Source organism: Pinus tabuliformis, chromosome 9 (assembly GCF_031772625.1).
Source record: "Pinus tabuliformis cultivar Carrire ecotype Pingquan chromosome 9, CPIR1, whole genome shotgun sequence".
NCBI lineage: Eukaryota > Viridiplantae > Streptophyta > Pinopsida > Pinales > Pinaceae > Pinus > Pinus tabuliformis.
The window spans coordinates 1,852,133,650-1,852,205,738 of NC_142307.1; the positions used below are offsets into that span (position 1 = coordinate 1,852,133,650).

Here is a 72,089-nt window from a genome sequence, read left to right on the forward strand (position 1 = left end):
TATTTTGATGTAGTTTTAATATAAATTTTGTTATCATGCCATGTAAAAAATATCATTAAATCTAATATTAATATTGAAAGATTAATATTCTTATCAATATTTATTAATAGGTTCGCAAATTCTTGACTCTCTCTTCTCAAAATAAAGATCTCATTACCCTGATGATGGACTCACCTAGCTAGTCCGAAACGTCGGTTTCATAAATTGCTCACAGGTTTTCCATTAGCAATAAAAAATATTATTACTAAATCTAATATTATTATTAATATATTATAATATTAATATTATTAAATTTAATATAATTTAAAATTTGTTATATTACAATATATAAAAATATTTCATGATATATATTAACTCTAGATATATATGGGCGGGAAGAACAAAGACATATAGAAACAGAGGTGGAGAGATAGAGGGAGTGAGAGAAAGGGGGAGAGAGGGAGGTAGGAGAGAATGGGATAGAGAGGAAGGATGAGAGAGAGGACTTGAGAGGGAGGGAGAGGAAGAAGCAGAGAGGGAGGGATAGAGAGATTGAGTTTGAAGGGGAGAGAGGGAGGGAAGAAGAAATACATAGAGAGAGAAATGTTGGGCGTGAGAACCCCCAACGGAAGTTTTGGGGCTTAGAGCCCAGATTTTGGTCAAAAGTTGTAACCTCGATGTAAAGACTCCACATTTTGTGGGCGGAGCGCGCAGTTTGTAAAGGAGTCATAAGGTTGACCGCCCACAATTTTGTAATGTAATGTCGGCAGTAGAGATCTATCCATGGTCCGCGAACCATGGGATTGTATAAATAGAGCGAGGCTCTACGTATATCAATAGATCATGGACTAATAATGATAAGGATGAAGAGTTGAGTCATATCTTAAGTGTAAAGTCTAGTTTTGGGTTGTAGAGTAGGAGAAGGCTTTGTAGCTGAGTGCGCAGAGGCCTAGTAGTCCGCAACTAAGTGCGTGGACCCCTATAGCTGAGTGGGCAGGGTCAGCCGAGTTTGTAATAGTTGAAGCATTAATAATGAGAAGTTTCATATCCATTCTACATATTTATTTCCTGTTTTATGCATCTGTTACATTGAATATACATTGCAATTTTAATGATTGTATGATGTGCAAATATGTATGAATGTGTTGATTAAGTGAGAGCAAGGTAGAATATCTATTTATGTGAAGTTAACTAAGATCTTTAAGAAGATAGGTAAGACACATGGTGTAGATTGGCAAAATAGTGCAGTTCATTGCCATAGTAGCGCGAAAGTATCTCAGCCCCTGGTTAGGGCTACGCAAAAGGCGATTATAATAGATCGCGAGGGTATTGAAGGTTAGAACAGTGCGCAAAGTAACCGGCATGAAGATAGGCACAGTTGGAAAAAATCAATGCCTCAGACATCTCAAGGGTGCGAAATCTTGGTTCCAGCATCCCCCCATACTCTTCGAGTGAGACTTCAATCCACGCCCCGCGGGCGAATGCCGAAAGGGCCAGTAGTGTAGGGATTTGTTAGGATAAATAACTCCGAACCTGGGTCAGGCCCCATCAAGCCAACAAATGGTTCCGTTTCCAGGACCGAAATCTGCATAGAGATGTCTGATGTCGTATCATTGGAATCTAACTAAGAAGGAAATTGAAGGCTAGTTGGACAGAAAAATTCACGAGTTCGCAGCACAGGAGAACAGGAATCCGTGACTGACAAAAGAAGAGTGGTTAGACTGCTACCTTTACTCGGAGATCCATGAAATCTTCTTCACATCTTTCCCTACTGATCTATACGAGTGGATCGTGAAGAAAGCAAATAGCCAAGTAAGGTGGAAACTAGACGATCCTATTGTGTGGACCCCAAAGTTAGTGTGAAGGTTGGAAGCATCAGAGGACAAGATCGCGCACACCATTGATCATTGGCTCGATCGTATTATAGGAGGATTCATTACTGAGTTCGTGGTTGACACCTCAGTTAGCTACACAGAGGCAGAATGACACTTTCTCAAAGGACCGCGAGGTAAGTACGTAAAGTCTTTGAATACTTGGATTAAAATGCTATTATGTGAAAAGAGGGTTATGCAGTTACCTTGATGTTCAGGGCTACACGAAGTAGAAAATCTTATAGAAATGAAGGAAGTAAGGGACCCGAAACTAGCCCCTTGATTTCACCTCCGCGAGGGGATGAGGAAGAGCTCGCAAAGGTCTCACCACGGAGTGAGATCCGTCTGATAAGGCAAAGAATTCCGTGAATACCACCCCCACCCACACCACCGCCAGCTTCACCACCATCACCTCCATCTTCACCCATACCACCTCCACCACCACCGCGATTCAATATGGCGAGCACCGTGAAATTGCCTGTGTTTAAGGGTTTGGGAAATGAGGGTCTAGACCAATTCTGGTTCGTGGTAAGGGTTGTATGGGAAGCACAAGGAGTTATAGATGAAAATATAAAGAAAGAAACACTGGTTAGCACCCTGCAGGACCACGCGTTGACATGGTATATTAAGCACTCCAATAATAATCCAAATGCGGGAATCACGGATATCCAAGCAACACTAAACAAAGAATTTAGCTGGCCAAAGTCTGAAGCACAGTCGATCATTGGATTCAAAGAGATCATGATGGTACCAAGCAAGACTCCTTTGGAGCTAGATCAGAGGTTTAATATGAATCTGATGGATGGACAACATCGTGAATGGTTTGTAGCGTCGCTAACACCACATCTGATGAGTGCACTATCACAGCAGAAATTAACCACTCGAGAAGAGGACTTAGAGATTTTGATGAGGCTGCATGAGACCCCCATGCAGGATCCTAACTTGGGAGTTCAATAAATCCATGCGCAGCTGAAGAATTTATGCCTTGAGATGCATAGTCTAAAACAGGACAGGACAACTCGACTATAAGTGCGTGAAGAGGTATGGTGCGTAAAATGCAAGGCTCAGGGTCATGACAAGGACCACTACCAAATTTTCAAAAATTACCTTACAGGAGGAGGACCGATGCCCTTAAGACCAGAAGTACAAGCAGGACCTAGTGCGACACCTGCTTTGTGGTGCGTGATTTATCAAATAACAGGAGAACATGCCACAGACAATTGTTACTTGCTACAGTAGTATACACAAAATTTGCAACAGTTGTTCTGCAACTTTTGTAGGTCAGTAGGACACGATGAGCGCACTTGTAGAAGCTATGAGTTAGTAATGGATAGAACTCCCACCTACAGAGTTCAGGCCGAAACGCGGCCCCTTGATCAAAATGCAGGAATGGCACGAACAAGATTTTAAGGGCACGGACGAGGCCGAAGCGGAGGAGGACCTGGAAGAGGTCGTGGACAGTTGATATGCTACAATTGTGGAGGGCCAAGACATTACGCCCGCGATTGCACCAATCCCATGTGCCCATCGTGTTTGTATTGCCACTTGTTTGATCATGAGACAGAAGATTGTCCTACACTGATAGCTAGGATATGCGACAAAGGAGCGCTACTGCCTCCCCCGACTCAGAACCTGCAGATGATGAGGTTTGAGCCGCGTGAGGAAGATCCAAATGTAAACATTGTGCTCCGAAGTGGAATCATGACGGGAGATGACAAATGCAAACAACCAGAAGATAGTACTTGGGTTCGCAAAGCTCTGGCGAAAGAGCGGAGTTTGATTTGGAGCGCACTCAGGAAACCTTCATGGAAGCTAAAAAGAGCTTCGCTGATGCCTCCACTTCAGGAAGCAAAGATAAACCAGAATTGGAGATGGATCTAGCTATGCTTACAACGTTCCTGGAAAAATGTATGAAGCTACTGCATGAAAGTAAGGCAGTGAAAGCATTACAGGAACTCATTAACAGATGTGCTAGGACCGCGCAAGGCGAACCGCGCGTACTTAGGAAGATCGGAAAACATAAGACAGGAACGGGAAGAGAAATGAGACTGACCACGCAGATCGGAAAATATGAGATGGATCAAGTCATCCTGGACTTAGGATCGAATGTGAATGTTCTGTCGAAGCAAACATGGGAGCAAATGGGGAGACCTACAGTGCAGTGGTCTCCTATTCAACTAAGAATGGAAAACCAGCAAAAAATAACAGTCATGGGGTGATTGTAGGGCATAACTATGGATATTAAGGGAGTGAGCGTGCTAGTAGACTTCGAAGTGATAGAGATTGTTTATGACAACAATCCCTACTCCGCGCTCTTGGGAATTGATTGGGCCACTGAAATGAACGGGGTGATTAATTTGAAAAAGTGGAAAATGATTTTTGAAAAGAAGTCACCACGCGTAATTATACCCCTGGACCCTGCTGAAGGATCACGGTATACGGAGCCGGTGCGCGACTATGAAAGTGATGATGATTTGGACTGCATCTATAAGATAACAACATGAAACCAGGACTGGGTGAATCCCACCGTAGATGGGCAGATTGTGTGGGAGTGCAAAAGTTCCTATACTTTACATTCGGATGAGGAAATGGAGCAATGGCAGAACCAGTTACATGAGGTAACTACATTAAATTGGAATATGATGACAAGGTCGCTGCGCTGCATATCGACAGAATTAAGAGACCTGCCTACTTATGCTGGCCTAAGTGAGGTAGACACCTTATTGAATAAATTTGAAAGGGAGGTGTTGGAAAAGCAACGCTTCCAAGCCTTGGACTAGGTACTGTGCGCTACGCTCATGAGGTGGTGGGGTACGCATAAAGGAAGCTTTGACGACTAGCACGAATGTAGAAGGATGACACACACATGATTTGGGAAACCTAGAGTGCAATTGACAGAAAAATACAATGGATGGGATAGTCTGCACGCGCATTTGGCCAGGTGGGTGCAGACATATGGAAAACAACCTACGCGGATGCACATGAACTCCGTGCTGAGAGGTATGGTCAATAAGCATGTGGTGGGGGGGAATGAGAAAATGGCTCTTAATGTTGGGGAAACATTATGTAGGAAGAACAATCGTGCAGAAGGTTATCCACGCGGAAGCATTCAACAAGGTATGCCATGCGCTGAACAAAGTATGCAATGCGCAGCGAAGTGATTGGGACCTGCGCGTACCCACAGTATTATGGGCTTATAGGATGGCATGCAAGAAATTGACGGGAAAGACAACTTTTAGGCATGTCTATGTAGTGGAAGCTATAATGCCTATGGAATACATCATGCCTACTCTGCGCATAGCAGTGCTCATAGGTATGACGGATCGCGGAGCCCTGGAGGAGAGGCTCGCACAATTGGAGGAGCTCGAAGAAGAACGAGTTTTGGCTAGATTCCACCAACAGGTCAAAAAGCAATGCGAAAAGGCTTGGCACGATCGACATATTAAGTTGCGCACCTTCAAGGTGAATGATTTGGTGTTGTAGTATGATAGTAAGTTCGATAAATTCCCAGGGAAGCTCAGAATGCATTGGCTGGGAACATATGTTATTAAGGAGATCACTATTGAAAAGTGTGCAACAAAAAATGCTAAAAATAGAAAATTCTAAAAATAGAACTATAAATAGATCGGCTATAAATAGCAGTTCAGCCATTGGTGATCTTAGCAACAATGGTTGAAAAATGAAAGTGCTAAAAATAACTTTTCTAAAAATAACATTTCAGGATCCCTTCTTATTTTAGTCAGTCCCTGGACTAAACATACGAAGTAAAATTTGAATTTGATATCAACAGCAGTTTTGAAATTAATTAATTAATTCATCTTGAGTTAATTAGTTAAGGAAAATCAAACTTGAAGTCTATGTGAGGACATGCAACAGTTTCTCCATTAATTGAGGAATTTAACCTTCAGTTAAAGAGATAAGGATGAGTTGTAATATTGACTTATAATCAATTGACTTAGTTTAACTGAGTCAAGTCCAGTTAGATTAATTTAACAGTTTGTTAAATTAATGAGAGTTTAGTTAGTTAATTCTTGCATGCATGTAACTACTGTAATTCAGATAACTGAGTATCCACTCATGGATAACTCATGCATGTCAATTCAGTGAGAGACCCAGTTGAGATCAGATGGAGGGATAGTGTACTATTAGTTGCTAGGATATTCCTTTGTGAATATTCCTTACATGGAGAAGGAATATTATTCCTTATGGATTGCGCAGTTGGACCTGAGGTTATAGTGAGTGTGATGAGGCCAATTCACACATGTGATATCATTGGACCCCAATCAAAACTGCGCAAGGAAATAAGAGGCTTGGAGGACTTGAGGAAGATATATTCTATGTATATTGAGTCTGTGAGTTGTATTTTTTGATTGCAGAGAGAGCAGGATAGCTTGAGAACTGATTCTTTTTGTAACTTGAAAAAGATTTCCACTTGTATGATAATACAGAGTTGGGGTTTTAGGATGGTGCTTTCCCCAGTGATATATCTTCTATGTTATGGTTGATTACTTCTCATTCTCAGTTATATTTGTTCATGCTTGATGTTGCTCATGTTCGATTAAGCTTCCGCTATATTGTTTGTAGAAGTATATCAAGTGTTTTGCTTTAGTACATTGCATTACCAGGTGATCTAAAATGGGGATTTCTACCTGGTATCAGAGCAAAGGTGATCAAGGAAGAACAGTATACAAGCAGGAGAAGTACGAAGTTTGGTTTCTGAATATTGAATTGAGTTCTTATCACATCTATTTCATTGATGGCGTTGAGTGGTTTAAGACTCAAATATGCCCTTAATGGCATTTCGAATTATATAGCCTGGAAGGATCGCATGGAGGTAGTATTGGAAGATAATAGTCTCAAGGAATTCATTGATCAAGAAGTCCAAAATCCGATTGATGCTAGTCAACTGGCGGAATGGAAAAAGTGTGTGGCTAGAACAAGGAGAATCCTCCTGGAGGGAGTTCGAGATCACATTGTCTCGAGCCTCCATGGGAAGGAGACTCCATTTTCGATGTGGAAAACATTGAAAGATCTTTATCAGAATAGCAAGGACTAGAGGAAGGTGGCGCTGAAAGACAAGCTTCGAAAGATCAAGTGCGAAAAGGGCAACACAATCTCTATGTTCGTGAACAAGCTCACCACCTGTAGGGATGAGCTTACAAGCGTAGGGGTTGTGATAGCTGATGACGACATGGTGAGTCTAGCACTCCTCGGTCTTCCAAAGAGCTGGCATAGCTACCAGGACACGGTTAATGGAAGAGAGAAACTACTAGATTGGGAACAACTTTGGTCAGACCTAATGCAGGAGGAGATAAGGTGGAGCACCAGGGATGGATCTTCATCAACACAAGATGATGAAGAAAATCTAGCTTTAGCGAGTAAAGCTAATAAAGGGAAAGGGAAGGCGTCCCAATCCAAATCTTCTCATGGTGGGAAGAAGGTTGACAAGTCGAAGGTGTGATACTTTCGCTCTCATGAATTTGCCCATTATGCTATGAATTGTCCACAGAAGAAATCCAAGAAGGGTTCCTCAAAGGGATCTGATGGTGATGCACTAGCTCCACAGTTTGATCTAGATTTCTCATTTATCGCATGCATGGTTTCATCCATGGTGGGATGTGTTTGGTACCTGGACAGTGGAGCTTCTTTCCAGATGTTTGGCGACAAGAATCTTTTCAATACATTGGAGGAGAAGGATCTCCAGATGCGGATTGAGATGGGCAATGATGGAAAGTATTGTGTCTCAAGTGAAGGTACAGTTGTGTTTCAGAGGGACCATGGTGCTCCTCTCACCCTATCTGCTGTTAAGTATGTACCAGGTTTGAAAAATAATCTTGTGTCTGTTGCTATGCTAGAAGATAAAGGCTATGATGTAGTCTTTAGTAAAGGAAAATATTTCCTGGGGCATATCGGCACTTGACAGACCAAACGTATTGGGGTTCGAGTAAAGAATCTCTACAAGCTGGAGGTAGAAGACTGTGTTGCACTGAGTTCCAAAAAAGAGGTGGTGCAAAGCCAAGATGTTGGTGAGCTGTGGCATAGAAGACTGGGCCACTTGCATCACGGGGCCTTGAAGATCATGCAACAAATTTCTACCGGCTTACCCAAGTCAAAACTGGAGCAAACAGATACATGCAAAGGATGCACCCTAGGTAAGTATGCGAGAGCTTCCTTTCAGGATCAGGATAGTAGAGCTGGAGCAATCCTGGAGCGAGTTCACTCATATGTATGTGGACCATTCTCTACAGCCTCCACCGCTAAGCAAAGGTACTATGTTATTTTTATTGATGATTTTTCTCATAGACGTTAGATCTACTTTATGCAAAATAAGGATCAGACCTTCTTGAGGTTTTGTGAGTTTAAATCCTTGGTAGAGAAAGAATCTGGAAAGAAAGTAAAAGCCTTGTGTAGTGACAATGGTGGAGAGTACATTTCCCAGCGTTTTAAAGACTTCTGTGCTGTAGAAGGAATTAAACGGGAACTGACAGCACCTCATAACCCACAACAGAATAGGGTGGATGAACGGAAGAATAGATCTATTGTGGGAGCAACTCGAGCAATGTTGCATGACCAAGGGCTACCACTTCATCTATGGGTTGAGGCATGCAATACAACAATGTCCCTCGAGAACAGAAGTCCTCATCCTATCTTGGGGATGAACACACCTATGGAGGTTGTTTCAGGGAAGCAACCAAATGTGAGTCACTTCCGCATCTTTGGATCACTAGTTTTTTGTCATGTGACCAAAGATGATCGGAAGAAGCTAGAACCAACAGCTAAGTTGGGGATACTCGTGGGGCACACAGATACACCCCACAACTATCATGTGTTTCTTCCTGCCAGTCAGAGGACCGTAGTGCGCAGGGATTTGAAGTTCGACGAGCAAAGAGCCATGCAAGTGTCACTTGAGAGGGAGCTCAAGTTTCATGGTGATGAGGAACTTTTAGTTCCAAAGGAGGAGGAGCCTCCTGATGATGTGGATCAGCCTCATGCAGAGGATCTAGTAGTGGAGACCACCACTCCTGGAGAGTCTTCCAGAGACGGGCGAAAACGGTCGCGGGAAGCTGACAGATTGATGCTATATGAGAGAGAGAATGTGGGGCAACCATCCTCTCAGCGCAAACAGAGGAGATCTCTCGAGAGATACATTGGCTACATGGCCCTGGTTGGGAAGCGTGTAGCGACCGAATCTTCTTCTTTTCAGGAGGCAGTGCAGCAACTAGTCTGGGTTAATGCAATGGTAGAAGAGTATGATTCTATCATATGGAACAGTGTGTGGGATGTTGTCCCTAGACCTGGGGACAAGTCAGTGGTTAGTTCCCAATGGCTTTACAAGGTAAAGCAGGCAGCTGATGGCAGTGTTGAGAAACACAAGGCAAGGTTTGTTGCCCGAGGTTTCTCACAGGTTAAGGGGATCGACTACGATGAGACCTTTCCTCCCGTAGCAAGGTACTCATCTATCAGATCGATACTATCTCTATCAGATCAGATGGGTTGGAAGATCCATCAGATGGATGTGAAGACGACGTTCCTCAATGGGAAGATTAAGGAAGAGGTATACATTGAGCAGCCCGAAGGATTTGAGACCTTCAATCGCGAGTCGCATGTCTGCCAACTCAAGTGAGCACTATATGGGCTGAAGCAAGCACCCTGTGCTTGGTATACCAGGATCAGCAGCTATTTCACTCAGTTGGGCTTCACTAAGATTGAAGCAGATGCGAACCTTTACCACATCATGGTAGAAGGTAAGCCATTGATTTTTGTACTTTATGTCGATAATCTGATTTTTACAGGTGATGACCAGCTGATACAGTCTTGCAAGGAGGACCTTGCAAGAGAGTTCGAGATGAAGGACATGGGCCTCATGCACTACTTTCTAGGCATGGAAGTGTGGCAGAAATATGGGGAAGTATTTGTGTCTCAAGGAAAGTATGCCAATGAGATACTCAGGCGCTTTCACATGGAGAAGTGCAAGCCCATGCAAACTCCTCTAGCTGGGAATTGGAGGAAGGAGGATGTTACTTCAGCTGAGGTAGTAGCTACTACTGTTTATCGACAAATGGTGGGTTCACTTATGTATTTGGTGAACACACAACCCGAGTTATGCTTTGCAGTGAACCAGCTGAGTCAAACTATGGTTCAGCCTACCAAGCTGTTTTGGAAGGCAGCGAAGCATGTGCTAAGATATCTTAGAGGCACTGCATAGTATGGATTATGGTACAGACGGAAAAAGGGAGTGAAGCTGCAAGGCTTCACAGATGCGGATTGGGCTGGTATTCCATCAGACCGGAAGAGCACTTCTGGAGGAATATTCAACCTTGGTTCAGTTGCAGTTTCTTGGTATAGCAAGAAACGGAGGTCAGTTGCACTTAGCTCAGCAGAGGCTAAACACATGGCTTCCAGTCAGGCATCATGCGAGGCCATTTGGATGTGGAAGATTCTAGTGGGATTGTTTGGTCAGATGATGGATCCTACAGTGATATACTGTGATAATCAGAGTTGCATAAAACTCTCTGAGAATCCAGTGTTTCATGACAGGTCCAAGAATATAGATATCTGTTACCATCATCTACAAGACTATGTGGTCAAGAAGATCATGGTGTTGCAGTATGTTTCGACCGAGGAGTAGGATGCAGATATTTTGACTAAGGCATTGTCAAAATGCAAGTTCGAGTTCCACAGAGACAGGATCGGGGTTACTGATAATCCATTTCTTATTGAGAGGGAGTGTTGAAAAGTGTGCAACAAGAAACTGCTATAAATAGACTGGCTATAAATAGCAGTTCAACCATTGGTGATCTTAGCAACAATGGGTGAAAAGTGAAAGTGCTAAAAATAACTTTTCTAAAAATAGCATTTCGGGATCCCTTCTTATTTTAGTCAGTCCCTGGACTAAACATACGAAGTAAAATTCGAATTTGATATCAACAACAGTTTGGAAATTAATTAATTAATTCATCTTGAGTTAATTAGTTAAGGAAAATCAAACTTGAAGTCTATGTGAGGACATGCAACAGTTTCTCCATTAATTGAGGAATTTAACCTTCAGTTAAAGAGATAAGGATGAGTTGTAATATTGAGTTGTAATTAGTTGACTTAGTTTAATTGAGTCAAGTCAAGTTAGATTAATTTAACTTTGTTAAATTAATGAGAGTTCAATTAGTTAATGCTTACATGCATGTAACTACTGTAATTCAGATAACTGAGTATTCACTCATGGATAACTCGTGCATGTCAATTCAGTCAGAGACCCAATTGAGATCAGATGGAGGGACAATGTACTATCAATTGCTAGGATATTCCTTTGTAAATATTCCTTGCATGCAAAAGGAATATTATTCCTTATGGATTGTGCAGCTGGACCTGAGGTTACAGTGAGTGTGATGAGGCCAATTCACACATGTGATATCATTGGACCCCAATCAAAACTGCGCAAGGAAATAGGAGGCTTGGAGGGCTTGAGGAAGATATATTCTATGTCTATTGAGTCTGTCAGCTTTATTGTTTGATTGCAGAGAGAGAGGGATAGCTTGAGAGTTGATTCTTTTTGTAACTTGAACAAGATTTCCACTTGTATGATAATACAGAGTTGGGGTTTTAGGCTGGTGCTTTCCCCAGTGATATATCTTCAGTGTTATGGTTGATTACTTCTCATTCTCAGTTTTATCTCTTCATGCTTGATGTTGCTCATGTTTGATTAAGCTTCTGCTAAATTGTTTGTAGAAGTAGATCAAGTGTTTTGCTTTAGTACATTGCATTACCAGGTGATCTACAGTGGGAATTTCTACAATCACAGATGGTGGCGCAGTGTAGTTGGTAAAGTTAAATGGATAACTCTTCTTAGGAAAAGTCAATGGCAGTCATTTGAAGGTGTACACAGGTGGCCCAACCATCTGACTAGCTGACAGAAGCATAGTCTTAGCGCTCCAAGCAACTGAAACGAGGCGAGGGATTATAAACTACTCTGCCCAAGAGCTGCACAATGTCAGGTCTGCACGCAATAGCGAAGTGTCACATGGTTAGCGACAATGCGAGGGTAGATGCACTACCGTGCAGGTCGGCTGGAAAATGACCATTACAGTCATTATTCACGATGTGATTCTTGGTTTGAGACCAAATGGAGTGTGCGACAAGCATTTAAGGTGAAATCTATGGGCTAGATTCTTGAAAATTTGCTGCCAAGCGGGCATTAATGGATTGAATGTGGGGAGAGCGGTCGAATTCAAATTCAAAAGGAACTATAAATTACAAAGGGGTGTCGAACAAACAACACTTGGAAGTTTGAGAACTGAGTTGTTGTCCGCCCAAACACTCATGAACCTAGACTTGTTCGATCTTTTGAAGGCAAAGTCATTTTTTGAGCACTTACCTGAGCCGTTGAGAGAATTCTGGAATAGCACTATGGCAGAATGTGAGGAAGCCATGGATACCAGAGCAATGACTGTTGAGGAAGCTGCATAGGCCATTATGGAGTAGAAGTCCCAGAGAGTGCCAAGATAGTTGCAGAAATGCCTAAATCGCCGCATACGCCAAGACCAAAGAAAGACAAGCAGGCTATGTGTGATACAGGAAAGTGTTCCCTCTGTGGACAGAGGCAGACCCTCTAGCCCTAGAGTGGGTCTAGTCACAACAAGGACAAAACAACAATTCATTCCCTTAAATAGTCATCGTTGGAGGCCTACCTCAAACCGGTGGTCGATGAAGTTCTGTTGCGTTGATCCAGCTTCCGTTTCCTTTTCCTGAGAGAGTAATTGACCTAAAACGACACAAGACAATGACAAAGCACATAACCAGGAAACAACAATGATCTATTTAATCACAAAGTCAAGAAGTCAAGAGCGATCAGGTAAATTACATACAAGACATAGGAAATCATCATTGACTGTATTAATAATGAAACAAGAGTAAGCTTACAATCGGGTCTTGACGTCGCAAGCCTTCTCAAAGCATCCAACCAGTGTGTTTCTCCAAGCATTCACTCTCAAAGATTGGTCTCCCAAATAGCAATATCTCTCTTTCTCTCTCTCATTCACAAGCTTTACACAAGATTAACAGCACTCCACACCTTCTTGCAAACTATAAAGCAATGCCACACTTGTCACACTCACACCAACTATCTATCAAACTCAAAAACGGTAGTAGCACTATGCAACCAAAAGAACTAGTAGATGATAGCAATGGTGAGTGATTTTATAGGAGAAGGAGTCTCCATGAAATGAGTGAGAGGGAGCGTATCCTCAAGACAAGCAGCACGAAAGACGGAACTACCATGACAGAGGGAGGAGGGCGACCCAAACAGACCCAACAACCAGATCCAGAGACATCCAAAAGGCTGACTATTGAAACGAATTCACCCAATCTGGATCGTCACGAGTTTATAACTAATATTTAGTGCTGACATCGCTAGTAGGCAGTGTAAGCAGTCAAAACGTCGCGAAAGATACCAAAAAGACTTACCGTGGAGCATGAAATCTGATCGTCGTGGCAATCAGATGTACTCCTTAATGGAAGCATGACTATACTGATTATGATCACTGTTCATCGCATGTATTTAGCTAATAGTCACGACGAGGTAGCAAACTTAGGAAAAGTGGGTCAATTTGCAACATAAGAGAGCACTTGTTTAGTATGAGCATGTCTTACTGGATACATGACATAGTAGAAGGACTGGGGTGAAGGTAGTGACAAACTACTATGTAACAGATGCCCCCCAAAGTATGAAGCCTGAGAGAGTGGGAGGGGTGAAATGCTTTACGAAACTATCTGAGCCGAAACACCTTCTGGAAGAACCTGGAGATGCAAGCACCACTGAGATCTCTGATAGTGAAATACATGTAGTTATTTTTTGAGCATGTCTTTTAGATATTTGGTTTGAGATATACACAATCCTGCTCTGGTTTGAGATATTTGAAGTCCAAGGAAGTGGGACAACTCTCCTATCATTGACATCTCAAACTCTTTTGACGTGTTTTGAGAAAATTCATGGCTCATTTCATCATTATTACTAGCAAAAATCGGATCATCGACATAAACACGAGCAACTTGTAACTTACCTTGATCTGTCTTTATGTATAGATTACTTCCAGCCACTCCCTTTTTGAAGCCTTGTTGTTGTAGATAGTGATCTAGTCTTGCATACCAAGCTCTAGGAGCTTGTTTCAACCTATATAAAGCCCTTTCCAACTTACAAACTAAGTCCTTTCCTGTTGTTAGATCAAAACCTTCTGGCTGCTTCGTGTAGACTTCCTCCTTGAGTTCCCCATTTAGAAATGCTTATTTCATGTCCATTTGATAGATTTTGAATCCATTTGAACAAGCAAATGCCAAGAACATACTAATAGCTTCCATACGGGCCACTGGTGCAAATGTCTCTTCAAAGTCAATTCCTTCAATTTGTGAATAGCCTTTGCAGGCAAGTCTTGCCTTGTTTCTGATAACCTGTCCTTCCTCATTCATTTTGATTTTTGAACACCCATTTGGCTCCTATTATGTTTTTGTCCTTTGGACGAGGTACCAGCTCCCATGTCTTGTTCTTCGCAATTTGGGACATTTCTTCTTCCATGGCTTTTACCCAATGAGGATCCTTACTTGCTTCTGCAAATGTTTCTGATCTATCATAGATAGGAGGGCAATGACTTTTCTCTTAGGTGTGATTCTTATCCTTCTTCAGGTCTACACACCTTCATCTTTATCTCCAATGATCTACTCTTCTGGATGATGTCTTTGGACATACTTCATCTTTGAAGGGGTATTAGGTGGTTCTCTTTCCTCTTCTTCTTCTTCTTCTTCATCATCTATTACTTCTTCTTTAGGTTCTTCTTCTTCAATGAGAGAGTCATCTTCATGTTCTTCAATTTCCCATTCTGGAAGATCTTCATCAACCTTTACATCAATGCTTTCCACTATTTTCTTTAGTTGATAATTGTAGCACTTGTAAGCCTTGCTCCGTGTAGAGTATCCAAGAAATATCCCTTCATCAACCCGAGAATCAAATTTTCCTGGTGAGCCATCATTTATTTTTATGAAGCACTTGCTTCCAAAGATCTTGAAGTACTTCACCGAAGCAGGTCTTCCTTTCCATAACTCATAAGGATTTTTTTCACAATTTGGTCTTAATTGAGTTCGATTCAGTGTATAGACAGCTGTCCCTACTACTTCTCTCCAAAATTTAGGTGGTAAGTCTGCTACTAATAGCATAGTCCTTGCCATTTCTTGGACTGTTCGGTTTCTTCTTTCAACTACCCAATTTTACTGAGGTGTTCTGGCAGCCGAGAATTCCCTTTTAATTCCATGAATATTATAGAACTCACTAAACTCGTTTGATGTGAATTCTCCTCCTCTGTCTGTTTTGAGGCACTTAATTTTTGAATCTTTTTAATTTTCTACAAGGGCTTTTAGATTCTTAAAACACTCAAAAGTTTTAGATTTATACTTTATGAAATATATCCACATCATTCTAGTATAATCATCAAAAAATAACACAAAGTACCTTTCTCCTTGGAGTGCTTGATTTCTAGTTGGCCCACACACATCAGCATGGATGATCTCCAAGGGCTTCGATGTAGAGAGCTCCTTTGTCTTGTGGCTGATTTTGGTCTGCTTTCCATGTTGACATGGACCACATACTGCTTGATTTGGTTTGAACAACCTTGGGATGTCTCGTACAGCTTTGATCTTGCTAATATTGATCAAATTTTCGAAGCTTGTATGTCCAAGTCACTTATGCCACAGCCAACTCTCATCTGTCTGACTCAAGTAGCATTTATTTTCTTGAATCTTGTTCAGAATGTAAATGTTGTCTAGTGTTCTCACCCCTTTTCCCACAAGTTTCCTTGAGGCAGAGTTCCTTATTTCACAGTCTTTGGTGCTAAAAACAACCTTATGTCCTTGATCACAGATTTCGCTAACACTTAAGAGATTGTGTTTGAGTCCATCAACCAGCAGAGCATCTTGAGCTTTCCCTTTTCCATTAATCAGAGTAATTGTTCCTTTTCCTGCAATTCTGCCAGATCCGCTTCTAAAGGACACATTCCCTTCCTTTTTGCTCAGTGAGAAAAACTTCCTTCTATCTCCTGTCATATGTCTGGAGCACCCACTATCAACAAACCACTGGTTTCCATTATTTTTAGCATATAGAGCCAGGCCGCATTTGTCCATGCTGGAGTTGTTGCTACTCATCTTTCTTCCTTTGAGTGGGCAGTCTTGTTCATAGTGTCCATTATTATAGTAGAAAGAGAAAATCAAATTAAATTTGGTCAAGGGATCAAATGAATTGAAGGTTTTGATTTGTCCCTGCCTTTTGGAGGCATATGAGTTGATTATTCGGTCCTTTAGCTTTGTATTTTCACTTCTACGAACCATAGAATGTCTGTCTTGATGACCGAAGTTTTTACAGTGAAAGTAGTGTCCAAGAAAGATGGTTTTGTACTTGTTGAAGCAACCACGGTTTGAGTCGATTTCCTTCCTGGGAATTACTCCTCCCTCGTTCTTTGGATTTGCGATGGGCCCTTGGTGGAGTACAAGTTTGCATTTGTTGTAGTGTCCATGATTCGACTCCACATTCTTCTTTGGAGTAATTCTCTCTACATTCTTGGGATCTGGGATGCACTTTTGATAACATACTTTTTCATCTTTTGGATTGCAGGAAAGTGCAGCGGCATAGCCTTTCGCATTATTCTTAGTGCTTGATGATTCTCCTTTAAAACCTATTCCAGACTTGTCATGTTGAGGTTTTTTATTTTTCAGAATACTCTCAAGTATTTGAGAGCTTTTACAGCCATTTTTAATTTGCTCCAACTCCTTTCTCAGAGACACTATTCCAGCCTCCCATTCTTCACAAGTCTCTTCCTTTTCTTTAAGCTTAGCTTCCAATAGATCTTCTCCCCTTCTTATTTCCTCATTTTCCACTTTGAGAGAAATGATTTTGTTCCATATTTTCTCATTTTATTCAATGGCACTTATTAACAGTTCATCTACATTTCCTTCCAGCCCTGAGTCATCATCATATGCGAGTGCCATGAATAATGCTTCTTGGCTTTCATCATGATCACTTTCCTCATCTGATTTCTTTTTGATGACCTGTTGTGGTCACCAACAACCCCCCTTCTTCACTTGACATTAGCAATAACGTCAAGCAAAGAGGGGACCCTGAACAAAAAATCCCAAAACAAATGTTTTTCTAAAGTTTTTATATTTCTCTCCCTAAAGCTTAAATCGCATCGCAAAGAAAAGGCCGAAGCATTACTCGAGTGCGAAAAACAAGACCGCGAATGAGCGATGCGAAGTTCGTCACGTCGCATACATCACACGCGCCCCTTTAAAAGAAGACCTTCGAAAATCGCCGACCGCCGATATGCGAAATCGCAAATCGCAAGCATCACGCTATACGGCAGAACCATTAAACAAAATTTGCGATCTGCGATGGCTGCGATTTGCGATCTGCGATCTGAAAAGACTTATCACACAACAAGCCTAGGATTAAGTGCGCGCCTTGAAGGAATTTAATGACCTCATGCTTAAGTATCAAGGAATGATTGCATCGCATTTATCGAAGAGTCAAGTCATGATGCATGTCAGGATTACGCATTCATTAGAGTTTAATGCTTTCATGTCAATCTTTTCATTTCCCTTCTTCTTTGCGTAGACTGCAAGACTCGCAACTGATATAAATCTATATGCAGGAAACATCTGAGAGAAAGGGGAAAGCGCCAATCAAACAGCAGAGAGAAGATGCCTCCGCAAACGGATGCCGCATGCAGCAGGACCGCGGATTCCAGACTATCAGACAACCGGCACTGATGAAATTAGACTATCCAGGACTCAGAGTCAAAGGCGCACAAAAGCAGCGTGTTCAGAAAAGATCCTGAAGCTCAGACTTGGTAAAGCAGAGAAAGAAGCACATGAGAAGGAAGACGCTTCAGGAAAACCTGGAACAAAGAACGGAAACAATTCTTAAAACAGAGGGTTGTCCATACAGCGCGACTCCTAACCCACTCAGTCATTCGCACAACCGGAAACCAAAACAGCAACAGCAAAATCAGTTCGAGAAGGACCTGGGTTGTGCTAAGTATACACGCGGCGAATACACCCAGCTAGAGAAAGGTTTTCGAAAATATCTTCAGGTCTGTCAGAAGGAAGTGCCAGCTCCTGTTATTTCCACTTTTATCTCCCGAGAAAAAGAAGAAGGCAGTCAGCCGACTCTTCCCAGGAAGACGTTGCGCTGTTGACAGCACTAAAGAGAATATACAGAAACGGTCAGAAATTAGATTTAAAGTTTTAGAAATAAATTTGCTTTTAGTAAAGGGCGGTCATTTGAAGCCGATTCCCTAGATTCGTGTAATTAATATCAATTAGCTAGTAGTATTTAACCCTTCTCATGGTTTTTGGAGAAGGGTCCGGAAATCTGTCAAAAAACTTATCCTCAGAACATGCACTTCTGCACCCTCAGAGGAGGTTTTTGATGAATGGATGGATCAAGATTTATTTATGTTTGCATTTTAATATCTGTTACTGATGTTGCACTTCTGTACTCTTAGCAGATGTTAGAACAAGTAGAAATAAATCATTATTACTTGAAGTTTATTAGTGAAATTAGTCATAAATGGTACTTTTATCTCTTGACTAGATTCTGCTAGTATCCCTAAAGTGATATGTAGCTGAGTTCTTTATATGTTATTGTATGAATGTCTGCATTACCATTTGGCACTTCTGTACGGTGGGATCATTTAATCATGCTTAACATATAGAAAACTGATTATGCGATATGCTTTTCACAACTACTCTGTCTAACTTCTTATGCAGAACGGTTTATCTTTATTGGTTTATATTCTGATATCAGTTGAATAATCTTTATTACCAGCTGCTGTTAGAAATCTTTCTAGATCGCATAAACAAAGGAAAAACACCCCGGGTTAGCATAGATCAGATGTAGTTCTCTTTATTAGATTACATTAGCATAGAGTTAGTTTAGCAGTTAAAATCAAGACTAGTTTAGAAAAACCTCTAGATTAATATCATCAGACTCTACGCACACACACACACCCATCACATTGGGAAACTGGTCCCATTACCCCCAGTCGGACCCGCTACTCCAAACGGGCAAGGAGCCGCCAACCAGGTTCCGGACCGGGTGGGTATCCCCCTTGTTGTTGACCCGACTTCGGGGCCCTCAACATTTTTGGCGCTAGAAGGAGGGCCGAGCTATGAATGGCGCATAATTCAAAATCCAAATACCATTCTAAGAGCAAGTCACCCTCACCAACTTCCCCGACTTCCCCGGTACGACTAAACTCGGAACTGGAAGTCGCGCGGACATCCACCGCTGCTATACATCCCGATATATCAGAACAACTTATTGTCGATCCCCCTGAAGTTCAAACCTTGATCCGTAAACTCCAGGGATTCTCTATTTTTAACCAGAAATCTGATAAATCTAAAGGCAGCTTGACTTCGCAATACAACCCTGCTCATCCCCTGACTCGATTGAAGAGTGAAAAGTTCGGCATTCAGCCAACTGAAATCCCTCTCCCCACTAGGAAAAGAGCAAGGAAAGCACTTCAAGAGTCTGACAGAGAGACTCTTTCATCCACCTCGTCCATTTCAACTCCCTCTCCGCGAAGTCAACCACCCACATCTCCACCTCAAATCACTCATCCATCTTCCGCAACCCTTCCTCCACAATCGTCAAAGATCGTAACATCTCTATCTTCTCAGCCTCAAAGATCATCTTCTACACTTTTATTAACCAGCAACTCGGCGATGGCACAATCTCCATGGAACAACCCTGGGGCGGTTCTAATGCCTCCACCCCTGAGTCCAATACCTGCCCATCCTGAGAAGTGGTTACCAAAGTTCAATCCAGAAACTGGAATGCTAGCTGAAGAACATATCAATAATTTCATGCTTTCTGTTAATCTCAACGGGGTCACCAACGAAGATGCCGTGGTCCGACTCTTCCCCTATACGATGCAAGGGACAGCCGGGTCATGGTACTTTTCGCTACCCTCCGGATCTATCACCAGCTGGGATATTTTTCAAAATCAATTTCTCACCAAATTCGGCGATGATAGATCGACAGCGACGCTGATCAACGATCTGTCCAACCTTAAAGCTGAGGCTAGGGAACCCATTAAAGATTTTAACTTACGGTTCAACAAGATCCTCAATAAAATCCCCGCTGCTTCCCAGCCCAGCGAGGAAGTAAGATGCGAATGGTACATCACGGCCTTACCTTCAAACTTGGCCATCTTCGTAGATAGGGCAAGCAAGACAACCTTAGTCGAAAACTTGGCTGAGGCATTGGCAGTCGAAAGACGCGTAGTAGCCCTAGAAAAGAGATCTACAATCGAGGAGCGTAAATCTAAGAAAATCTCTTTCAAAGAAGAAACCAAGAAGAAGCAAACAAAGGATCCTTTCGACATGGAAGGATTACAAAAAGTCTTGAAAGCCATGTCTAATGAGATGATTGACATAAGAAAGCAAGTAGCAGAATCGTCCCCAAGAAAGCCTTTTAGGAATTTCAAAAGAAATCCCCCTATGGAGACGAAGCCACCCAACGTGGTCTCAAACGTGGAATCTGAAGAAGAAGAAGAAGGGAGCACCATCGAAACGCAGACCGACGACGAAGAAGTGGTGGAACTGCAAGGAATGTGGGATTTCATCCTCCCACAAGAGGAAGATCAAGAAGCACTTCCTGTTAGCACACGAAGCAGAAACCAACTTGATCCTCCCCAGACTACCCCAAAACAGAAGGGCGCAAGCCCTCCAGCCAAAGAAAAGGTCGCAACAAAGAAGACAACCTCTAAAGCGACCTCATTTAGTCCAGTCCAATCAGAACAATCGCCTCCATCAAAGACACTAATAGTGTCGGATGAAATGGAGTATAACATCATCGACGACATGAAGAAGACTAGGGCTAATATCACCCTGTACGAGTTGAGCAAATTGAAACACCAACAGAAGATCATGATGAAAGAGTTACACGCCGTACCTACTGCACCCCTACCTACAGCTATAGCTTCCCATAATATAGGAAGACCCCCAATCAACGCGATCAATAAAATCGATCCAAATGACATCGCTTTGATTGGAGGGAGGTCTAGATCTCACACTCCTCCTTTCCTCCTCACTTATGAGATCTTTAACAGAAACGTGCATAACTGCTTGGTTGATTCTGGTGCTTCAACCAATATTTTACCCAAGTCAATATGCGCCAAACTTAATGTTCAACCGCAAAAATCCGCAGTGCGCATAGTTCAACTTGATCGATCACAAGTCGAAGTGATAGGCGAACTTAATCAAGTGAACATAAGACTGTCATCCAACCCCAAGGTATGCCAGGTCATCGATATTCTAGTTGCTGACATCCCTGAATTTTATGGTCTAATTCTTAGCAGGGATTGGTCTGAGAAGCTCCACGGATATTTTTCGACGGACTGGTCACACATGTGGTTACCCTTCAACGGGAAGCCAAATCAAATAAAGGTTGAACGAGAACTGCACCAAAAGTACATAGTGACGGATTTGGAGGGAGAGAACGAAGCCATAGCATACAACAGCAGTATCATAGGCAACTACTCGGTAGACTCTTTCCTTGGAAATTTCAATGCTCACATATCACCATATTTAGAAAATTCAGTCGTGTCCCAAGTAGAAAACTTTTCCCAGACTGATGATTCAAAATGTGTTAGTTTCTTAGATAACCCTGTAAATACTTCTTTATTTTGGAAATTATATTTTGACGGCTCTAAGTCCAATGAGGGAGCGGGAGCAGGATGCGTCTTGATTAGCCCCGACGGAAATAAGACCATGCTCACATGCAGACTGGAGTTCGATTGCACGAACAACACAGCGGAATACGAAGCCTTGGTGCAAGGCCTATACAAAGCAATCGGCTGCAACGTCAAATATCTTCAAGTCTTTGGAGATTCTGAGATCGTCGTCAAACAGGTACGTAACACCATACACTGCCTGTCTAGTCATTTAAAGCACTATCAGTCTTTAGTGCAAGATCTCACTGCGCATTTTACAGCATTCAATATTTCATCAATCCCAAGACTTCACAATGCAAGCGCAGACCTGCTAGCAAACGTAGCCTCCAGACTCATCCCCTCCGAAGACTTTAGTCCAGATAGGTTTTCCATAGAGTTAATTTTTAAGCCGTCTATCCCTGACAACATCACCAACTGGAGAGTGTTCAATGACGACCCAGACATCGTAAGTTTCCTTACCTCTGAAGGATCCTACTCAAACCAGATAATCGACGAGGACTGTCATGACCACCAAATACAACAAAATGGCACGGATAACGCTATACCCAAATCAGTGGTCAAATTAGAAGATTTGTATGACTTAAAAAGTCGGTTCAAAAGATCAGCTAACGCCAAACTTTACAGTTCAACTCTGAGCTACGAATCAGTGAACTTAGGAACCGAAGAGAAACCCCAAAACGTTAATCTAGGCCAAGGCCTAGCTCCTGAGGAAAAGTCAGCATACATCCGTCTTCTACGACAGTACAAAAACGTCTTTGCCTGGAACTACGATGAGCTGAAAACTTATAACACTTCTATCATTCAGCACACTATCCCTATGATTGACAACGAGAAACCCGTCCAACAGAAGCTCAGGAAAATCCACCCCAACCTGGAAAATCAGATAAAAACTGAGCTGAATAAGTTGTTGAGAGCCAGAATAATTTTCCCGTTCAGACATTCCAAATGGGTATCCAACATGGTACCTGTTAGGAAGAAAAACGGAGATATTAGAATCTGCATCGACTTCCGGAATCTCAACAAAGCCTGTCAGAAAGACAATTTTCCCCTCCCACCTATGGAGCAAATACTACAGGCTGTAGCAGGCTCGGAATTGATGTCTTTCCTGGATGGATTTTCAGGATATAATCAAGTGCTGGTACACCCAGACGATCAGCTAAAAACCACCTTCCGAACTAAATGGGGTACCTACGCGTATCGGAAGATGCCGTTCGGTCTGATCAACGCCGGCGCTACTTTTCAAAGGGCTATGGACATTGCGTTCAAAGGGTTAGTCAATAAATCAGTAGTGATTTACCTGGATGATATAACTGTGTACTCCAAGAACCGAAGCGACCATCTCAAAGATTTGAAGCAAATCTTTCAAAGATGTTTAAGGTATGGAATCTCGCTTAACCCGAAAAAATCTTTTTTCACGTTGAGTGAAGGAAAATTGCTAGGGTTCATAGTGTCCAAATCGGGCATTCACATTGAACCTGACAGAATCAAAGAAATTTCCGAGATATCCATGCCCCACAACAAAAAGACCATGCAATCTTTCCTAGGACAGATCAATTTTGTGAAAAGATTTGTCCCAGATTTTTCACGCATTATTTCTCCTTTACAAAAAATGATAAAAAAGAATTCAAACTTTAAATGGGGTCTAGACGAGCACGAAGCGTTTAACTTAATCAAACAAGCCATCATCAACGCTCCATCCCTAGCAACCCCAAATTTTTCAGAACCATTCATCTTATACACATTTGCCTCGGAAAATTCTTATGTTGCGATCTTGACCCAGGCAAACCAAGAAAAGGCAGAAGCCCCAATCGCATTCTTTAGCTCAAACTTACAAGGTGCTGAGCTGAAATATTCGGACGTAGAGAAACAGGCGTATGCCGTTTTCAAAGCGGTCAAATATTTCAGACCCTTCTTGCTAAAGGCCCATACCAAGGTCATAGTACCATTCCCAGCGGTAAGAAACCTCCTGATTCAGAAAGACGTGGGCGAGAAGAGAGCGAATTGGATCACCGCCTTGCAAGAATACGACCTGGAAATCAAGACGGCACACATCGTAAGAGGCCAAGGCTTCTGCAAGATGTTAGCTGGAGCATCGCAAATCCCCGAAGAATCGCCTGAAGAGGTACACACGTATGAGGTAAGCCTAAACGACGCAGAATCATTTTATGCTGACATCATTTATTTCCTGAAAAACGGATATGCTCCATTTCACCTGGATCGCATCAAAAAGAGAGCCCTGAGGTTAAAAGCCAAACAATATCAGCTCGTAGATGATGTCTTATTTAAAAGAAACTATAATTTTGTGCTTGTTAGATGTCTTGAGAAAACTGAAGCCGAAAAGGTTTTGCAGGAACTCCACGATGGACCAGCAGGTGGACACTATGCTGGAGAAGCCACTGCACACAAAATCTTACGTGCAGGATACTACTGGCCCACGCTGTTCAAAGACTCGTACAATCACGTAAGAAAATGCCAAGTCTGCCAAACGGCTGCAGGGGAACAAAAGAAGTCATCCATGCCACTGCAGCCGGTTAACATCGAACAGCCGTTCAGCCAATGGGGCCTGGACATAATAGGTGAGATCGTTCCTCACTCCTCTAAACAGCATAGGTATATCCTCACTGCAACTGACTATTTTACTAAATGGGTAGAGGCAGTTCCTCTCAAGACAGCTAATTCTAAAAATATTATTGAATTCATAGATCAGTTTATCATTACTAGGTTTGGATTGCCAACGGCCTTAATATTTGATAACGCTTCATATTTTTCTGGAAATACCATGACTGAGTTCGCACTCAAAAGAGGGTTCAAACTAAAGTATTCTGCCAACTACTATCCGCAAGGTAATGGGTTGGCTGAATCAACGAACAAGAACCTAATTAGGATTATCAAAAAGACAGTCGACCAAAGCCAAAAGAATTGGCATAAAGCGCTAGTAAACGACCTATGGGCAGACAGAATTACAAAGAAAGCCTCTATCGGCACTTCTCCCTTTAATTTAGTTTACGGGAGAGAAGCAGTTCTTCCTACTCACTTAGTCATTCCCTTCTTGTCCTTAGTACAATACATTGATGAAGTATCCACTTCTCCCTTACAACTAAGGCAAACAGAAATAATCAAGCTAGAAGAACAACGAGAACAGGCCAAGAAAACCCACGCTCACCACCAAGCGCTGATAAAATCCTCTTTTGATTCGAACATAATGACCAGAAAAAACTTTCAGATGGGAGATCTAGTTTTGAAGTGGGATAAGGCTCACGAAGAGAAGGGCAAACATACGAAATTCCAGAAGCTATGGCTTGGTCCTTTTCAAATCGTAGAAGTCATAGGCCCATCGACTTTTGTGTTGTAGGACTTGACAGGCAGGAGAGATTCTCTACCTGTAAACGGACAAATCCTCAAAATATATTTTCCATAGAAGGATATCCTTCTAATTTTTGTAGGATAATTTTAGTTTTATTTTAGTTTTATTTTTAATATAAATAAGGTTGGTTGTGAGTGATCATAAATTTTATTTATGAAGTATATATCAGTTCTCTATCAGATTTTGATTTCACTTGTATAAATAGTAAAACTTTTCGAAAAATCTGACTTTTATTATTGACAGGTAGAGTTAACTTTAGCCTGAATGTGATGTTAGTTTCAACTTTACAAAGAAATCTGGGATGAAGGTAACTTTTGGCAAAAAATTGTTCTATACCAACGCAATGAAAAGTATCATCAATAGCAAAATAAGTATTCTCTGCAAAACTGCTGTTCTTAAACTCTATTATTGTCGTCCAGAGCTTTCTTAAGGAAAAACAATGATTTCCTCCCTTAAGGAAAATCGCAGCATCCAGAGAAATAATCCAAGAAAACACTATATCTCAAAGAATAAGAGGTCTCATCACGAGCCGGCTTATCATGATCACAGATATTATAACTTGCTGACTTTGCCACTACTGTCTATCAAAACAGGGCAACGACTCAAGATTGTTGCAATCAAAAGACAAGGGGTCTCATCGCGAGCCAGCTTGTTCAGCAAAAGTGTAAATCAAGTGAATGACTGTGTCATAATTTGGCCACCAAACCAAGACATTGTTCTTTAGAGAAATAAAAAAATTAAAAAGGAAAGAAAAAGTGTCAAAAGGGTTTTTCTCTGGAATGTTGTAAATAACCTCAAGCAGGAAAAAGGATCATTGTTGGATAATATGGTAACCCTGTCGAGGCTATGGACGCTTGCGGGCAGCAGAGGCTCTACCTACGACAAATGAGCATACTTTACAAAGCTAGTACGCAGAGAGGACCTTATTTTGTCTTTGAAAGGACTAAGTAATGTCTAGGTGTAAATACAAAAAATAACCGAGAGGAAGCAAACAATCAGAATGAAATAAAAAAGTTGTGACGAAACATCATTGACAGGATAAGGGGTAATACTCTATCTGTCCATAACAAAATTTAGGCGTAAGAAAACTTTTCTGTTTTGGAAGTGAAAATGCAATAGAACAAGCAGAGATAACTGGTTCTTCACAGTGAATCGCCATTGTTGTGGTCACCAACAACCCCCCTTCTTCACTTGACATTAGCAATAACGTCAAGCAAAGAGGGGACCCTGAACAAAAAATCCCAAAACAAATGTTTTTCTAAAGTTTTTATATTTCTCTCCCTAAAGCTTAAATCGCATCGCAAAGAAAAGGCCGAAGCATTACTCGAGCGCGAAAAACAAGACCGCGAATGAGCGATGCGAAGTTCGTCGCGTCGCATACATCACACGCGCCCCTTTAAAAGAAGACCTTCGAAAATCGCCGACCGCCGATATGCGAAATCGCAAATCGCAAGCATCACGCTATACGGCATAACCATTAAACAAAATTTGCGATCTGCGATGGCTGCAATTTGCGATCTGCGATGGCTGCGATTTGCGATCTGCGATGGCAGCGATTTGCGATCTGCGATCTGAAAAGACTTATCACACGACAAGCCCAGGATTAAGTGCGCGCCTTGAAGGAATTTAATGACCTCATGCTTAAGTATCAAGGAATGATTGCATCGCATTTATCGAAGAGTCAAGTCATGATGCATGTCAGGATTACGCATTCATTAGAGTTTAATGCTTTCATGTCAATCTTTTCATTTCCCTTCTTCTTTGCGTAGACTGCAAGACACGCAACTGATATAAATCTATATGCAGGAAACATCTGAGAGAAAGGGGAAAGCGCCAATCAAACAGCAGAGAGAAGATGCCTCCGCAAACGGATGCCGCATGCAACAGGACCGCGGATTCCAAACTATCAGACAACCGGCACTGATGAAATTAGACTATCTAGGACTCAGAGTCAAAGGCGCACAAAAGCAGCGTGTTCAGAAAAGATCCTGAAGCTCAGACTTGGTAAAGCAGAGAAAGAAGCGCATCAGAAGGAAGAAGCTTTAGGAAAACCTGGAACAAAGAACGGAAACAATTCTTAAAACAGAGGGTTGTCCATACAGCGTGACTCCTAACCCACTCAGTCATTCGCACAACCGAAAACCAAAACAGCAACAGCAAAATCAGTTCGAGAAGGACCTGGGTTGTGCTAAGTATACACGCGGCGAATACACCCAGCTAGAGAAAGGTTTTTGAAAATATCTTCAGGTCTGTCAGAAGGAAGTTCCAGCTCCTGTTATTTCCACTTTTATCTCCCGAGCAAAAGAAGAAGGCAGTTAGCCGACTCTTCCCAGGAAGACGTTGCGCTGTTGACAGCACTAAAGAGAATATATAGAAACGGTCAGAAATTAGATTTAAAGTTTTAGAAATAAATTTGCTTTTAGTAAAGGGCGGTCATTTGAAGCCGATTCCCTAGATTCGTGTAATTAATATCAATTAGCTAGTAGTATTTAACCCTTCTCATGGTTTTTGGAGAAGGGTCCGGAAATCTGTCAAAAAACTTATCCTCAGAACATGCACTTCTGCACCCTCAGAGGAGGTTTTTGATGAATGGATGGATCAAGTTTTATTTATGTTTGCATTTTAATATCTGTTACTGATGTTGCACTTCTGTACTCTTAGCAGATGTTAGAACAAGTAGAAATAAATCATTATTACTTGAAGTTTATTGGTGAAATTAGTCATAAATGGTACTTTTATCTCTTGACTAGATTCTGCTAGTATCCCTAAAGTGATATGTAGCTGAGTTCTTTATATGTTATTGTATGAATGTCTGCATTACCATTTGGCACTTCTGTACGGTGGGATCATTTAATCATGCTTAACATATAGAAAACTGATTATGCGATATGCTTTTCACAACTACTCTGCCTAACTTCTTATGCAGAACGGTTTATCTTTATTGGTTTATATTCTGATATCAGTTGAATGATCTTTATTACCAGCTGCTGTTAGAAATCTTTCTAGATCGCATAAACAAAGGAAAAACACCCCGGGTTAGCATAGATCAGATGTATTTCTCTTTATTAGATTACATTAGCATAGAGTTAGTTTAGCAGTTAAAATCAAGACTAGTTTAGAAAAACCTCTAGATTAATATCATCAGACTCTACGCACACACACACACCCATCACATTGGGAAACTGGTCCCATTACCCCCAGTCGGACCCGCTACTCCAAACGGGCAAGGAGCTGCCAACCAGGTTCCGGACCGGGTGGGTATCCCCCTTGTTGTTGACCCGACTTCGGGGCCCTCAACATGACCATAAACTCATCCTCATCAGACTCATCGTGCTTGGAGAAGAAGTTTTTCTTATTGAACCCTTTATTTTTATATCCCATTATTTTAGAATTTCCTTCATCATCACTATCATGTTTACGAGGATATTTTGCTGCATAATGACCTATTTTACCACATTTAAAATAGATAAGAGGATACTTGCCTTTAAGCTTAGATCCTCTCCTCAGCTTTCGTACAAATTGATCCAATTCGGCTTCCACATCTGACTCATCACTACAGTCATTCCTTTCTTTCCCCTTCTTTGACTTTGAGGCCTTGAATGTTGCATCTTTGGAGCTTGGGCCACCTTTCCTCATTTCATAGGCAATGAGAATTCCATGGAGTTCATCCATTTTGAGGGTATCTAGATCCTTTTCTTCTTCTATAGCGCTTATTTTGGAGTCAAATCTGTGTGGAAGAGACCTTAATACCTTTTGAACAATGGTACTTTCTTCCACTTTTTTGTCCAATCCTTTCAGGGAATTTACCACTTCAACTACTCGAAGGAGGTATGCTGCAATATCTTCTTCATCTTCCATCCTCAAACTTTCAAATTGTCTTCTGTGAGTTTGAAGCTTTGCCTTTTTGACTTTTGAGTCTCCATCGTACAGGCCAACTAGCTTCTCCCACATTTCTTTGGCAGAGGTACAGTGCATGATTTTTGTAAACTCGGAATCAGTGATTCCACTAGTGATGAAGTTCATGGCCTTTGCATTTGCGATGTAGGCTTTCCTCTCGTCTTGGTCTGTTGGAAGAGTGGAAGTAGTTTTGTATTCATTTTGAACAAAATGCCATACATCAGGTCCAAGGGACATTAAGTAGTAGGTCATTCTTTTCTTCCAAAAACCAAAGTTAGTGCCATCCAACAAAGGAGGTCTTCTTGATGCTTCGTGATTTCTCATCATGGTTGCGGATCCTTCTTCAAGCTGTTAGGCTAGTATAAAGAAGTCTGCTCTGATACCAATTGTTGGAAATATTGAGAGGGGCGTTGAATCAGTATTTCTTACTTTTTTATTCTAGTGATTTCCAAAAGCATATATAGATATGTATATGTATACATAGAACACAGAAACTAGCAGCTAGAATAAATGCTTTTATTAAAACTCAAGACAATACAATGAAATAAATACAACATAAGTATATATCTGACTGTGAATAGTTACCAAGCTCCAACTTGGACTTTACTGAGGCTCCAACCTCCAGAACACCAACTCTGTTTAGTGGTGGTTCTACACTTAGGAGCACCTACCCCTAATAACTTTAGTCCTGTTTAGTTCTGAGGCTCCAACCTCTTGGGCTCCGACCCAATCTTGGTATACACTAGTATGCTGCTGCATTCTATTCAACTGAGGTTCTCTCACTCCTACTCTCCTGCCTCTGCTGCTTCTACAGCCTCCGCTGCTTCTGCTGCCTCTTCTGCCTCTACTACTTCTGCTACCTCACGCTCTGGTTCTTCACCACAATAACAGTACCAACAGTTCTCTTTTTTTACTATTTTATACATTCTCATGCCTTTGTCCATTCGTTTCTGCTTTAAGCTCTTTTCCGAACGTATAAATGCGAAAATATTGCCGAGCTTTTGTCATTTCAGGTTCGTTATTGGTTAGGAAACGACGTGGTTTTGATCACTTTTCTACCTTTTCAGATTGGGGTCACTAATCACGAAAAGTACTCCTTGACTTCACAGTCAAGCGGTTCCTAAGGCATATATATATATATATATATATATATATATATATATATATATATATATAGATATATATGCCTATGGTTCATTGTTGTGTTTTGGATGCTTCTATATGCTGTTTTGATTACATGTTGCGCAAATGTCTGTCTAATACATGGTTTGCTAATGCATCAGTTAACGTGTTTAATCTTCTTGGAATGTGTTGATATGTGATAAAATCAAAATTTCTTTCTAGCAATTTAACACGTAAATACAACCTTAAAATCTGATGATCTGTAATGGGATAACTCCCATTAAGCTGGTGGACAACAAGCTGAGAATCCAGATTCACAACCAATGTACGAATACCGAGGTTGATAGCCTCAGTCAGTAACTCAAAAACAGCACTATGTTTAGTGACATTGTTTGTGGTGCAACCTAGACAAACACCTTGAAGGTCTACTAACTCACCGTGAGGATCATAGATCACCCATGCCGTAGAAAAAATATTCCGAGTACTGCGGTAGGCACCATCAGCGAAACCAATGTAGGGTGTATCAGGCATCTACACACGAAGCAAAAAGACACAATAAGTGGCAATTATGCCTACACACCAAGCAAGACATGAAAACATGCACACAACACATCTGCCGAAAACACACGTATGTACAAATAAAAAATGCATGAGGTTCATGCATAATATTTTTTCAGATAAAGCCCATTTCGAGGCTTATCTAGAGGGTTCCCTTCATAATTGCTCAGCTCATAGGCCCCTTTTTGCAAAAATAGTTTTACAATATACCGCTCATGCCACATAGGCTCAAATTTGCCTACCCCCAACTTATCATTTGCTTGATCATAAAGCAGGACTAAATCTCATTCAACGAAAGAACGGGGATGGATAGTATGATCGAAGTGAGTTTTCACTCTCTTATTCTGTGCTTCAATAGCTAGAGAGGCTAGTCAACGATTCTCGTCCAACCGTTCTAGGTAGAGAAGACGTTCTTCTACCGGAGTAGTGTTGGGGAGCAATTCGACGCCTAATTTTAGAGAAGGGATCTCACACTCAATGGGAAGGGTGACCTCCAGACCATAAACCAATTGGAACGGAGTGAACCCAGTGGCATCCTTTACTGAAGTTTGGTAGACCCATAAGGCGGAAAACAACATCAAGTGCCAGTTGGACTTGTGCATGCCGATGATGCATTGAAGCATCGTAACTAGAACTTTGTTGACGACTTCCACTTGGCCATTGGCCTGGGGATAGTACGGTGTCGAGCTATCATCCCACAGGCCTAGCTGGGTCATTAACTCAGTAATCATATGATTACGGAAATGTTTGTCGTGATCAATGACGATAGCCTGAGGGACTCCGAACTGTGAGATGACATGATTAAATAAAAATTGCGTCGTTGTGTGACCGTCTTCAGATAGTGTAGGCATCGCCTCGGCCCATTTTTTGAAATAATCAATGGCAACGATGATATATCCATGCCCCCCGGCCAAGTGAGGGTTACAGGTCATATAATCAATGCCCCATTTGGCAAAAGGGCCGACGGTAACAACAAGGTGCAATGGAGCGAGGGGCACGTGCATCTTTCGTTGGTAGATTTGGCACTCATGACAAGAGCGAATGGCAAGAATGCAATCCTTGAAGATAGAGGGCCAAAAATAGCCAGCACAGAGGATCTTCTGAGTAATAGAATACCCGGACATATGACCACCACAGGAACTAGACTTGCAGTCATTTAGAACTCATTCGGCTTCCTCGAAAGTTAAGCATTGTCGGAGAATAGAGTCGGTGCCGAGACGGTACAGGGTGTCCCCAATAATGTGATAAGGTTGAGAATGATGGCAAATCCGTCGTCGAGCATCCTTGGACAAGTCGGGATGAAAAGAGGACGTCTGGAGATAGAAAATAATATCCCCGTACCAAGGATCGAGGGTGTTGATTAGGAACAGAGTTTCATCCAGAATATGGTCCTCTAACCAGGAGGGCACGACGACATATGGCAGAGAGCAAAGCAACTCAACAAAGAAGAGGGACTTCTTAGACTTGGCAGTGGTGAACTCCAAGTCGAACTCTTGGAGGATGACAATCCACTTTGAGTATTTTCCCCCCAGTAACTAACGTTACAAGATGTACGTCATTGGGTTGCAATCAGAAATCACTGTCGTGGTACGCAATAGAATATAGTGGCGGAAACACTGGACGACACAAATGGCAGCCAAAGCCAACTTCTCGACATAGGCGAAATGAGTTTCTGTATCTAGTGAATTGCGGCTGAGATAATAAACGACATGCTCAGTGTCATCATCATCATCATCTTGAACTAGAACCATGCCAATAGTGGTATCGGCAGCAGCTAAATACAGAGTGTAGTCATGGTGATAATCAGGAGGACGCAACAATGGAGCAGAAACAAGGGCCTTGAGGTGCTCGAATTACTCTGGTGCAGCGGCATCCCAAAGAAAAGGGGTATCCCGCTTTAATAACCGCATGTAGCCTTTGGCCACTTCGGCATAATTCGGAATGAATCGTCATAAAAAATTCGTTTTACCCCGCAAACTCTCCAATTGCTGTAAAGAAGCAGGGGGAGGGAGATTTAGGTGGCTTCAAGTTTAAAGGGATCGAGATGGATACCCTCCCAGGAGATGATGAACCTGAGAAGTCTGCCTGACTCAATGCAAAAGACACACTTATGCGAATTAAGCCGGATACGATAGTGTCAACACCAGAGAAAAATTTAACGAAGGTGAGCTGGATGGTCCTAGCCCTTTACTGAATGAGTCAGAAGATCATCCAGGTAAGGCTACACAATATGTCGAATATCATGGAACGCATAAGACATTGCGCACTATAAGGTGGCACCGACATTCTTTAAACCGAAGGGGAGCTTTTTATAAGTGAAAGTGCCCCATGGACAGATAAAGGCAGTCTTGTTTTGATCCACATGCGCAATATTAATCTGGTTATACCCAGAAAATCCTTCCATAAATGAATATATCTCACTCCCAGCACACTCATCAATGAGTTGGTCAATGAAGGGTGTAGGGTAGTTATCTTTGGGACAGGCATGATTAATATCATGATAATCAACACATACCCTAATAGTGCCCTGCTTTTTAGTCACAAGAACAATATTACAAAACCAATCTGTTACAAGTTACAAGTTACTCCGACATGGATGTGCTCAACAATCACTGGTTTAACAGAGATGTCGATTGGTTGAGTTTGTGTAATGTTTCCATATTCCCTTCAGAAGACACTTGATGAACTTGGATGGGTGTCTGAAGGGGTTGAGATGGGAGATAAGGACCAAACTATTCGAGACAAGTAAGCATTTCTCAATGGGCAGGGAGAAATGAGGAACAGTGGTGATGATCAGACCAAGGGGGTTCCTCGAAGGACATGGTCTCAATAATCGCTTCATCGGAAGGAAAGATTTCCTTTAAAGGGTCTGAGGAAGCGCCATCTCCAAGCCAAGGGGATTGAACGTATGAGTCGAGAGCCCTACTCAAAGGAGTAGATTCAGAAGATGAAGCCGATGTAGAAACAATTTCGACATAGTTGAACTCGGCAGGACTCAACGGCATCTCATCGCCCCAGGATTCTATCTGATCAGGAGGGGGAAGAACCCAAGGATCAAAGCGAATAGAAATCATATTAATGGGGTGATGTTAGGGGGTGGGAGTGAAAAAACACCCATAAGGGCAAGATCTTTAAAGAGTCCAGCACCCACACTCTCACACGGAACGAAGGTATGCTCCACAAAAGGCACGTTGCCATCAGAGGAAGAAGAGGCGAAGAAGGACAGCTGGTCTATGGTGATGATCTTCCCCTAGTGAGGAAAACGAATAACATGAAATAGAGATGAAGCCACTTCTCGCATGGCATATGTCCAGTTTCATCCTAAAAGGAGGTTGTAAGTTAAATTGGCATCAAAAACGTCGACCTCCACTTCGACCGTCTTCCCTTCCAGAGTAATAGGCAAGCATTGGAGTATGCCATAGGGACGAGACTCTCTCCCATCAAAGGCTTCTAAGGTCGTAGGAGGTTGGCTCAGGGTCGAAGAACCAATAGCCTTCCAACAAGCAACAGACATGATGCAAGTAGATGCACCTTCATCAATGACTATACGATGAATCGTTTTAGAATTGATGATGACCTGGATAAGGAAGGCAATTTGGTCTCGATATATGACTATCTAGGTCAAAAGTGATCAGGTCCGAGTTGGCCAGGTCAATGCCACAAATATCTAATAGCAAGGACTTCCTCTAAGAGGGGCAGCTCTGGAGGACTTCTAATGTGGACATAGCTGATCGAGCCTGGGCTAAGCCATCAACGATGTTGTAGTGTTGAGCAGTGTTGGTATCATCCTAAGACCCTTTTTCCTTCCCAGAAACACATCATTTATCCATACATTTTCATCATTTATCCCTCAAAATCCTTGAATATTGATTATTAATCGTTCTATAGTTATTAAATTGCATAGAAATTAATTTAGGGGTTTTATGTTCCAGAATTAGAGGTTTTTGATGACATGGTTACAGGAAGTACCCACATTCTGTAATGGGCTTACCGTTTGACATGTGGCGCAGCAGATGAGCGAGAACGAAAGGCATGGGCGAAAAGCAGAATGTCCAAGCATGGACAAACACCTATCTCCCAGCCAAATCGAGCCTCCTATGCATGCGGTCAACTTCAGTCAAAGCAGGGTACTCTGGCGCATAAAAGCAGCAACAGCATCGTTCTATTTTCATTTTGATTTTTGTTCTTTTTGAAACATATGGTATGGAAACATTTTGAAAAGGCTATGTAATAAACGCGGCAACAGCACTATGTACATTCAATGTATCGATGACATGGCTGTGTGTACGCATGTGTAAATACAGTTAGTTCAATGTTTGAAGGTTAATCAATCGTTGAAACATTTTCTCAGAACAGAGTTTTAGTTAATACACAGAACCATTTACAGTCACAACGTGTGTATACCCTTTTGCATTGGTTGATTGCTGAACGGTGGTAGTCAGTATACCCTTAGGCGCGGACGGGCCCTGCGTTCTTCGTTTGGTATACTGCTTTTCGTTTTGTTACATTTCAGTTCATATATATTTGCACAGCGTTGTATTAGATTCGATTTATATGTTTGCACAACGTTGTATTGGATTCGATTTATGTATCACATGGGTTGCATCATAGTTTCGATTTACATAATTGTTGATTTACATAGCATACGGGTTGCAGTCATATAAGCTTTCGATTCCTTTATCCTTTGAATTTCATTACATGTATATGGTGTGCGCATATGAAGGGTTTATGGTTATGTTGAATGGTCAGCACTAGGATCTGGAACGAGAGTCTTGTAAGGGATTCGGTCTCTGTGTGATTTATAGATGCATGCTCATAAACTCTGCTTCATTTCACAGTCTATTTATGTTCTTTTTGTATAGTTTAATAGTGTAAATATCTTGCATGCTGTGTGTGTTTACCAAGCAAAGGTTTTCTGAGTGATACCTCTGTAAGGAGGTTAGAATCATTGCCACAGTCATACACAGTACTTAGATTCATAGTTTGCCTTGATAGATGCATCTCATAACCAGCATTGTAGTCAAATATATCAGTAGGGTAATCTAGGTGTGTGAAGGATAGGCTGCATATAACGGTCTTCCGTAAAGAAGCCTTGCAATCTACCTCATAATCACCTGGGCGGTAATTCTTTATGTCTATATATTTTAGACCACGCCTCTAAGCTTACGCACCTCGGTCGATATTAAATATAGAGTCCAGTGTAGTACCCTAGCTGGAACCACTACATTTTGGCGTCGTTGCCGGGGAGGCGTACGTAAAGAATTCAAACAAAAAGAAAAAAATTTCAATACACAAAAACAACCAAAAACACAGTTAGAATCATGTTCATTTATGCCTAGACTTAGAGACAATCAAGGGAGATTTGTGAGAACCCCCCACCATCTCAACACTAATCCATCATCATCAGGAGCAGACTCTCCAGGGAATACAACACCAACTGAGGAGGATATTCAAACATTAGCTGAGAAATTTTATTCAGGACAGCATATTACTCTTGCTAAGAGGGGAACTCTGTTTGCACATAAATCACAGCAGCAACCTTTTCCTAAATCTTCTACACAAGGGAGAAGTAGCACCATTACCAAACAATATTCCTTTCTCTCTTTTCCACCAAGAGACACTAAGAGACCAAGTAGAATGGCTGAGGAGGGATCTGGATCAGTTCCCCATCAAGAGGAGGAGGAATCCACTTTTAAATTCCCTATACAAGAACCACAGGAGGATGAGGAGATTAAAATGAAAAATATACCCCCATCCGTGCTACCCAATTTCTATGGAATGGCATCAGAGGATCCGGACTCATTCTTATTCGAGTTCGATATTGTGTGTCGAACTTATGGATATATAGATGATGCTCACAGACTGAGATTGTTTCCAGCCACATTAAAGGCAGCAGCCTTGAAATGGTTTATGGGGCTAGGTGAGCATGCCATAGTAGATTGGGATGGCATGAGGAGAATATTTCTGAGGAAATATCAGCCTTATTGCAGATCCAAAGACTCTAAAGATGACATCTTTAGAATGAGTCAGCAGGAGGATGAAACCTTAGAAGAATATCTAGAACGGTTTGTCTATAACTTGCAAAAATCTAAACACCGAACAATGCCTCCTGATCTAGTCCGCACAATATTTTTGAAAGGTATCCGGAAGAATACATGGATGATCTCAACTTAATGGGCAAAGGTGATATCTCTGCCTTACCCTTTGAAGAAATAGCTGAACTGTGTGAAAAATATTCAAGAAGTAAAGCCAAAATGGGAAAGAGAACCTTGTCATCTAGGGTCACAAAAACTGCCTCTGCTAGTGTCACCCGGGCTGAAATTGGTAATCTTTTAGAAGAGTTCAAAACAGATTTGTTGAGTACTCTAGGAAACCAAATTGATACCTTAAAAGCCAAAAAGAAACAGGAGGAAGAAGACAATATCATGGCTATTTTCTGCCCCAAGTGTCGCAAGAAGCATGCATTAAAAGACTGTCCTCTAGAGAATATACAAGTATGTGCTTTCTGTACTGAGCATCATGATATGTTTAACTGTCCTAAAGTTAAAATTGTGCAGAACTGTAACATGGCAGCCAGCACAGAGATGGAGAACGTGTACTACATGGGTGCAAAGCGACCATGGCAGCCAAGGCAAGCACCCCAAGGTATGTTTCCTAATCAAAATATGCAATTTCCTATGAATGATCAGATGTATGCACAAAACTCATGGAATATACCTATGCCATGGCAGCATGGAACCCAATCACAAAATCAATGGAGACCATCTCAACAGTATTCCCAATCCTACCATCAGTATCCTCAATCATACCCACCTTACTCACAGCCATATCAGCAGTACCAACAGCCATATCCATCACATTCACAGCCATATCAGCAGCACCCTCAGCCAGTTGTTTATCAGCCCCAACCTTCTCAACAAACTCTGCCTGCTCCTCCACAAATAAATGTACCACAACTTCAATTTCCAACTAATCCACAACCTCCCAGACCCACACAAATACCTACTCAAACTGTCCCAAATCCGAACAATAGAGCAGAGAGGCCAGCTTATAATGTAGAGGAAGGAACTTCCTACTCCACACTGCCCTTACAAAACATTAATCTGAGGTCTGGTAGGGTGCTCCAAAAGGATTCTCCAATAACAAATCAGCAAGAAGAAAACTTAGAAAAAGAAAATGAAATGACAACTCAAACACAACCAAGCAGTGAAACCAAAGACAAACAGATGCAATCACTGCAACCACCTTTTCCAGACCGTTTGGTCCAAGTAAAACCACCACTGCCTCCACCACAATTTGATGTCTTGGATGAACTTAAAAATGTCTACATAAAAATTCCTTTGCTGCAAGCTATAAAGGACATTCCTATTTACACCAAAGCCATCAAAGACATGTGTCTCAAGAAACCTGCTAGAAAGAGGATTGATCCTCAGACCATTCATGTTTTAGGAAATTTAGCAGGCCTTATGACCAATACCATCTCCATGGAGAAGTATGTTGATCCAGGCATTCCAAAAGTAACCACCATCATTAACAACATACGGATCCCAAACACTTTGATAGATCTTGGAGCTGCAATCAATGTCATGACCCTTGAAACTATGAGAACACTCCAGCTTGTGAATTTGCAACATACCACAATTGTTCTTGAACTAGCTGATAGGTCCAAAGTCATTCCTGAGGGGATTTTGGAAGATATCATTGTTTCACTGGACTCTTGGGAGTATCCGGTGGATTTCCTAGTCCTTCAACCCAAATCCAATCTAGGAGGACATCCTATCATTCTAGGCAGACCATGGTTAGCGACTGCTGATGCATTTATTGGATGCCGATCAGGTAACATGATTATCTCTAGAGGGACCGAAAGGAAACAACTCACCCTCTATCCATCGGCACAATCACCTGCAGTCACACATAACTTGTGGCTTGATGACAAATTTAATGACAAAGAAGAGGTACAATCTGTTTTTAGCATTGACCAGATCTATGATTTCCATGAAGACAATACTGATTTGGTAGAATTATTTCTCTCACAGCCTGATATATCTGAAAATTTGAGAAATGAACAATATAATGCTGCAGATGTACTTCTAGCTCAAAACTTTCAAGAAACATGCACTATCCACTCCTTGCAATCTACATTTCATGACATCTTTCCAGTTCAATCCATCACCAATACTCAGAGTCAAGTCATAGAGATCAGTCCGGGCAAAACTTTGAACATAGGCAACCACCTAGACTCATCTCAACAAGAAAAATTGATTAGACTCTTGACGAAGTACCAAAAAGCCTTTGCTTGGGATTACACTGACATGCATGGGATTCACCCCGACACATGCACTCACCACATCTACACAGATAGCACCATTAAACCGGTGAGGCAACCACAACGAAGAATGAACCCCATGCTCCAAGACATTGTCAGAGAGGAGTTGCAAAAACTTTTAAGAGTCAACTTTATATATCCTATTTCTGACAGTCAGTGGGTATCCCCATTGGTTATTGTGCCTAAGAAGAATGGCAAGTGGCGTATCTGTGTTGATTACAGACAGCTGAACAAAGCCACACTCAAAGACTACTTCCCACTGCCATTCATTGACCAAGTGTTAGACACCCTAGCCGGCAAATCATCATTTTCCTTTCTTGACGGTTTCAGTGGCTACAACCAGATCCGGATTGCCTCTGAAGACCAGGACAAAACCACCTTCACCTGTCCTTGGGGCACCTATGCCTACAATGTTTTTCCATTTGGACTTTGTAACGCTCCAGCTACATTTCAGCGAGCTGTGTTAGCTATCTTTGCTGATTTGATACATGATTGTGTTGAAGTGTATATGGATGATTTTTCAGTATATGGCAATTCTTTTGAACATGCATTAGGAAATCTAGAAAGAGTTTTGAAAAGGTGTATTGAAGCTAACCTGTCCCTCAGCAACGAAAAGTGCTTCATGATGCTAAATGAAGGGATAGTGTTGGGCCATTATATCTCTTTTCAAGGCATCCAGGTTGACCCAGCCAAGATACAGATTATTGCCGATTTGCCTATTCCACAGAACCAGAGAGAGGTAAGAAGTTTTCTTGGGTATGCTAGCTATTACCGCAGATTCATTGAACATTTTAGCAAGATAGCCTTACCTTTGTTTAAACTTCTTGCCAAAGATGTATTTTTCAATTGGACTGAGAACTGCCAACATGCATTTGAACAACTTAAGAAGAAACTATCTACTGCACCAGTCCTGAGAGGGCCTAATTGGAGTTTACCATTTCATATTTTTACCGATGCATCTGACACTGCCATAGGTGCATGCTTAGGCCAAAAAGAAGAATCTTGTACATATGCAATTTATTTCATTAGTAAAAATCTCACACCTGCCGAGCTAAACTATACAGTTACAGAAAAGGAAACACTTGCCATCATTTATGCTGTGAATAAATTTCGCCATTACATAACTGGTTATGAAGTCTTTGTACATACTGATCACTCTGCCATTCGACATCTCATGAATAAACCAATAACTAGTGGCAGAGTTACCAGATGGTTACTATTGCTGCAGGAATTTAACATCACAGTGTTAGATAGACCAGGCAAAGAAAACCAGGTGGCAGATTTCCTCTCTAGACTGCAAAATCCAGGTGAGATTGTTCCTGTTGAGGACTCTTTTCCAGATGAGCACTTATTCGCAATTTCCATAGTAACTCCTTGGTTTTCTGATTTAGCTAATTACTTGTCTACAGGTAGGACACCTCCACATTTCACTGCAAAGGAAAGGAAAAGACTGATCAAACAAAGTGTTAGATATTCATGGCTCAATGGCGATCTCTTTTACACTGGTTTTGATATGATCATTAGGAGATGTGTACGAAATGATGAGGTAATTGACATTCTAAAATCTTGCCATGATGAACCGTGTGGTGGGCATTTTGCAGCGAAGCGGACAGCCTTCAAAGTTCTTACTCTTGGATACTATTGGCCATCCATTTTCAAGGATGCCAAGAAGTATGTAAAGAGTTGTGACAGCTGCCAAAGGATGGGCAGACCCACAGCTACCGATCAGATGCCCCTTCAGCCCCAAGTTCACTTAGAACCATTTGATAAGTGGGCTCTGGACTTCATAGGACCGATCAACCCAGCCTCTAATGGTAAGAAGTACATCTTAGTGTGTACTGATTATGTCACAAAGTGGGCAGAAGCAAAAGCACTGGTAAGAGCAACCGAACACACAGTAGTCAATTTCCTTTTTGAGGAGATCTTTGTGAGGTATGGAGTGCCAAGAGAAATTGTCACTGATCAAGGTACCCAATTCACCTCCAAGCTCATGAAGGACATCACAGACAAGTACCAAATAAAGCATAGGAAAAGTACCCCCTACCATCCACAGGCCAATGGGCAGGTGGAATCAACCAACAAGACTTTGGAGGGGATCATTACCAAAACTGTTGCAATGAACCGCAAAAACTGGGAGGAAAAGCTCAAAGAGGCACACTGGGCTTACCGGATTACTTGGAAAGATACCACCGGATTTACACCATACCAGTTGGTGTACGGTAAGGATGTCATGCTTCCTATTGAATTCCAAATTCACACTTTTAAATTAGCTGCAGATTTACTAATTGATTTGGATCAAGCACAAAAAGAGAGAATCCAGCAGTTGAACCAGCTGGATGAGATGAGGCAGCAAGCAGAACAAACCACCACCCTCATGCAAAAGCACCGGAAGCAATGGCATGATTCACACATTAAGAAGAAGAACTTCAAAGAAGGTGACTGGGCTCTGCTTTTTGATTCAAAATTCAAGGATCATAAAGCTAAGTTCACCACCCATTGGATGGGCCCTTATGAAATTGTTCAGGCTTATGACAATGGTTCAGTAAAACTCCAAACTATTGATGGCAAAGGTCATTCTTTCACAGTCAATGGTCATCGCCTGAAGCTGTACAACAAGCCCATCAGCAAGCAAGATTTTCTCAATACACTATCTCAGCAAGAAGAGGTTGAGGTACTGCAGCCCTCAGCTGCAGTATCACTGCCTTAGTTTCATTTTCTTTCAATTTCAAAATCAAGAAGAAAAATAAAAATAAAATAAAAAAAAAAATAAAAATAAAAACTAAATAAAACAAAAACTAAAAAAAAATAAAATAATAATGGGTTAGATGTGAAAACCAGTATCTGGCACAATCTAACCCCGAATTCCTACCTGAAAACCAATTTATTGGCGGGTATGAATTCTATTTCTGTTGTTCATTGTTTCATTTCTCAGTTGCATCATGACTTGAGGACAAGTCAAACTTTCAGTCGGGGAGAGGGAGACATCTGTTCTGTTACTTTTATCTCTCCCTTGTAAATTCTTCAGATTTCTTATCCTATATTTCACTGTAAATTTTCAACAGCAGCTTGTTTCCAGCATTCTAGACTTTAACAAATAAGTTGTTCTGTCATGATTTTCAAAGGGACCTGGTTATAAATAGTTTGCAGGGGGACCTGTTTTGTTCAGACATCTATGCTACCAACACCAGCAGCAATTGACACCTGTTTGAGACATTCCAACCAGCAGTAAGGGACCTGTTTAAAACATTCAGTTGGGACCTGTTAAAATTTTTTTTTCTTGACACCAAAGGCTACTTCAACAGACTTCCACCAAGCTTTTACAAGGATTTGGGCACCAACACTCCAGCAAACTGCAAGCTCAGTGAACCTGTAACAATACAAAGAGCTGCATGAACATCTTCAGTTTTTCCAAGGGACCTATTACATTTTCAGTCTTCAAAAAGGGACCTGTACATTCAAATTTTTCAAAAAGGACCTGTTATATCTTCAAAACTTTTCTCAAAGGACCTGTGTATTCAACCTCCCTCAGAGGACCTGTCAAAAAGAATAGTCAAAAGGATTAGCAACTCAGCATTTCAAATGATCAACAAAAGAGTAATGTATTCCTGTTCTTGGACATTTAATTTCCTAGATTAGTTTTTAATGTAATTTTGGTGACTATAAGCTGTTGTAATTGATTTCAAGGACATCTTCATACATCCACTCATCACCCTTATCCCACCAAATTTCATCATTTCCCTACATCAACCTATCCCTAAAACCCATCACCAACACATTCACCATGTCATATACCCTCCAGGCATACCAACATTCTCTACATGACCGAGTATAATTAAAAAGGGCACGTGGTGAGCTGTGTGTTTGTTTTTTAAAAAATATAAAGGATGAGATAGAAGCGGCCTATATATATTCTTCACTCCATACAGTCAAATTATAACAAGCGGCCTATATGTTTTACACCGCACACACCCGAATCATAACCTCGCCACCCAGCATTATAGCTCAGCACTATGGGTATGCTCTCAGCATTCTTATGCTAACATGCATACAAGCGTACAGCACTCTGTTTTTTTTTTTTTGAATGATTGCATTATAAGGCGAGTACAGGGTATTTCACATCCTCGGTTCCCATAACTTACAAAGTGAAAGTTTGAAGCAAGGAATGCGAGGAGATTGTTATCATTCGAGTAGAGTTACAAAGTAAAAGAGTGAAGCAAGGAACGCCGAGGAGATTGTTATCATTTGAGTGGGGTTACAAAGTGAAAATCCGAACAAGGAGCGCCGAGGGGAGTATCACTGTTTGGGGTCGGTTTACACAGTGAAACCGGTGAGCGCCGAAAAGGGAAGCATCACCATTCTACTTCTAACACCCATAGCAGTCATATCGACCAGCTAAGCACCATAATTGAAGACTGGAGGAAGCGATATATACCAGGTAATCAACTTGATATCTCTGTGTTTAAATTTTAAGGGTATAGACAGAGAAGGGTTAGAGGCACAACCCTCTGCCATCACCATGACTAATAGGGTTGAACCTAGTACATTCGATAGCTCACAGTACCATGAAGATTGTATTGAGATTCTTAGAGAAACACAGTGGCTACCTTTTCTGGAAAAATTCCATGGGAGTAATGAAGAAGTCACAAAACAATTTACCTTTACCTTTAATGGAGAAAAGGCCCTAATAGGCAACTTCTCCTTCAGAATCTCAGAGGATACTATAGCCCAGGCAATTGGAATTAGTCCTGAAGGAGAAAAGTACTTCAAAACCAAGCAGTTCAAGGAGAAATCATGGACACAGTTCATGTCCAGATCTAGAGTTTCCTCAGTAAATTGGAAGAAGGGAGTTCCAAGAAGTTGGTTAGTTCATCCTTGGGATGAAATGGTTTACATTCTTCAGAAGTTTATAACATGTGAAGGTAGATACAGCATTGTTTATCTCTATCACATCAAGCTACTCCTCCATTTAAAGAAACAATGTGTAATCAGTGTGCCATATTTTCTGCTGCAAAGTTTAACAAAGATGGCCAAAACTATCCAGAAACAAAAAGGGAATGAGGACAAAAGCCTGTACCATTTTGGCCTGATTAAAATCCTCATTGAACATGAGTTGCAGAAACGAGGAAAACCATGGAAAGAATTCCTAGCTGTCAACCAAATCAGAGATGAGGAGGAAAAAGAAGAAGTGCAAGAAGATTCTGGGTTTATGAAGGACATAGATGAGGAAATTACAGTATCCAAGGCCAGCAGAGCACCTCAACCTGTGGGCAGCATAAGGACCAGGAACATGCAAAAAGAGGATGCCAAGAGGGCTGAGAAAGACAAAATTTTTACCACCTACTCCCGAAGAACAAGGAGGACACCAAAAACTCACCTGCAAGAAGACCAATTTGAATCTCATGCCCCTGCACAAATGGATGTTGAAAGTGGTGATCATTCACCACCAGCACCAGAAGTTGACATAGAGGTGGAAAGCCATAACAAACAGGAGAAATGTTCACCACCTCCCACCAAAAGACAGAAGAAGTTAGAAAAACAAATTGAAGAATTGAAAGAAGAGCTCATGGAAGCTAACATGTTGGAAAAGGTTATTAAAAGAGAAAATGAAATGCTCAAGGCGCAAAGCAAAGAAACACAGAAGACAAATGAAAAGCTCAAGGAAAGAATCAGTGAGTTAGAGACTGAGCAATCTAAGATTTCCAACTGGGCCACTAAGTGGTACAATCAGAAGAAGGCTCTTAAAGAGAAATATAAAAAGTTAAAGCGGGAGCTCAAGGGACAGAAGGATCACCAGGTGAAGAAGAATGTAGATACCCTGCTCAAGGCAGCAGAGATCCATGCAGGCACAGAGTTCAAGGGGAGTACTTCTGGGGTAGCATGAGGACATGCTAAGTCCTTAAGTCGGGGAGAGATGTTGGTATCATCCTAAGACCCTTTTTCCTTCCCAGAAACACATCATTTATCCATACATTTTCATCATTTATCCCTCAAAATCCTTGAATATTGATTATTAATCGTTCTATAGTTATTAAATTGCATAGAAATTAATTTAGGGGTTTTATGTTCCAGAATTAGAGGTTTTTGATGACATGGTTACAGGAAGTACCCACATCCTGTAATGGGCTTACCGTTTGACATGTGGCGCAGCAGATGAGCGAGAACGAAAGGCATGGGCGAAAAGCAAAATGTCCAAGCATGGACAAACACCTATCTCCCAGCCAAATCGAGCCTCCTATGCATGCGGTCAACTTCAGTCAAAGCAGGGTACTCTGGCGCATAAAAGCAGCAACAGCATCGTTCTATTTTCATTTTGATTTTTGTTCTTTTTGAAACATATGGTATGGAAACATTTTGAAAAGGCTATGTAATAAACGCGGCAACAGCACTATGTACATTCAATGTATCGATGACATGGCTGTGTGTACGCATGTGTAAATACAGTTAGTTCAATGTTTGAAGGTTAATCAATCGTTGAAACATTTTCTCAGAACAGAGTTTTAGTTAATAGACAGAACCATTTACAGTCACAACGTGTGTATACCCTTTTGCATTGGTTGATTGCTGAACGGTGGTAGTCAGTATACCCTTAGGCGCGGACAGGCCCTGCGTTCTTCGTTTGGTATACTGCTTTTCGTTTTGTTACATTTCAGTTCATATATATTTGCACAGCGTTGTATTAGATTCGATTTATATGTTTGCACAGCGTTGTATTGGATTCAATTTATGTATCACATGGGTTGCATCATAGTTTTGATTTACATAACTGTTGATTTACATAGCATACGGGTTGCAGTCATATAAGCTTTCGATTCCTTTATCCTTTGAATTTCATTACATGTATATGGTGTGCGCATATGAAGGGTTTATGGTTATGTTGAATGGTCAGCACTAGGATCTGGAACGAGAGTCTTGTAAGGGATTCGGTCTCTGTGTGATTTATAGATGCATGCTCATAAACTCTGCTTCATTTCACAGTCTATTTATGTTCTTTTTGTATAGTTTAATAGTGTAAATATCTTGCATGCTGTGTGTGTTTACCAAGCAAAGGTTTTCTGAGTGATACCTCTGTAAGGAGGTTAGAATCATTGCCACAGTCATACACAGTACTTAGATTCATAGTTTGCCTTGATAGATGCATCTCATAACCAACATTGTAGTCAAATATATCAGTAGGGTAATCTAGGTGTGTGAAGGATAGGCTGCATATAACAGTCTTCCGTAAAGAAGCCTTGCAATCTACCTCATAATCACCTGGGAGGTAATTCTTTATGTCTATATATTTTAGACCACGCCTCTAAGCTTACGCACCTCGGTCGATATTAAATATAGAGTCCAGTCTAGTACCCTAGCTGGAACCACTACAAGCAGCACGAGCATTAGGGTTGTAGAAGACTTCCGGAGAATGCCCTTAGGAGGAGGTCGGATGACCGCTTTAGTACTAGGCCGCTCGATATGAAGGGGACCTAAACTGGATGGAGGAGCACTAGAGGTGACCTTAGCCTCCTTTCCGGCAGGCGACGGATATTCTTTTTCTCGAGTACTAATGTGGACGGGAATCGTCCCAGCCATAAATAATTGAGAACCAAAGGGGGAAAAGGATTGAGATGGATCAGCAACCATTTGCATTTGCTGCGAGGGAAAATGCTCTTTGAGCACAGCAGGAGTCCCAGGGGCACCTTTCAAAAAATGACCAACTTCAGACCGCTTCGGGTAGTCTTTGGTATAGTGATCCTCATCATAGATAAGGCAAGGATACTTAGGCTTACGTTTGGTACCTTCCTCAAGTGGAGGTTTAGGGGAATCCTGCTTCAGTTGATCAGCCTTATTCTTCCCTTTTCCCTTCTTTTTCCCTTTCGAGGCTTTGTCCGCCGTGGTGGACTGAATGGCGTTAACCTCAGAAGTGTTACTAGAATTGGATACAACCTGAGAAGTATTTTCATTCGAGGCATTCAACTTTTACTTCCCAGGGTTCGCAGAATATTTCTTAGAGGATGGATTAACAGAACTAATGACACCATCAACAGATGGTGTTGGCACGAATTTGGGAGTTCTAGGCCTCGGGGCACCAGGCAAATAATCATATAGTGTTCCGAACTGGGAGTAAACTGAGTCAAGGTACTGAGCACGTGCAATAGCCTGCTCTTCAGTTACACATGCCCCGATAGCAATGTACCGGGCTATCGGACTAACAAACAAGGTTGTGAACCAGTCGATCAAAAGTTTATCGGGAATCCAAAACTTAATCAAACGGTGACGCCATCTCCATTCATGGATATGATCGGAGATGTGCATGGTTGTGGTTTGTTTTAAGGATGTCAGGAGATGTGTGCCTATCTCATATCGAATCGACAACTGAAAATGAGTTAAAAATGCCATTACCAATGAGTTAAAGTCCTGAAAAGATCCGCGAGCTAGCTCAATATACCATTTAGCAGCAGAGCCAGTGAGGGTCCATTGAAAAGGGTGGAGCCAGATTGAATCATCAAGCCATGAATTTGACAAACACCATAGATTGTAAGTCATAACATGGGCTTAGGGATCTTCTCCAGCTTTACTGTCAAACTTGAGACAATCACCAGGAATTTTAGTTGGAACTGGCGGCCAATACGGATTATGAAGAATGGGATCATTTTTCAGTTTGGACACATCCGGTAACTCCAACGTTCCTAAGAAGGGTAATTGAGGATTAAAGGACATCTGAGGTCACGGGTAGGAGGCAGTACCAGAATTCCACCCAATTGCTTGTTTTCCCCACTGATTTTGTCCAGACAGATTTGGCCTAGAAGGGTTTTGTCCATAGGGGTTATAGCTGGAACTGGATGGTTGACCATAGATCTTCCCCCCAGCATTCCACTGATTACCAACTTGGCCTGCAGGAGCAACATATGGTTGCTGTCAATTCTAGTAGGGACTCACCTACAGTTGTTGATAATTTTGGTATGGGGCAAAATGGGTTTGCCCTTGGGATTGCTAAAAACCATAAGGCGGTTGGGCCCCAAATTGAGCCTGGGAGCCAGGCTGCATCTGATAAGCAGGTTGGGATTGGGATCCAACCTAAATTTGAAGACTAGATTGGTTCTGGAGCCCAGACTAGCGCTGAAAACCGGGTGGAGCTTGAGAAGCAATGATCATTTGAGTGCCCGGTTGAGCAGGCCCAGACAGATGTCCTTGAGAGGATAGAGGTTGAGCCACCTGGCTAGAAGTTTGGCCTGGTTGAGGTTGGCCCATTTTCCCAGAAGCTTGGACTTGCTGGGAATTGGGTTGACCTTGTCGAACCAAAGGCTTTCCACGCTGACCAGATGGTTGAGTAGGCTGGACAATTGGTTGTCCTTGTTGAATTTGACACTAACCAACTTGTCTAGAAGGGAAGCCTTGTTGGGTACTAGGTTGGCCTTGTTGAATGTAAGGTTGTCCTGGGTTACCAGAAGGTTTCCCAATGTACGTGAAGGAAGACCCACTGAAGGCTGAAGGTTGCTCCAGAATGGGTTGTCCTTGTGGGCCGACAATTTGCCCTGGATAAGGCTGTCCATAGTATGGTTGTCTGTAAGACTACTACCCGTAAGATGGTTGACTTTGATAGGGTGGTCCTTGAACATTTGAAAATTGCTCTTGGCCACCATGGTAAGTTGTGGTACCCCAAGCGATAGATAATGGAACCGAGACCTCAACAAAAGGTTGAGATGCTATAGGTCCAAGATGATAAATATGAGCTCCTCAAGAGTCATAATAATTAAACTGATTTTGACGATCCAGACTCTAAGTAATTTGAAGAGGTTGATCATATGCCCCCTACTGGAATAGAACCAGAAGAAGGTGGGGCACTTAGGCTAGGGTCAACAACCCCAGATATGGGCGCCGCAGGGCCACTGTGTGAAGGACCTACCGAAGGTCTAGCAATAGTGGTCACCATTGAAGATGTATTGGCGGCACTAACAGCGGGGGCTGTGGAAGCCACACAAACGGTTGGCATAGTCGGGACATATGTCACCTTATGAATCTGGGGAGTAAAAGATCCTGTAGTCAGAGTGATAGTACAAGATCACATGGAACTTGTAAGGGGAGACCTATAACCCATGATATTAGCTAGAGCATTATAACATAACAGTCGCATGATACCAAGGGAGGTGACACGAAAGGGTGAAGTTTCCGTCGGGATAGGAATTTCACTACTCGTCACAAAGGACTCTTCACTCGTGACAGGGGATGTGTCATCCATGTCAGAAGAAGACATTTGGATCGAAACACTAGGAGGAGTAAGGGGAAAATCTTCTTTGGGAGGTTCCCAAATGGGGTTCCAACAAATATCGTAAGACTCGTCTTTTGGAGTGCGAGAGTTAAGCTGTTGGATACTTGGAATAACAAGGAGAGTATCACTAACAACTGGTACCTCAAGAGCGACAGAAGATGGGGATCCTTGGTCACTTGGAACGGGAGACGGGATCAGTGATTCTGCCAGGATGATTTAACTCAAAAGCCCTAGGGATAACTAATCGAGTAAGGAAAAATAACCCTACGCAAACTAAAATGCAACAAGATCTAACCGGGTAAGTGTGAACGTGGTCGAATAAATTTTAAGACACAGGAACAGAACTTGACCTTTTCATCTTTAAAGAGTCGAGAAAAGGACGAAAATATGACTCTAGTCGCCTTCGAGTATTTAATGAGCCTGAAGTGACAAGTGCTTAGATGGACCTTTTCTTTTAAGGAGTCCGAAAAGGAATGAAAGTGACTGCTTTGGAGAAACTAGGAAAAAGGTTTACCAAACATCCTGTAAAACTGCATATACACCTTGGTGATCATATAAAAACCAAGGACTTTCCGTACGACAGTCAATCTTCTCGAATGCTGTGTTCAGTGCGTTACGGTTTGCAAGGTGGCAGACACAGCTTCCTAGGGATATAGGATGATAACCTAGTGGGGTCTCCCAACATATACTCGACGGTACTGAGAGCACAATTCCATGCTAGACTAGTACTGAGTCACATAAGGAGGAATCACCCAACCTTGAGTGAAAGCAATAGCAATTAGGTTTAACGATGTCAGAGCACATCTCTAGCCTAGACCTCTAAATAGTGTGCGTTATGTTCCAATGCGTTGTTAAGTTCATTCAGTTCATTTTAAGGTTGATCTTGATTTATGTTTCAGTTTTCAAGCCTTACCGTATTTATACAACAAAACCTACGTAGCTAGAATGAGTGAAATATCCTTTTTCTTCAATAAACACCTACTTACAGGAGGGTAGAGGGATCATTCCCAAACCGAGAAAACCAAGAGACACAATGCAAAAACATGTCAACCCTATAGTGCACGAATACTACTAATGGTAGATTTTATCATTTGCTTTCCAATATGCAAACTCGAAATGCAAATTTACCTTCACTTTTGTATACTAAATGAATGCAGTCTTTTGATTTTGATTGCTTTAATTTTAAGAGAAACAAACAAGCAAACAAGCAAGTGTGAAAAAAACAGTTGATCCAAACAATTGTGATCTATGTTCGGTAGTGAAAAGAACCTGAATCAATTTACAGATTGGTTCGATAATTTTCACTAAAAAATCAACCAGAAACAAGCAATGGAGAAGGCTCAAACAAACCAAAAAGAAGGTTGCAATGAACCTTGGGCAAACCAGAAACCAAGCCAATTGATTCAATCACTTGAAAGAACGAACTAGGTCACACAGGCAAAAATGCAAGATTCATTCAATAAAGCCAAAGAAAGAGTGCCTTAACCATAAACAGTCAAAGAACAAGCCACTGAGCAAGAGAAAGAAGGCAAGGGGTCAACAAGACTGGTAAATTGAGGAGGTAGAATTGAAAAAACAATTCTACAGGAATCTTCGCGGGTACTACACAAGCAACTAGTGGCGATAAGCCAGTGTCTGTAGCGACAGAGCGATGTCATCGTGAGAGTACACGTCTCTTCCACGATGGACCGATTTCAGAGTTGTCGTGATTGTGCGACGGGATTCAGCAATGCACAGGACTGTGCAAAAGAGTAAAGGTGACGACGACGCGACTGTTAAGCTATTTTCCACGATGATACAAAAAAACAATGATAAATGAACAAGAACTCGCAAACAAAAACCAGTCAATCCTTCTATCAATGTAGGGATCTCCTAGATCAACCCAGGTAACCCAAAAGACTTATAGTGTATCCCCAAAATTCAAAAGACACCAAATTAAAATCAAGTCAAGAGCAAACAAGGGAGGCAACATACAAAGGACTCCCTAGTGGAGTCGCCAACTTGTGATGCAGGAAAGTGTTCCCTCTACAGACAGAGGCAACCCCTCTTGCCCTAGAGTGGGTCTAGTCACAACAAGGACAAAACAACAATTGATTCCCTTAAATATTCATCGTTGGAGGCCTACCTCAAACCGGTGGTCGATGAACCTCCGTTGCGCTACTCCAGCTTTCGTTTCCTTCTCCTGAGAGAGTAATTGACCTGAAACAACACAAGACAACGATAAAGCACATAACCAGAAAATAACAATGATCTATTTACTCACAAAGTCAAGAAGTCTTGAGCCATCAAGTAAATTACATACAAGACATAGGAAATCATCATTGATTGTATTAATAATGAAACAAGAGTAAGCTTACAACCGGGTCTTGACGTCGCAAGCCTTCTCAGAGGGTCCAACCAGTGTGTTTCTCCAAGAATTCAATCTCAAAGATGGGTCTCCCAAATAGCAATATCTCTCTCTCTCTCTCTCTCATTCACAACCTTTACATAGGATTAAGAGCACTCCACACCTTCTTGCAAACTATAAAGCAATCCCACACTTGTCACACTCACACCAACTATCTATCAAACTCAAAAATGGCAGCAGCACTATACAACCAAAAGAACTAGCAGATGATAGCAATGGTGAGTGATTTTATAGGAGGAGTCTCCATTAAATGAGAGAGAGGGAGCTTATCCTCAAGACAAGCAGCACGAAAGATGGAACTACCATGCCAGAGGGAGGAGGGCGACCCAAACTGACCCAACAACTAGATTCAAAGACATCCAGAAGGTCGACTGTTGAAACGAATTTGCCCAATCTAGATCGTCGTGAGGTTATAACTAAGATTTAGTGCTGACATCGCTAGTAGGCAGTGTAAGCAGTCAAAACGTCGCGAAAGATACCAAATAGACTCGCGGCGAAGCATGAAATTCGATTGTCACAGGAATCAGATGTACTGCCACGACGAAAGCGTGACTGTACTGATTATGACCGCTGTTCATCGCATGTATTTAGATAATAGTCGCGACGAGGCAGAAAACTTAGGAAAAGTGGGTCAATTGGAAACATAAGAGAGCACTTGGTTAGTATGAGCATGTCTTAAGGATACATGACATAGTAGAAGGACTGGGGTGAAGGCAGTGACAAATTATTGTGTAACGCTATGGTACTAGTGCGTGTTTCCCCTAGGAATCTGTTAAGGACTAGGCATACCATGGAATAAAAGGGGAAGGCGATCAATTTGGAGGTCGATGAGGAGGAAGAATTTGAAGAAATCCTGGTAGAGGAGGAGGAGGATGTAGAAATAGAGGTGGAAACCGAGGGTGTGGACCCTCTGACTAGGCTGCTCGCATATGTTCCTCTACAGAAGGGAAAATCAAGGGTGCCCAAAGACATAGATGAGAGAAAAATCTCTCTGCAAACTCTATTTCTCCCTAACAACATCATTTTTGAAGGAGCGCACTTGGGGCGAGTGCTTGTACTAAAATTTGAAGACAAAGATCTCGCGGACCACTAGAAGTTCCCACATTTGGCAACTGCGCAGCTGATGCGCCAGAAGAAGATGCACTGATGGGAGTTATAGAGTTGGAGGCACATAAGTGGCTGAGAGGTGTAGGAAAGGCAGGATTGTTAAACTTGCTCTGGGTGTTTCATTACCATTGCGCCCCAGTGAGTATTTTTTTTATCAAACAGCTACTTTGCCTGGTGCATGATGGGTGCTTGTGGATGGAGGAGCCCATCCCCATCACAAACCACTTAATTCACAGAATTACCTGACTCCCTTGCAAAGCGGAGGGCCCAGCGAACATCTCAGAGGGTAAAAGTGATGATTTGGCCATCGCAGAGGCCATGAAGAAGAACTTCAAGTTGGAGAAGAACAAGAGAGGATACACGATTTCCCGCATCAACAACATTGCGGTCAATTAAGTCACGACACAAATATTGGCGGAAAGGTTATGCGGAAGTGTCACACGGATGAGGTGCCCGGTCCGGTGGTTGCACTTGTCGGGCAATGTGCAAAAGGCGTCCAGTTTAACCAGGCAGACTACTTGTGCAGAGAGTTCCTTGAGAACAGCTGCAAGGCACAAGAGCAGGGGAAGACTTTTCAGTATGCATGGTTTCTATTGTCCATCATTCTGGTGGCATGGGAATTGCCCAAGGACAACTAGTTCCTAACGATTGCATAGGACCTTCTGGAGGCAGCGAAGTATGCTTCACTGTGGGAAACTAGAGATGCACAGAGAATCAGGGATAGTAAGATATTCTGGGTGCTCATGGAGATGAATATCATAATGGGGATTAATCACAAGCCATGGTTATCACCCATGGTCTATAACAGTTTGCAAAGCTTCACGGAGTTCAAGGAAGATTTCCACCACGTGTACATCAGGGCGAGGAAGGACCCCATGAAGACTTGGCACGAGCTCCCTTATATGGCGATGGACGATGTCATATTTTTCGTCCTTGAGTTGTGGCCACCGGAGTGGCGCACTCTAGCCAGCTCCATGGTGGAAATGGAGAAGTATGTTGTGCAGAGGAAAAAGGATGAGGCGAAACTGCAGATGGGGCAATTGGTAGAGAAGTGTAGGAACAAAGCGGCAACAGCGAAGGCCCAGGTAGCGCGAGATGCTGTGAAGGAGGTAGAAGAACAACAGAAGGAAACTGAGAAAGAGAGTGAGGGAGACAAGTCACCTTCACCCGAACATGAAACAGATACAGAGCAAGGAGGCGCGAACCCGTAGATATCGTCGACACAGCTGAAACGACAATGCCCAAGGGAGCAGATAGGGCTACGGATGATGTCAAAGGCTTCCAAGACTTCTTTCAACCCGATCACCCTCATTGAGGGGGAATCACATGACATTGGGGAGACGGTGAGTAACGTCACCACGGAGTCCCTCCAACAGTTTGCGGAGGAACACTAAACGGTGTTAGGGGCTATGTGAGCATAGATACAGGAGTTGGAGGTGCGTACTCCACAAGCTAGCACTGTGTCAACTAGCCTCACAGTAGGCACATCTGCGACTGAGGAAATGTTGCGCGCACGAACGACCAACAATATAGTGCTGCCAAAGGGAGCACTCATTACAGAAAATGAGGCCGATAGGGATATGGTCAGCAAGTTGAAAGGAATCAAGCTAAATATGGTTGCACTCCCTCGAGAGACAATTTATGTTTTGCAAGACGAAGTTACTGCAGAACTACGAGCCAGGGAGGGTCGTGCACTCCAAGTCGTGAGCGAGTAGCACATTAACATTGAACAATTGAGCCTAAAGCATGACGAGATAGTGGTGCAAAATAGACATTTTTTACAGGTGGTCGAGGAAGCTTGCTAGATGGTCTTAGAGATGGCCATCCAAGTAGAAGAACCAGTGCAGGCACGCGTCTGGAAGCTAGCAGCAGGGCTGCGTGAGGCAAAGGAGGAGATGGCCAAGGTTCAACTCGAACTGAACCTCCAGATAGCCGAATTGAAATTGAAGGTGTAGCCTTCAACTCCACCAGAGGTTAAGGAACAACATGCCAGCGCGATTACAACAGTAATAGCGAAGGTCAACAGTACAGTGAAAGACTGCACAAAGTTGTTCGAGGAGTCGTTCGAGGTTGTCACTACTCTACAAGAGGACCTAAACATATAACACCTAGAAATAGAATTGCACGAGCTACAACAAAAGTACAATGAAGTCAAAGGGACTACGCATATGGTTTCCCTTACACAGAGGCTCGCGTAGATGCAGCAGGCGAAAGTGCTCAAGGAGTAAGTGGATGTTGCTCGACATAAGGAAAAAGTTTTGAAGGTGCGCTTACAACCGTGGATTGATGAGGTGTATATCATTATAAACTCTATTGAAGAAAAGCTCGCGTAGATGCAAGAAACACAAGAACAGGTTCAGGGAGGCAGTTTAGCTATAGCGGTCTCTAAACAACGCTTCCAGGAAGTGCAACAGGCAACCGCTAAGTGCGTTGCCGATCTTGCAGCAATCTAAGTAGAGTTGGGAGGTCTTCGCACAAAGATCTCCACACCAACAGATTGACTCGAGGGCGAGTCACGATGTTTGTGTTGGGCGCCTGTTGGGCGTGAGATCCCCCAAGGGAAGTTTTGCAGAAGGCGTCCAATTTAACCAGGCATACTACTTGTGCAGAGAGTTCCTTGAGAACTACTGCAAGGCACAAGAGCAGGGGAAGACTTTTCATTATGCATGTTTTCTATTGTCCATTATGCTGGTGGCATGGGAATTTCCCAAGAATAGCTAGTTCTTGATGATTGCATAGGACTTTCTGGAGGCAGCGAAGTACGCTTCGCTATGGGAAACTAGAGATGCGCAGAGAATCAGGGACAGTAATATATTCTGGGTGCTCATCGAGATGAACATTAGAATGGGGACTAATCGCAAGCCACGGTTATCACCCACGGTCTATAATAGTCTGCAAAGCTTCACGGAGTTCAAGGCAGATTTCCACCGCGTGTACATCAGGGCGAGGAAGGACCCCATGAAGACTTGGCACGAGCTCCATTATTTGGTGACGGATGATGTCATATTCGTCATCCTTGAGTCATGGCCACCAGAGTGGCGCACTCTAGCCAGCTCCATGGTGGAAACAAAGATGTCTGTCACGCAGAGGAAAGAGGATGAGACGAAACTGCGGATGGGGCAGTTTGAAGAGAAGAGTAGGAACGAAGCAGAAATAGAGAAGGCCCAGGCAGCATGAGACGCTGCAAAGGAGGTGGAAGAACAACAGAAGGCAAATGAGAAAGAGCACGAGGGAGACAAGACGCCTTCGCACGAACATGAAACAGATATAGAGCAAGGAGGCATGAACCCGCAGATATCATCCACATAGCTGAAATGACAACGCCCAAGGGAGCAGTTAGGGCTGCCAAAGGAGTCGAAGGCTTCCAAGACTTCTTTCAACCCGATCACCCTCATTGAGGGGGAATCACATGATACTGGGGAGACGGTGAGGGAGGTCACCACGGAGACCATCCAACAGTTCACGGAGGAACACTAGATGGTGTTGGGGGCTCTTCGAAGCATAGATACAGGAGTTGGAGGTGCGCACTCCACAGGTTGGCACTGTGTCAACCAGCTTCGCAGTACGTACGTCTGCGACTAAGGAAATGTTGCACGCACGAATGACCAAGACTATAGTGCTGCCAGAGGGAGCACTCGTTATAGAAAATGAAGACAATAGGCCTATGGTCAGTAGGTTGAAAGGAATCTGGCTAAATATGGCTGCACTCCCTCAGGAGACACTTTATGTTTTGCAGGACGAAGTTACTGCAAAACTGTGAGCCAGGGAGGGTTGCACGCTCCAAGTCATGAGCGAACAGCACATTAACATTGAACAGTTGAGCTTGAAGTGTGACGAGGTAGTGGTGCAGAACAGACAGTTTGTATAGGTGGTCAAGGAAGCTTTCCAGATGGTCCTAGAGATGGCCATCCAAGTAGAAGAACCAGTGGAAGCGTGGGTCTAGAAGCTAGCAGCACGGCTGTGTGAGGCAAAGGCGGAGATGGCCAGGGTTCAGATCGAACTAAACCTCTAGATAGTCGAACTACAATTGAAGGCGCAACCTTCAACTCCACCAGAGGTTAAGGAACAGTGCACCAGCAGGATTACAACAGTAATAGCAAAGGTCAACAGTGCAGTGAAAGACTACACAAAGTTGTTCGAGGAGTTGTTCGAGGTTCTCACTACTCTACAGGAGGACCCGAACATATAATGCCTAGAAATAGAGGTGCACGAGCTACAATAGAAGTACGACGAAGTAAAAGGGACCACGCAGATGGTTTCCCTTACACAGAGGCTCACGCAGACGTAGCAAGAGAAAGTGATCAAGGAGTAGGTGGATGTTGCTCGACATAAGGAAACAGTTTTGAAGGCACGCTTATAGTCGTGGATTAATGAGGCATATATCATTATAGACTCTATTGAAGCAAAGCTCATGCAGATGCAAGAAACACAAGAACAGGTTCAGGGAGGTGGTTTAACTACAATGGTCTCTGAACATCACGTCCAGGAAGTGCAGGAAGCAACTGCTCAGTGCGCTACTGATCTTGTAGTGATCCAAGTAGAGTTGGGAGGTCTTTGCGCAAATATCTCCACACCGACAGAGTGACTCGAGGGCGAGTCACGATGTTTGTGTTGGGGGCCTATTGGGTGCGAGATCCCCCAAGGGAAATTTTGGGGCTTAGAGCCGAGATTTTGGTCAAAAGTTGTAACCCTGATCTAAAGACTCTGCATTTTGTGGGCACGGAGCGCGTAGTTTATAAAGGAGTCATAGAGTTGTCTGCCCTCAATTTTGTAATGTAATGTCGGCTGTACATATCTACCCATGGTCCGCGGACCATGGGATTGTATAAATAGAGTAAGGCTCTAAGTAGATCAATAAATCATGGAGTAATAATGATAAGGATAAAGAGTTGAATCATATCTGAAGTGTAAAGTTTAGTTTTGGGTTGTAGAGTAGGAGAAGGCTCTGCAGTTGAGTGCGCAGAGGCCTAGTAGTCCGCAACTGAGTGCGCAGAGCCCTCCAGCTGAGTGCGCAGGACGAGTCGAGTCTGTAACAGTTGGAGCATTAATAAAGTGAAGTTTCATATCCATTCTGTGTATTTATTTCCTGTTTTATGCATCTGTTACATTGAATATACATTGCACTTTTAATGCTTATATGATGTGTGAATATGTATGAATGTGTTTATTAAGTGAAAGAAAGGTAGACTATCTGTTTACGCAAAGTTAACTAAGATCTTTAAGAAGATAAGTAAGATACATAGTGTAGATTAGGGAAATAGTACAGTTCGCTGCCATAGCAGCGCAAAAGCATCTCAGCTCCTGGTTAGGGTTGCACGAAAGGCGATTATAACAGATTGCGAGGGTATTGAAGGTTAGAATAGTGCGCAAAGTAACCTGCATGAAGATAGACACAGTTGGACTAAATCGACACCTTAGAATCCCCCCATACTCCTTTGGGTGAGACTTCAGTCCATGCCCAGTGGGCTAATGCCGAAAGGGCCAGTAGTGTAGGGATTTGTTTGGCTAAATAACTCAGAACCTAGGTCAAGCCCCATCAAGCCAACAAGAAAGTAGAGAGAGGGTGTGTATGTTTTTAGTTTAGATAGAGATACAAATAAGTACAAAGAGAGTGAGGATGTGAGAGAGAGAAGGAGAGAGGGAGGAAGAGAGAGAGGGAGGTAAGAATAAAGACACAAAGAGAAAGGTGGAGAGAGAGAGAGGGAGTGATAAGGGAGATGGCAAGAGACAGAGTGTTATAGACATTTTTGTGCCTTACAGCATTGAGCATGAAATGTCCATAATCTAAGGGATCCAAAGTCCCTAAACATGTTGTTCCTACCCCTAGAGGAACAAGGCTAACTAACCACAGCAATTCACAGAAGTTCTCCACCTGAAACCACTCAAAAACAAGTCAATTCAGGATCATGTCAACTGCTCCACTGAGCATCTGCACTGAATGTCAACTGCTACACTGGCTACCTGCGTTGAATGTCAACTCCAACACTAGCTACCTGCGCTGAGCGAGTTTGGACAAGTGGCAGGCTCATTCCTCAATGTGTCAATGCTCTGGAAGCTTCCAAAATGACACTTGCCTCAGGGAATTCGACTGGTGATGAGTAAGAGGTTCCAAATCTCCAAGTGGAAGCAAGAACCTCCAAGTGGACTCAAGAACTGAGAGAGGGAGAGGACACTAGTCAGATCTCAAGCTGACTCATCCTCTCTCCAAAATAACTATATATAGATCTCTCCTCCATGAGATCTAGAGGCTGGAATTTTGTTATTGCAAAGAATTGTTGTTGGTTTGAGACTGGAAACATTGGGTGCTTAATGCTTTGAAGGGAGCTGAAGAAGGAATTCCATTCTGCTGGGAAGGAGATGCTGGATTGGAGCCTTCTGGGTTGTATCTCTTCCTGAACCTTGTTATCAATCAATAAAGCTATCTTGGTTTTCTCCTATATACTGGTGTATTTGTATGATTGCATTAGTGTATTTGATTTACTTCTAATCCTGAATCATTTGTGAATATGAATATCTGCCTTTGTGTTGTGTTCTTCTCTTGCCGCAAGTAGCTGTTCTCTTGTCACAGGTAGCTGTTCTCTTGTGATCTCGTGGGAATCAAGTAGCTGTTCTCTTGAGCAAGCGAGGAGGCAAGTAGCTGTGAACACCCAAAGAGAAGAGGATCTAGATCGAGGGACAAACGGAAGACAATGGTAAGTCTATCGATCTCCCCTCTTTCACATTTCATAAAGGAAGAAACCAGAATAGCTGTATCTGTTTGTTGCTAAGGCACTGTCACACCTTAGGTGGATAGGATCGTCCTGCATAGGCATTTTTCCCCACAACAAATTGGCGACTCCACTGGGGAGATTGCTTTAGTCATTTTATTTGTGTTTACATCATTGTTTGCTTCATAGACTCAACAGCAACAATCGAACTGCTTCTGCAAAGTAGGTTGTTGCTGCCTTGATCCTTCACTGGATTTTGTCTATGATCTGAACAATGGACTCACAAATGACTTGATGATCCTTTGTGATAGTCTTTAGTACCCTCTCAAAGCATCCCTTTGATTATACCTTGCTTGTGTTTCTGATTTGGCCTGAAACAGTTGATTTTTGAGCATTTTATGACCCAGAACCCAGGGGAAACGAGAGTTTCTCCTTCAGCGCAGACACTGTGAAGGCAGTTTGCATTTCAACGCAGGTCCCGTGAAGGCTACCTGCGCTGAATGTCAAACCCACAGTGTTGGACTTGCGCTGAACCAGTTTAGCCTTGTGCAGCTGGGGTTCTCTACTGTCTGTTGCCCTGTTTTGATCTCTGTTTTTTGCAGCCTTTAACCAGCATAGGTACCAGTCTGATAACTCCTTTTCTTTGCTTAGATTCCGCCTCCTTTTGTACAAAAAGACTGTGAGTGTTTTTATGTGTTTTTACGTCATTTATAGTTTTCCTTTTCATGAGTGAAATAATCATCCTGTAGCCCTTGATTCAGATCTGATTGACTGTGATCTTAGGAGAGAGTTCATTCGCTGTTTACAGTTGATTATCATTTGCTTTTGCTTATTGGTTTGAATTTGTCTCTTTTGAAGTGTCAAAACAAGTCTTTGTTTCGGAAATCGTTAAGTAGTGTAATCTCTTCTACCCTCTCTGATTTCGGAAAAGTGAACTTGTTTATATTGATCATTTAAAAGCAAATTCAAAGTTGTACAAAAAGCTTTCTTTGTAGGCATTAATAATAAGAAAGCGGAAAACAAACACCTGCATTGTGCATTTGCATTTTGATAAGTTTGCATGATTGATTTAGGGAAGAGTGCATTAGAGTGTGCTGATTGCTCTTTGAGAAAAGATAGTGCCTTTCTTTTCCCTTAGTAGCTAGGATTTTCAAAGTTGAAAAGATAATAAAGCTTGCTTATCATCTTAGACTGCATTTAGGAATTGTACCATACATCTCGTGGTGATCCTGAAAGACAAACTTCTAAAAAAGATCAACTTAAAATAAACTGAATGAACCTAACAACGCTTTGCAACATAACGCACAACATAGAGGTCTAGGCTAGAGACGTGTTCCGGCGTCATTAAGCCTAGTGACTGTCGATCTCGTGGAAGGTGGGTGATTCCTCCTGAGGGACGATAGCGCTAGTACGGATTGTGCTCCCACGTACCGTCGCGTATATATTGGGAGACCCCTATAGGCATATATCCTTTATCCTTAGGAAGCCGTGTCGGCCGCCCTACTGATCGCAATGCGGTGAACACAACATTCACGAAGATCGACCGCCCGTACCTTAAAAAGTATTCTGCGGTTTTGCGAAAAGTTTGGCACACCCTCTGCCTAGATCTCCAGAGCAGTTTCTTTTGGCCTTTTTCAGACTCTATAACAGAAAAAGTCCATCCGAGCATTTGTCACTTCGGGCTCGTTAAAACATCGAAGGAGACTAGAGTCATCTTTAGCTTTTTCTCGACTCTTTAAAAGTGAAAAAGCAAATTGTGTCTAAAGCGTCGTTAACAATTTATTTTAAACGGAACAATCACCCTTTATCCCCGCGTTGATCTTTAGGTTGAAAAGATGGAGCACACCAACCAAGGAATTCCTCTTGGTGGAAATCCTAGTCCCTTCTCCTCTTGGGGAGATGTTGGTGCGCCCCACATGGCCACATTGTCGCTTCCAGGACTGACAATTGGCCTACCAGTCTGGCTCTTTTCAACCAATGTCGTTCAGAATACCACCATTCCTGAACAGTCGAGTCAACAGTTAGATCAGACAAGAGTTGCCTCCCAGCCTTCCACTTCATCTTCCTCCCCTCCTTCCTCTTCGCTTGACGGAACTGGTCGAACAAAAAACCGGGTTCCTAAGGAGAAGAAGGAGAAGAAGAAGAAAGAAAAGAAGAAGAAGGAGCCTAAGGCGACTGGGGGCAAACAAGTGTCATCTGACAAAAATCCACACACAGCACTCGCAAGGCCTAAATCACCATGCGTCATATGCAAGGGAGACCACTTCCATAGAGATTGTCCCTGTATCCCCCGGATACTAAGAGACTGGTCCCCCCGTTTGCACAATTCGGTAGCATCGACCTCTGATAACCATGTCGACTGCTCACCATCAACTAGTGGGAGTGAAGCCCCAGGACAGAGCGGGAAAGCTAAATTTCCCTGCAGACTGTGTGAAGGTGATCACGCCATCCACCGTTGTCCCTTCTTAGACGAGGCAAAAAGAGTTCTGGAAGATCGCCCGATTTTACGAGCGCAACTTCCTCCTGGATATCAAAAACTCTTGCCAAGTCCCTCGCTAGTTGAGAACCCGGCTGACCCGCCCAGGTGGTCAGCCGAAGCACCTGTCATTGAAGATGAACCGTCTGAATCCATACCTGACGAAAGTCTAAAGGTTGAAATGGCAGTTGACCCGGTTTTGCCTTCAGAGGCTCTATCTTCAAATGACACCATCACAGAGGAGAATAAAGACGACACCGTCCAAATTCTCTTCATCAGCACTGACTCTGATGATCAAGGGGGCAATGCCACCATTCCTTTATCGTAGGAAGGAAGTTCATCAGAGCGATATCCGGCCGTATACTCGGTCCCACCACCAAGCAACCTGGTTGTGTCCTTCGACTGGAACCAACTAGGCAGACCCCGCTTGCCAGCTAGCATACCATTCAGAATCATTGTCCAAATATACAGAATGGTAATGGCTGGTACAGTTATTGATGAAGGGGCATCTGTGAGTATCCTTTCCTCTATTGCTTGGAAAGCGCTTGGTTCGCCTGCGCTTTTGCCTGAAATGAGAAATCTATCAGGCTTTGATAAGGGAACCAGTCGACCTTTAGGGATCCTCCCCAATGTGCCCATAACATTGAAAGGGAAGACCGTTCAAATGAACGTGATGGTCATTCAAGGACCCTTGGATTATAACCTACTCCTTGGACGAGACTATATATATTGCATGGGAGCCATCGTCTCATCACTCTTTAGAGTAATGTGTTTTCCGCATGAAGGAAGAATGGTCAAGCTCGTGGACCAACTTTCATTCCCCGGATCACGCATCACAAATAGTCAGATACCATCCCTAAATGGTCTGTTCACGCAAGAAGTGTCTCAACCCACGGTCTGTCCTCCTGATGAGCGCGAGTAATCCGGGAGGATATGACTGGAACCCAGGGGGCATGCGTCCTGGCCTGCTTCGGCAGGGAAACTTTGGGTATAGGGTAGGTTTCCGCGGGAGAATATGACTAGTCCGTACCCCGTCCGTAGAGGAAGAGGGGTTGTTCTAGAATAAGATTCTTTTGTCAAAGTTATGTGAGTCGGCGGTCGTCGTCGCTCACCGATGGTAGACATTGCCGAAGAAGTGTTTTATTCGTAGCCGCGAACGAAACAATCTTTGGGTAACCTGAAAGAGGTAAGCCTCTCTCGTTAAAACAAATGTTTTGACAGAAGAGAAGTAGAGGTAACCTTGAAACTCTGTCTTATGCCTGGGGGCATGCAAACCTTTTGGAGTGCAAGCAAGGGGCAACTATTTATTTTTTAAATTTTTAGGACCTCTAACCCTTTAAACTCGTAGGATTAGTCGTTTCCGAACTTGCATAAAGAAAGGATCCAGGGCAAAGCTTACGTGAGATGAAGCTCCATAAAAAATAGCATCTCCAATGAGACACTCTTATCATATGACTGGTATTAACGAGCAGTTTTAGCATAACGTTCATGCTCGTTAAAAAATAAACGCAAGATCCGAGCAGTTTTAACGCGGAATTCATGCTCGTTAAAAAATAAACATAAGCTTGAGCAGTGTTTTGGCGCATTCAATCTCTTTAAAAAATGAACCCATTACCGGTAAAATAACCATTGTGTACGTAACCTTATCAGCCATAAAATCCTTGGTCGTGTTTGCACCGTCACCTCCACTTTTCATTTGGCCGATCGTTTACCTCCATATGATTGTTTACCCATTTTGAGGAATAGCTGCGAAGAGTGATTTCACCTAGCCATCCTTGTGACACTGCCGTGATTGGAAAATTCCAACCTGTACCTGGAATCTGCTGCTAACCCTGTTCATCACTCGTTCCTCAGAAGACGAGTCTTCTTTAAGCTCTTTTCAACTGACTCGTAAAATATGAAAAGATTGCCGAGTTTTGGCCTTCCAGCTCGTTAAAGCGACCGGAAGTGCTATCCCTCCTCTAGATTTTAATCTTTTTGGACCTGAGGGATTATTGCACAAAAAGATCGAGCGCTTGTTTTGTTCGGCTCGTTAAAACTATCGAAAACTCATCCCTTCTGTATTGTTTTATACTTTTTCGGACTTAAGGGATTAGATGACGAAAAAGGACTTTTGGAGTTAACTTTACGTACCTTTTCAGACTCTCTAAAAATGAAAAGGACTGAGTTATCATTGTCGTTAGACTCGTTAAACCACTAAATAGCGACAAACTTGTCTTTAGACGAGAACGAGTTTCACTATCGCTAGACTCGTTAAAACATAGCGATGGGCTTGCCCGAAGGGCAGGTTATAGAACAAGCATATGTTATCCTCCTCAAGCTTGACAAAAATAAAGAGGTACTGGTCAGCAATGACAGGGGAAAAATTGGGAGAAAATCGAGAAAACTTTGATGGTAGCAGGTCGCTCTTGAACATGACACTTTTCCTCCGTACCACAATCGGGTTGGGTTGTCTCATTCACCGGTCACATCACCATGGTCTCGCCATACCATCCATATTTGGGGTAATGCTACCGATCCATCGTATCAGTGTCGCCATATGTTCAAGAGAAGTCATTCAGAAAGAGTCAACCGGGTCTCATCCACTGCCATACATTATCCTTCATCCATTCATGACCGCCACCCTGAATCATATGTCACAGATCGTTTTCACCTCCATTAAAATCATGAGCTCCGTTCCGTGTCACTGATGTGGGATTCATCAAGGCCCTCCTTTGACGGATCGCTTCTTGTCGACATCAGCTCATTATCCAAGAAGTTGATCTAGGAACAACCCCTTCAGTACTTTGAAGCTTGCATGCCTCAATGGCAAGTTTCTCACTTCCGGCGACATGTATACATCAATGACCTTCGACCAAAAGATTTTGCGTGGTGTTCGACGCCAAGTCCTTTATTCACACCACGTGAATTGTACTGCAGTACCTTGAGGGTCATTATCATTATCGGTGATTCCTCTCGCGCTTGTTAACGGTTTACATCATTGACTGGTAATCAAGCGATGTCTTTCCATGTTCGACTTCAGCGCAATTCTCACATGGATCGACTTGTACTTAGAGTGAAGATCGAACGAGTTTGAAGACCCCGGATCTAGTTTCATCCATCCGGGCTGCGATATATATTCAGGAAAAATAAAGACATTTGACATGTACATCATTGCAGCAGATGATCATCCTACTCAAAGGATGATAATTTCGCCAAAATTATCAGTCTACCATCAGACGATCATCTGTTCTATGTACAAAAATGAATTTATAAAGCTGAGCATGGGAATGCCCGCCTCAGCTAGATCATGAAAGCAGTATGAATAATAATGTATTGTATTGTATCTTATTACAGGTCTCCTCCCAGCAAATGGATGAACTTCGGACCCTCCTGGATAAAGAATTTCACCCAATAAACGGCCTCATACTTTAGGGGGCAACTGTTATAGACATTTTTGTGCCTTACAGCATTGAGCATGAAATGTCCATAATCTAAGGGATCCAAAGTCCCTAAACATGTTGTTCCTACCCCTAGAGGAACAAGGCTAACTAACCACAGCAATTCACAGAAGTTCTCCACCTGAAACCACTCAAAAACAAGTCAATTCAGGATCATGTCAACTGCTCCACTGAGCATCTGCACTGAATGTCAACTACTACACTGGCTACCTACGTTGAATGTCAACTCCAACACTAGCTACCTGCACTGAGCGAGTTTGGACAAGTGGCAGGCTCATTCCTCAATGTGTCAATGCTCTGGAAGCTTCCAAAATGACACTTGCCTCAGGGAATTCGACTGGTGATGAGTAAGAGGTTCCAAATCTCCAAGTGGAAGCAAGAACCTCCAAGTGGACTCAAGAACTGAGAGAGGGAGAGGACACTAGTCAGATCTCAAGCTGACTCATTCTCTCTCCAAAATAACTATATATAGATCTCTCCTCCATGAGATCTAGAGGCTGGAATTTTGTTATTGCAAAGAATTGTTGTTGGTTTGAGACTGGAAACATTGGGTGCTTAATGCTTTGAAGGGAGCTGAAGAAGGAATTCCATTCTGCTGGGAAGGAGATGCTGGATTGGAGCCTTCTGGGTTGTATCTCTTCCTGAACCTTGTTATCAATCAATAAAGCTATCTTGGTTTTCTCTTATATACTGGTGTATTTGTATGATTGCATTAGTGTATTTGATTTACTTCTAATCCTGAATCATTTGTGAATATGAATATCTACCTTTGTGTTGTGTTCTTCTCTTGCCGCAAGTAGCTGTTCTCTTGTCACAGGTAGCTGTTCTCTTGTGATCTCGTGGGAATCAAGTAGCTGTTCTCTTGAGCAAGCGAGGAGGCAAGTAGCTGTGAACACCCAATGAGAAGAGGATCTAGATCGAGGGACAAACGGAAGACAACGGTAAGTCTATCGATCTCCCCTCTTTCACATTTCATAAAGGAAGAAACCAGAATAGCTGTATCTGTTTGTTGCTAAGGCACTGTCACACCTTAGGTGGATAGGATCGTCCTGCATAGGCATTTTTCCCCACAACACAGAGGGAAGAGAGCAGGAGGGAAGAGAGATAGAAGGGGTGAGATAGGGGGAGAAGGGGAAGAGAGAGGGTGATGGAGAGGGAGGGAGAGATAGATAGATAAGGAGAAAGAGTGTGTATGTTTTTGAGGTGATATAGAGATAAAAAAGAGAGGCAAATGGATATAGAGATATAGATGGAAGGTGAAGAGAGGGAAGAAGAGAGAGATAGATAGATATGGAGGGAGAGAACATGTGTGTTTGGAGGGAGGTGAGATAGAGAAACAAAGAAGTAGAGATTTATGAATGAAGTCTTTGAATTCCTTAATGACTACGCACAAAAAGCTTGTTGGCACATTCTTCAGCCCAAAAAGCATTACGGTGTACTGAAAAAATCCCCATTCAGTCATGAAGGTCGTCTTGCTTCTATCCTCAGGCATGATTTTGATCTGATGGTACCCAGAGAACCCATCAGTGAAAGAGTGTGCTTCTTGTCCGCCTACATTATCCAACACCTCGTCAGTGAATGGGGTCGGGAAAGGATCATGCACACAAGAGTCATTTAATTTCCGGAGATCCATGCATATCCTTATTTCTTCTTTCTGTTTCTTTTCCTGAACCACAATCGAGATTACCCAATCAAATTCTTCCACTGGTTCAGTAACTCCTGCCATGAGCAACTTATCTAACTCAACATGGACCCTTTCCTTATACTTCAGATTAAGGCGGTAAGGTCTTTGTTTTACAAGTTTCACATCCAGCTTCAGGGTGATCTTCATGACACCCAAGTCTCCTATTATTCCCTTTAGATCAGAAAACTTTTTGGGGAACACATCTTGATATTCGCGGAGGAGCTCAGTGACCTTGTCTACTATCGTATCATCCCAATAGTCCCCAATCTTTGCAAATTTCAACTTCGCCTTTGTGTTAATGTTGACCTGCCTAGTTTTCAATGATGCGGTTATGTCTGGATCCTCTATTTGTGGACCTTCAACCTCGCGGTGACCCTCAGTTTTTGAATTATTAATCTTTCTAGGATCCTCATCTTCTTCTTCAGTGGTCACGTTATAGCATTCCATCGCATGGTTCAGCTAGGTAGTCCAATCAAGTTGAATCAGGTCCAAAGGATCTTGCAATATCCTAAAGATCGCTGCTTTAACCTCCTATAGCGCCGTGTCAATATAGTCAAACCCATCCTCAAAGTTGAACATCATTATAAACCCCTAGTGCAAGATGTCCCATTCTTTAGTGCCATGGCAGAGCTCTGTTTCCAAGTACCAATTCATTGGTATGACAAAACAGTTGCACCCATTCAGGCTGGGGCTTCGCTCCATAAGCCTTAGTCCATTTGGGCAGGTGATCATGCGGATCATCCCTTCCATCATACTTGTTTGTCATCCACACTTTTGGCTATCCAAAACGTATTCTCATAATCCTCCTATAGTTGCGCCAATCACCGAAATTATCCTTATGTGTACCCCACCATCTTGCAAGCATAGCACACAGTGCCCAATCCAAGGCCTGGAAGCGATGCTTCTCCAACACTTCTCTCTCAAATGCATCCAAAAAGCGATCACCATCAGTTCGCCCATCATAGTGAGGCAGATTCCTTACTTCTAATGACACGAAGCGCAATGACTTGGTCATCATATTACAATGCAGCGTAGATACTTCATGCAATCGGTTCTGCCAGTGCTCTAATTCTTCGTCCGAATCTGATGTGTAGGATCTCTCGTGGTCCCATGCGATATGCCCATCGGCTGTCAGATTTATCCAATCCTGGTCTCACGTCGTTATCTAGTAAATCTGGTCCAAATTTCCATCACTTTCATAATCATCGACTAGTTCTATATAGCGCGGTCCTTCTGTAGGATCCAGCGGCACCACTACACAAAGGCACTTCTTTTCAAATATCATCTTTCGCATCTTCAGGTTGATTACCCCATTCATGTCAGTGGCCTAATCGATTCCAAGGAACGTAGGGTAGGGATTGCTATCATCCACAATCTCTATTACCTCAAAATCTGCCAGTGCACTCTCGCCTTCGATGTCAACTGTCACCCTTGCAACCTCCCCATCGGGATAATTTTATGTTTATTCGCCATCCTTAATTGGATAGGAGACCACTAGAGCGTAGGTCTCCCCATTCTTTCCCATGTTTCCTTTGGCAAAACATTCGCATTGGACCCCAGATCTAAGGTAACTTGGTCATTTTCATATTCCCCTATCTGCGCGGTAAGCCTCATCTCATGTCCAGTCCTTGCCTTATGCTTGCCAAGATTTCTGACTACATGCAGTTCGCCAGTAGCGTCATCCTTGAAAGCGTTCTGATTGAACAGTTCTTGTAGGCCCTTCACAGCCTTACTATCGTGGATCAGTTTCATGCGGGTCTCCAAGAACGTGGTAATCATGGAAGGCTCCATTTCTTCAACTGGTTTCTCCCAACTTCCTGAGGTAGAGACCTCATTGAATCTTTCTTTGCTTCCATAAATGTTGCTTTTGCACACTCCAAATCAAACCCAGTCTCCTTTTCTGGTGCTATGTGAACCCATTCACCTTTTGCAGGCTGCTTCCCTTATATTGATATATATTGAGGAAAAAATAACACAATATATTGGGGAATATATATGGGGTAAAGGATTTTTATATTGATATGTATAAACAATGGACCTCAAAATTAATCAAAAAATATCAAAGGGTATAAAAAATGTTATTGAAAAAATGGATACCTACAATATCGAGTGAAAGTAGGGGTTTTTTAAATTGGGAAGCAGTATTGGGTTCATATTGCTAAGGGGTTAAATAATGTGATTTTTATAGGTATTTTCCAATATGTCGTCAAATTAAGGGTATTGTTTAGTATGTCACAAACACAGGCGATATGTTAGAGTTTCATCGAGTGAAGCCCCGGTTCCTTAGTGGGACCAGTAGAGAACATATATATTGTACCTTGGTGTTTTTATTTAGTACTTTTAGTATAGTTTTTTTCCCTCTTCTACATTGTGGTATATGTAGTTGATATTTATCAAGTTTTAGTGGAGGCCAATATTGACATCTAGCATGGAGATGGTAGTATACATGGTTAAGGGGAAGTCACAAAAAGAAGAGAAACATATTTTACTTTTTATGAGACTAAGTGTGGATGTGGATGATCACGAATGTCATGTTGGAGTGTACCACAACCTAGAAGAGGTGCAAAACTTATTTGACTAAACTTATTTCCTCTAAACTTTTAGTCATTAAATTATCGAAAATGATTGTTTCAACAGTGAGGCCCGGCCTAAATCCAAACTGGACCCTCATTTCCAATCCCTCTCCACTTGTCGTCAAGATGCCTTCATCATATTTTTCATTACGAAGAAGACACATGCACTGGACATGTTCACATACTCGCTTAGAACATGCCTCTTAGTTTTCTAGGATCTTTTAGGGTCCTCTGATTCATAGGATCAAATGATGATTGGGTATTATATTTCAGTTGATGGAATTGTAAATAACTGCGTGTTCTGCAAGTTATTTCTAAGAAAAAAATAGAAAAATGAAAAATGGCTTGCAAATCAATATGAAGCGGTTTTCAACTATGACGTCCTCCCTCCCCTCCTCGACAGTGAATATGCGGCGGTTTTCAAATATGACGTCCTCCCTCCTCTTGTCAAATTTGGAGTTTCTGGACAGAGATCGCGCTTAAGGTCTCCTGATCTGATCTAAGCTATCGACAATTCAGTCAGAGTGTAAAATGAGTAAATATATTCAAATTTTGAATTTTATTAAAAATTTATGCTGTTACGTTTAAAATATTTTTTTACATTCACTCATTTATTTATTTATTTGGAACTATAAAATTTTTTACATTCACTCATTTTTTATTTATTTGGAATTATAGTGAATAGGAGACGTAAAAAGTAATGCCGGTGCAATTCAAAATATTTTGGGTAGTTATCAAATTTCCCTAAATTGGGGAAAGAAATAACGAAATTAGGTAATATAGGTTTGTACCTCTAATAAGCGTATTTAACAATAGAATTGTTGTAAATCAAAATGTACGATTTTAAGAGAATATAAATTACTTTTACTTTTTGAAATAAAAAACATTGGGACAAATGCTAGAGCCAACCCCTTTATGGACTACTAATAAGTTATTCTAAGTGCCATTGTTTTTCCTGAATAATGGTGATGGTTTGATGTGCATTCAGTCATAGTAACCTATAATAATTGTCGTCATTACTAATTTGAAAAATAAACTATGATAAAGAAATTCCTTGTTTTAAAAAAACCAATAAAACAATAATCTTATTATCTATTTTTATGAATTTATCTTTATTGGTTTTAAGTTATCTTAGAATTTCTTGAATTTTATTATTCTTTTAAATCAATTCAATAAAATAAATAATACATTTTAATTCATAAAATAAATTTATATAAATAAACCTACTTAGTATTATTTTACTAATTTACTTAATTGTTATGTAATAAATTAATTTACTAATTTGAAATTATAATTACATATATTAAAATAATAATGATTCATATATATATATATATATAAAATAAGAAAAATACATTTGGTTAACCATTAAACCTATTTACATTTTATAACTTATGTGTTAAAATTAATATTAAACCTATTTACATTTTATAACTTATTTGTTAAAATTAATATTAATAATAAATTTTGGAAAATAATCTAATCATCTAAATTTATTTGTTCAAATTAATATTAATAATAAATTTTTGAAAATAATCTAATCATCTAAATTTCTATTTTTAAATCCACGGATGGTTTGGAGAAATGCGAATGGATAATTTTTGAAGGCATGCAGTGTCATTGTCAAATTGCGACCTGCAAGCGAAAACGGTATGACGTACTCGTGAACAGGAAATCCATGGATGGTTTGGAGAAATTTCCAAGGGCTGCATTATCAAATCGCGACGCGACCCGCAAGCGAAAAGGGTGGTATGACGTAGTTCAAGAGACTGTAAATCAGATTCTCCGGCATCAAGTGGGTCTCAATTAGAGGTAGAGGTGGTCCCAATCGAGCTAAGAGATGTTACGTATGGGACCGAGGGAAAAGCAGTGGACGTATGAGGGATGGCCACTTAAGATCCCTCATCTCATCTAATTAAGGTTAAGGTGTCGACTGTTTAGTAAAATTATTGGAATTTCGCCTAAAAATTGGAACTATAGCAAACGGAGGAATGTAAAAAAGTTATGTTGTACGAGAAAGTACGTTTCAGAATATTTCCATTTTATTTATGAAAAGGGATTCATTGAGTGATTGCTAAAATTTATAAAGATGTAATTTGGGAATTTGAATTTAAAATTATATTTCTCGGAATTTGAATTTAAAACTATAACTTTTTTATTACTCATGCATGCACCTGTTGGAATTTGAAACTATTATTAGAAACACTCTATCTTTTATTCTCTTGGAGTAAAGAGTAAAAATGGATAGTTGCAAAAACTGCTTACATTTATTTATTCTAAACAACTATGTCTGAAAGTTTAGTTGTTAAATTTTTACTAAAGAGGAACGCTCTTGAGAACCACTGTTTCGATGGTGAGGCCCGGCCCGAATCCAAACAGGACTCCCATTTCCAATCCCTCTCCGGTGGTTGAACAATCGTTTCGTAGAGACGCTTTCCTCGTCTCATCCAATATGAAGTGGACGCATGCACTCGACATGTTTCCGTACTCGCTCATAACGTGCCTGGTGGGTATCAGTTTTGTGGGATCCAGATTGAGCTTGGCCTCCACCCGATCAAGGATG

At 42.0% G+C, this 72,089-nt stretch overlaps 1 protein-coding gene across 1 annotated transcript in view; it reads right to left on the reverse strand.

The window, feature by feature from the left end:
• Positions 1–71,717: 71,717 nt before the first annotated feature.
• LOC149156251 (pinosylvin synthase-like) overlaps positions 71,718–72,089 on the reverse strand; it is a 2,211-nt gene continuing 1,839 nt past the window's right edge. The window contains exon 2 of the mRNA XM_089438028.1: positions 71,718–72,089. This exon is cut by the window's right edge and continues 748 nt beyond it. Coding sequence (XP_089294154.1) covers positions 71,843–72,089 — 247 coding nt within the window. The 3' untranslated portion in view covers positions 71,718–71,842.